The sequence below is a fragment of the Cibotium barometz genome, chromosome 54 (assembly GCF_041138505.1).
Source record: "Cibotium barometz isolate CiBa-2024 chromosome 54, ASM4113850v1, whole genome shotgun sequence".
Taxonomy (NCBI): domain Eukaryota; kingdom Viridiplantae; phylum Streptophyta; class Polypodiopsida; order Cyatheales; family Cibotiaceae; genus Cibotium; species Cibotium barometz.
In genome coordinates this window covers 15256654-15328742 of record NC_141099.1, presented here as the reverse complement: position 1 = coordinate 15328742, position 72089 = coordinate 15256654, and positions in this window count along the sequence as shown.

Genomic DNA, 72089 nt, shown 5'->3' with positions numbered 1-72089 from the left:
ACTCTTGTGGTTCAGCTCATCAAATCAGAAGCGCAAACCGTCGGCGCATTCAGGAGAAATTGCAATTTTCTCAAGCGCTTGTTTTTGGGAGTAAAACTGAGATCTTCTCTTCCATAGATCAAATGGATCTAATTCCTCTTAGCCCCAGGGGTTTTCAAGCGTGCTCTACAAGCTGGTGAAGTCAGAATTTGATTTGATCAAGTCTACAGTGAGATCCAAGCTCTTCATCAAATCTACGGGTGACTTTGGTAAAACAGAGATTAAGCATTCAATGTTTGGTCAAATCTTGTGTTTTTTAGCTTAATCCTCTACTAGACTGATTGCTATTGATGGCCTTGAAAGGATTTGAGCTCATTTGAACTCTAAGGCCTCAGATCTAGGCTCCCCGCATACTCTATTTTCTGTACATAAAATAGAGGATTAATTTGCTAATCAATGATTTATCAGTGCTAATCACTATATTTTGGTGTAATTGAGGATTCAAATTAACCATTAGGTATCTGATATAGATCCCTATAACTTCAAATTAACCATTAGGTATCTGATATAGATCCCTATAACTTGAGATTGCAATTCAGAGATGGTTTGATACTCCAACCATTCCGTACAAATTGGTTACCCTTGATTTAATGTAATTTCTGGTAAAATTATGCTGATAAATTTATGGTAATCATCATTTTACATTTAACCCTTGGTTAATGCCTGCAAATCACACTCAAAATCAAGATTATTCACAGCCAGAGTTGCATTTGGGAATGTGCATAAGAATGAATGCTATATGCATTATGTATTGGGCACATTACATTAGTGTAAAAATGGGATCAGACACTGCCCTTGTCCAGAATAAGGCAAGAGGTAAGACCTCCCACATAGATTTGGGTTTGCATTGCATAATGACACAAGATAAACATAAAAATCCGAAAAGAACTGTCAGCAAAACATTTAAACATGTTGCTCACATGGAGCAAGAAGAACTGACGGCGGACAAGCTCATGGCCCCAGCCACCATGAAAGAAGAACATCTCTTTCCAAGAGGAAGATCCACACCGAGAAGAAGATCTAGAGGAAGCATTGAAGGAAGACATGGACGCATGAAGAGAACCTACCACAAGAAGACTGAAAGAAGAGGAAGACACGGACGCATGAAGAGAAGCTGCCACGACAAGAAGACTGAAGATAAGAGAAGATGTGAGGCTCCAAAGAGTGAGGAGCCATGTGAAAATATCTGAGAGAGAGAGAGAGAGAGAAACCCCACAACCCAATGTAACCTGCCCCAACAAAGTAAAACCACCTCTGAGCCACCGATGATGTAGGCCACATGGTAGATGTATGTGTGAGCACTTTAGTCAAGGTCGCGGGCACTTATAGTAGCCATGGACACATAGAGAGATAGAGTGTCAAGGACTATGAGTTTAGGGACTTGAGGCACTGGTCGCGGGCTATCAAGTAAGAGAGAAACTTGGTATAGGGTCCAGGTGTGCTAAGTTCACTTGAGGGGAGGTGTGCTAGGCACTGGTCCGGACTATCAAGTAGGAGAGAAACTTGGTATAGGGTCCAGGTGTTCCAGGAGTATTCACTTGAGGGGAGGTGTTGAAATATACAAGTGAATAGGGTGTGTGCGGGAACAAGCCCTTGGTTAGAGGCTGTAAAAGAGAATGTGTAAATGTGAGAGAACCTATGAAAAGGTGAGAAGAATCTACTGGGAGAGAATAAAGGGTAGCATGAGAAGATTTAGGAAGCGTGGAGATATTCTGGGAGAGGTGGAGAGAATTAAGCAAAAGAGGTGGAGTGAATCAAGGAGAAATCAGTGGGATTAGATGCTTGGATGTAAACTCTTGGATGTAAACTCTATAAATTGAGGCATTGGCCTAATGAGAATTTGTTGGTTTTTGATTATCCATGCCTATATTAAGCTATTAGTTAATTACTCACTAATTACTTCTTAATTATGATCTAATCTCTTTATTGGTTTTTGATTATCCATGCCTACATTAAGCTATCACTAATTACATCTTAATTATCATCTAATCACTTTATTAATGATGTTGATTCTAGCATTTGATCCACCATAGCTCATCACATTGCTGTAATTTTAACAGGCATGGATAATAAAAAACGAGCAAGTTCTCATTAGGCCAATGCCTCAATTTATAGAGTTTACATCTCGGGGGGGTCACTATATGTAAATCCTCTATATCACGTGCGTTCAAGGCCTATTTAAAAAGTCCCTTATCTATGAATTTTTTAGTGAATATAATGTATCCTTTCTTATTCAAATCTGTAAATTTTTTTAAAAAATACAATAAATAAATCCCCTCTGTAAATATATTTCTGTAAGTTTTAAATATTTAAAATGTCCTTCTGTTGAACCCACGTGATACTTACATATTTATACGAGTGACCCCCCCGAGGTTTACATCCAAGCATCTAATCCCACTGATTTCTCCTTGATTCACTCCACCTCTTTTGCTTGATTCTCTCCACCTCTCCCAGAATATCTCCACACATCCTAAATATTCTCATGCTACCCTTTATTCTCTCCGAGTAGATTCTTCTCACCTTTTCACAGGTTCTCTCACATTTACAGATTCTCTTTTACAGCCTCTAGCGAAGGTCTTGTTCTCGCACACACCCTATTCACTTGTATATTTCAACACCTCCCCTCAAGTGAATACTCCTAGCACACCTGGACCCTATACCAAGTTTCCCTCTTACTTGATAGTCTGCATGATCAATGCCTCAAGTCCGTAAACTCATAGTCCTTGACACTCTCTCTCTATGTGTCCAAGGCTACTACAAGTGCCCGTGACCTTGACTAAAGTGCTCACACATACATCTACCACATGGCCTACATCATCAGCAGTGGCTGAGAGGTGGTTTTACTCTGCTGGGGCAGGTTACATTGGGTTGTGGAGTCTCTCTCTCTCTCTCTCTCTCTCTCTCTCTCTCTCTCTCTCTCTCAGAAAATATGATCCGACTCCACTTCCTTAGGAGCCTCCATGAAGTTTGTTGATGTCGTTCCTTCTCCACTGGGTTTGCTGTAGTAGTCTCTTGCCAGGTGTCCTGGCTTTCCACAGTTGTGGCAAGTGAAGGTCCTTCCTCCTACTCTGCCTCTTCCTCGTCCTCGTCCTCGTTCTCTTCGAGAGAATCCTCCTCGGGTGAATAATGCTTTTTCTTCTCTTGCTCTGTTGAGTCGAGCCATTTCTTCTCTTTGCCTCTGCTCTCTTACTCTAGTAGAGCTCCTTCTATCTCGTGTAGCTTTAATTCAGGTACATTCTTTAGTGTTGCTACAATGTTTTCATATTCACCTTTATCCACACTCTTCACAAGCACTGCTAGTGCCTCATCATCTTCTACCGTTTTTGCCAATAGCTGCTTAATGCTTTGATACTTGTTCAAGTGTGTGATTAAAGGTTTACTTTTCTTCATATCCAATTTATAGAATTTCATTAATAGATTTATCTTTGAATTTTTAGCTTGTGTGCCAAATAATTTATTGAGTTCATCCTATGCATCTTTTGCCCATTGTATCCCTGTTATGTGATGAATGATTTCATCATTTTAACTGAGTGCGATAAGACCCAATGCTTTTTCATTCCTGCTCTTCCACTCATTTTCCCCTCTCACCTCTGGGCATTCATCTCTTCCCTCAACTAGCCCCCACAGATTTGTCTTCATGAGAGCAGATACATGGTTTTTGTCTGCCATGTGTAAAATTGCTCCCCATTAAATTTGGCTATCTCTTGTGCTGTACTCATGATGATGTGAAGGGGATCTTACCTCGATCCAATTTCAAGATTCAAGGGCAGTGTCTACCCTTTTGCAACTCAATCTGGTGTTTAAGAGATGATCACAACAGATTCAGCATAAAATCACCAGAAATTACATTAAATCAAGGGTAACCAATTTGTACGAAATGGTTGGAGTACCAAACATCAATCTGAAGTTATAGGGATCTGTATCAGATACCTAATGGTTAATTTGAACCCTCAATTGCATCAAAATACAGTGATTAGCACTGAATTAATCCTCTGTTTTGTGTGTAAAAAATAGAGTATGCGGGGAGCCCAAATCTGAGACCTTAGAGTTCAAATGAGCTCAAATCCTTTCAAGGCCATCAAAAGTAATTAGTCTAGTAGAGGATTAAGCCAAGAAACACAAGATTTGACCAAACATTGAATGCTTAATCTCTGTTTTTCCAAAGACACCAGAGTAGATTTGATGAAGAGCTTGGATCTCACTGTAGACTTGATCAAATCAAATTCTGACTTCACCAGCTTGTAGAGCATGCTTGAAAACCCCTGGGGCTAAGAGGAATTAGACCCATTGCAACTGGAGAAGACAAGATCTCATTTTTCCTCAGAAAAAACGGCACGTGCAAATCAGCAAAAATCGGGAGCTCTGGTAGGCGGTTTGCTGCGTTGACTTGATGGGCTGGAGCAACACATCTGAGTTAGCTATGTTGGGCTAGAAGCATTTCCCCTAATGTTTCTCCTGGGGGGAGATCAAGCCCCTCCACTGGCTGGCGGTGCATAGGTTAGTTGAAAAAGAGGTGAAAATATTAATTTTCTACTAATCCTAATTAGCAAGATAATGGGCTCACAAATTCATGGATTCTAGGCTAGGCTCTGATACCATGTTAAAATTACAGCAGGAATGATTGAAAATTGGACTTGGAACACTGGAATACTGAGGATTATGTTGGAAAATTGGACTTGGAACACTGGAATACTGAGGATTATGATGGAAACACTATGGTTTTATTGCAATTTTGTTTTGGAGATAGTTGAGTCTAAGAAAAGGTAATTTCATATTGGGTGTGTAAGTGGTGTGTCTATTTAAGTTTTGCATGAGAGCCGGCTAGGGGGCCTGGGAACTCTTTTCCCTATTAGTACTCGGGACAAAACATAACCAAATTTTTATAATGGATCCTATGAATACAGTGGTTGGGTGGTTGGCTAACCCATGGGATTAGGCTGGACTGATGGATTCCTTTAATAAAATTCAAATTTGTTCAAGTTACGATAGTTAAAGTAAGTCATTGGATAATCCTTGTTCTATGGAAAAGAATCAATGGCTGTGTCTCTTTTGATGGGGAAAAAAGCGTTGGTCTCTATATGAACCAAGTGCAAGTTCCTCCTTTGATTCGGCCATGTGACCCGAGTTCGGTCGGAACACAAAGGATAGTTAAGGCTCTTAACTACGTTAGAAGATTTTCCTGGAGGAATCGCCTATGCTTTTTGGGCGAGAGAAGTTTTTTTCGGGTTTGGTTTTGGAAGAACTGAGGAATTAGTCTCTTGTTTGGACATTCCTGGATGAGGCCCCGAGTGGGAAGCTCCGCCTTGCGCGCAAGGTTGCTACTTCCACTACTAGCACTCTAGAGTTTGATACGCAGAGGGGCCACGGATACCACAGATAGTACGAGGTGAACAAGTATTACTTTTCATACCATGAAACATGTTCATTCATTACATGTGTATTCATTTCCTCTCCAAATGCATATATGCATCAATAAGGTATCAAAAATTTGCATGCATTAAGGATCGTATAATTTCATGTTGTGAACCAGTTAGAAAGTTCACATCGTGAAACAAACAAAGAGGGTTCACGTCGTGAACAACCTTAATGCTTCACGCCATGAAACATTGTAAAATGGTTCATGTCGTGAATTGCCTTACCATTTCATGACGTGAAATGGTCACAAAACAAAAACCAATCGCACATTGACAGTGGTTTGCTTATTAAGGTTAGCCATTGGGACCGACGGTTTTATCATAAAGGCATCTTTTTTCTTTTTTGTGCATTTGCTTTCATCATGCTCGATTCACCTGTTTTGCGTTCTTCACTGCGCTCGTCAACATCAATCTTGCATTCATACTCATCGACATTGGCATTGCTTTGCGACCCTTGCTCCCAGGTAGGAGCTTAACCCAATTGCTTGTTTTCTTGTTCTTTTCCTTTCTTTTCTCGTCATGTATACAATATGTCTTCATAGGAGCATGATGCTATCAATAGTTTCGTATGAACATCAAGTGGATTCACATGAGCTTGTAGATAGTTGTTTAGAAACTGTGTAAGTTTCTTCATCCATAGCGCCTCATAATGGCAAGGGTTCCCCTAAACATGTGAAACAACAATATGCTATTTCATAGAGTTCCACTACATCACTGTAAGATTCCTCCCCAACCTCTCAAGATGTCCAGCATCTTCTCCTCTGTAAGCAATTCCCTCTTCAGAAATATAAAAGATCTTGTTTCTACCTGTTTTGGCCTAGAGAGAGAAAATATTCTAGAGAGAGAATATTTAGATTTTGAATATTTTTAGATGGAAAAATATCTCTTCTTATTAAAATAATTTTTTCCGAAACAGAAATTCAAAAAGATTTTCAGAAGGTGCATTAGAAATCAAGTATAATTTGTTCAAGAGGCCTTATCCTAGGGGTCAAGATTTTTTTTTGAAATTTTAAATTAAGGTTCCTATGGACCGATAAGATTCATCCAAATGTAGGGAGGAGATAAATGGAAGAATAAAAGGAAAATCCCCCAAAAATGAGTAAATACTCACATAAGATGTGAAGAGTTGACTAAGGAGAAGGTTAATAGTTGAAAAAGAGAGATATTTAGAAGAAATGATGCATTTTTGACACCTCAGTATGGGGGAATTCCCCTCATGAAGGAGGCACCTATTTCACATGTGTGGGAGAGTTTTAAACTCCCAAATAATGAGATATTTTTATCTCTCCTCTCCCCTTTTTCAACTAGATCCAAAAAGTGGACTAAATTGATCCAAAAATGGTCAAAAATTGACCAAACTGATCTGGAAAATTCTAGAATTAGTTGGCTTGGTTAGAAGCTCACTTTTTCCTATAAATAGAAGCCTTTCCCTTTGTTGAAGCTCAATAGTGTTTTTGCACTGTTACCCTACTTCTCCCAAGAGCCAAAAGCTATGAATTTTCTCATAATTCATTAGTTTTTGACTTTCCCTCTTCTAAAGATTTGTGGCCACTCTTGTTTCAAACAAGAGTAGATCCCTCAAACCATCAAGCCAGAGGAAAGCTCTCAAATTCTCCTTGTAAGTTGGAGATTCTTTTCTTTTCTATTTTATTTTATGGTTTTTATGATTTTTGTCTTCTCTAATATAAATATGATGTTATGCCTCATTGAAGAAAGACATTTCCCTCTCTTCTTTAGTAAATCCAACCATTCTTTATCCTAGATGAATAATTAATGGATAAAATCAAGTTTTTCATAATGTCTCTTTCATAAGTAGAAAATGTTTACATTAGAATGATTTAAATACTCTTGGTGAACTTCTAATTAATTTTAGAGAGTTAAAAATTGAAAATCCAACCATTCTTTATCCTAGATGAATCATGATTAATGGATAAAATCAAGTTTTTCATAATGTTTCTCTTTGATAAGTAGAAAATGTTTACATTAGAATGATTTAAATACTCTTGGTGAACTTCTAATTAATTTTAGAGAATTAAAATTTGAAAAATGGTCAGCCATACAAAGGAGGTTATGGCAAAATTTTTTAAAATTATAAAAAATAAGTTTTACTTTTTTAATTCAAAAAGAGCAAATCCCATCGTATATGTATTCTTAACGTGTTATTTTCATCCTAGGTATAGAAAAATACTTACTAAAAATATTTTATAAAAAAAAAGTGTTACTTTCTTTAGAATTAAATTCTATGTATAGAAGGAAGCTTATTGAAATTTTATTTTGATCATAAAAGAGTGATTTTCATCATAAATGATTTGTATGCATAAACATATGCATAAAAGATATTTTTATATTAAAAGTGTGGTTTTTATCATAAATGATTTTTATGCATAAATGGATGCATAAAAGAGAATTTTTTATATTAAAAGTGTGATTTTTATCATAAATGATTTTTATGCATAAATGGATGCATAAAAGAAATTCTTTTATATCAAAAGAGTGATTTTCATCATAAATGATTTTTATGCATAAATGGATGCAAAAAAGAAATTCTTTTATATCAAAAGAGTGATTTTCATCATAAATGATGTGTATGCATAAACCTATGCATAAAAGATATTTTTTATATTAAAAGTGTGATTTTCATCTTTTATGCATAAGTGGATGCATAAAAGATATTTTTTATATTAAAAGTTTGATTTTTATCATAAATGATTTTTATGCATAAATGGATGTATAAAAGAAATTCTTTGATATTAAAAGAGTGATTTTCATCATAAATGATTTATATGCATAAACATATGCATAAAAGATATTTATTTATATTAAAAGTGTGATTTTCATCATAAATGATTTTTATGCATAAATGGATGCATAAAAGAAATTCTTTTATATTAAAAGAGTGATTTTTATCATAAATGATTTATATGCATAAAAGATATTTATTTATATTAAAAGTGTGATTTTCATCATAAATGATTTTTATGCATAAATGGATGCATAAAAGAAATTCTTTTATATTAAAAGAGTGATTTTTGTCATAAATGATTTATATGCATAAAAGATATTTTTTTATATTAAAAGTGTGATTTTTATCATAAATGATTTTTATGCATAAATGGATGCATAAAAGAAATTCTTTTATATTAAAGATTAAAAGAGTGGTTTTCATCATAAATGATTTGTATGCATAAACATATGCATAAAAGATATTTTTTTATATTAAAAGTGTGATTTTCATCATAAATGATTTTATGCATAAATGGATGCATAAAAGAAATTTTTATATTTAAATAAGGGTTCTCTTTAATCCTCTGTTTGATTTCCACAAAAATTGGAAAAATAAATAAGTAGATAATTTGTGAGAGGAAATTATACCGTTTCATATTCACTAAGATGGTAATGAGAAAATTCAAATAAACTATCAAAGTCGGAGATCGAGATAAATGATTATTTTATTCCTCATAGGAATTCATGTTTAGTTTAGAAATCTGTAAGCAAATATTCAATGAACGAAATTTAGAAAAAGAGAAATTGAAATATTACCTTTCAAGAAAGATAGTTTAGGAAGAACCTTTCCAGACCCAAACTCTGATTCAGACTATTGACCAAGACCTAATTCCTTCGTCAGTTTTGATCAATGATGATGTGCTCAGTTCAGGAAAAATGCACTCAAATTACCCACCTAATTTGAAACTAAGTTGAGACCTTTGATTTTGATATGAGGATCAAGATTACAGAATTCGAGGAATTGTGCTTGGGAATCCAGACTTGTGATCTAGAAGTATTGGGATACGGAATTAAGATATCACCATTGTATTCCAAAAAACAAAATCAAAACTGAAAACTTGCATAGAAACCCTGTTTTCTTAAAAGACTGTCTTATGCCAGAATGCTGGAGGGAGCATTTGGTATATGTGTTTTCTAAGGAAAGTTCGGTTACAATAGCAGTTGGCGGGGAGTGTTCAAGGGCCAGCTCACACGGCAAAGCCTGTTGACCAGCCTCGGTATGGTTAAAATGGTGCGCTTCTGGTACGATGGATGAGAGCCGACGAAGCGGTCCCTCAGTGAAGTGCCAGGACACCTAAGGAGGATCCTGGAGGGTTCTGAGCATAGGAGATGCACGGGCTCGCGGTGCCGAGGACACCCATGCGTATGTCAAGGAAGATATTATATGATGGACCAATGTTTATTGTAATCTGTTACTGGATCTCATTGTTGACCCGCTAGTCTCAACAGAGTGATACTGTTTTGTGAGAACAAAGACTCAATGGAGATTTTGAGTTATCAGATGTGTAAAGTAATTGTTTGTCAATGGATTATTTTATAAGTTAAAGTTTAAAGAGGAGTGTGTGCATATTTGTTTTCTAAAGCAAAAGTTAAGAAAGGCATTCAATTATGGGTGGGTGAGTACTTGTCTAGTTCTACTATTCCAGTGGTTGGGCGGTGGCTAACCCTTGGGCCGGATGGGGTTAGGCTGGAATTTGTAGAGTTTTAATAATAAAATTGATTAATAGGAATACGCTTAGAACTCGAGTAGTTAATTAGAATTTTGAAGACTTCTCTAAAGAATAATTCAACGGCTATGCCTGATTCAATCAGGAAAAAAGCGTTGATTTCTTCAAGTTAAGTCTGTAATAGTTTCCCTTCTATCTGGTTTATTCAGATGAAGGTTAGTTCAGTATCTTGACCTTGTTAGATAAATTCGTTAAGAAAATAAAAATGGTGGAATCGTCCCCGCTTTCCGGGCATGGAAAATTTTTCCAGTTTCGATTTTTGGAACGACCACCCGCCGCTTAGTCTCGTGCCTAGACATTCGAGGGCAAGGCCCCGAGTGTGAGAAACCCTACCCCGCACAAGAGAGATCTACTTCTGCTGGTACCATCCGAGAATCCGCGGTGCGCAGAGGGGGCAGCGGGATCTCATAGTTGGTATTAGAGCGCTATTGTAAAATTTACGTAACAGTAGCAGAAATTGCTTAAAATTTTGAGAAATAATGTTTTTCACTTGCTAATATTATGTTGAATAAACTTCAAAAAAATTGAAAACTTATAAATTGAATTGGAAATTATAGATGGAAGTTCCATACTTATCCGGTATTCCCGACCTCACCCAGTCACAAGACATGACCGCGTTCGCCTTTGAGCATCTCATCTCTTCCGCTTCGACTCGAACAAGCCAAGCAAGACTCGCAAGTCATTTCGAGGATTTATATTTTCCTGACCGAGCGGAGAGACGACATCATAAGTGGTTTGCAGGGCAGTATGTCCATGCCTCTTGTGACCGGCATGCAATGCTGTGGGTAGAACCTCTCATTGGCAATGATTCTGTTAAAGCTGAAAATGGTGCATGGTGTCATTCTATATCATTCAACGCCTCAAAATTTCAGACTTTCATACCAAGTCTACAGACTCCTTAGTTGCTTTATTCCTAAATGGAAGATAATAGCTCCCTTGTCAGTAAGTGGACGTTTGTATCAGGGCATGTCTATGGCCCACCCAGTACCGTCGTCGTATGTGTCTCCCGAGGAGATTTTGAATTCTCGAGCCGAACTGCTCTATGTACATATTGTAACTTTTATATAAATAAAGAAATGTTTTCTGGAGAAAAATTCCTTGTTGTATAAGTGATTGTTTATGGACGATCTGTTAAAGAAAAAAATTATTATCAATTATTTTCCGAACCTCTTAAGTCTTAGGATCTCGTGGATGATATCAAAATAAAAATTTAATAATATATAAATTTTGGCAGAATCATGAGACGAGGAAACCGTGGCCGTCAGCCAGACCCTCTCTCTGAAGATGACGAGCTTGACCCTGATGTTTGCAAGGCTCTTCATAGGACTCAGCCAGGACCCTTCAAAGGAGAAGGGGAGAACCTAGGCGAGGCTATGGAGAAATGGGTGGAAGCCATAGAAGAATATTTTGATGTCACAGGCTACAATGAGCGGAGCAAAATGGCTCTTGCTAGGCTGAAAGTAGTGGAAACAGCCCGGGTAGCATGGAGGAACCACTATGACACCAACCATCTGGATAGAAATACTCAGTCCTGGACCGACCTAAAAACCTATTTGAGAAAGAGATTTTGTCCCCCTAGATTTTTGGAAACCAAAATGAACGAATTCTTAGAGCTAAAGCAGGGGAGCAAAACCATCGAGGAATATCACCAGGCCTTCGCTCTTCTACTCAAATATTCACCACCTCTAGATGAAACTGAGCCCCAGGGATCACCTCGATTTCATGATCGACTTCTCGAGAGGCGGTAGCCCTGTAAGCTCGTCATCTTGGGACAGTTGGCCCTAAAGTGTCTCGGCTCATTGCACTCAAAACACAGAGGGCCTTCTCTAGAAGAAGCAGCATAGGAGCGGGGGACAAAAGAGTTGCCTTGTCGCCCTCTGTTGTAGTAGGAAAAATTCTCTTGGGGTTTCTTGTAGGGTTGATCTTTAGGATTTGCCTCAAGGTAAGATCTCTTTTGATGCTTAGGTTTGTAGTCCTCATTTCTTTCACAAGGGGCTTTTCTCGTGAGTCGTATGAGAGCATCCTGTAATGTGCTTGGCCTCATTGCTTCAAGGCGGGAATCTAAGAGTTCATTTAACCCTTGGCAGAAACGAGCCACTTGCTACTAGGAAGTAGTCAGAGCTAGGGCATACTTTCGAAGAGTGATAAATTTGGAATAGTAGTCCTCAAGAGTTAAGCTGCACTGCCTAAGACTAAAAAACTCATTCATCTTTATGGATTCATGGGATGGGGGAAGATATATTTCCTTCACGGCCTGCCATGATGTCTTCCCACATTTGAGAATGCTCAGTGACTCCCTTGTCATGGCACCACTATTTCCACGAGAGTTTAGCATCTCGGATGAGGCAAAACCGTGCAAGCATAGACTGATTTGCTACTCCAGTACCGGCTCAACAGAGAAATAATCGTCCATCGCTTCAATCCAGACTTCAGCATCCTTCCCAATCTTTGAACCTTCTCCTTTAAAGGAGGGAGGTTGCATTTGCTTGAGCAAGAGCTTTTTCTCCTGGATATCAGTGTAAAGCGCATTGGGAAGTGGAGGGTGATCGTCTTGGCCATCATTGAAAAAACAATTTTAAGATTACAAGATTCATATTTGCACAACGCTTATTTCGGAGAATAAAACATTGAAATCATTTTATTTCTAAATATTTACAAGGATGAGTTTTATTACAAAGATCTGAGACTAATATAAGTCTTATTTGCCATCAAGGGAAATTCCTAGGCTTGACTATGACATAAGGGTAGAGAGGTCCACATAGGTGAAATATGGGGGTTCCGCTGTAGTTTCGCTATAGTTTCTAAAACTCTTAAAACTGATGGTAAGGGTGGTAGACTCTCGATTGGGGTAGGTCTCAACACAGCTACTCTGTCAGCAGATAAGACCTGCATCACTTGGTTATACACCCAGCGATCCTGAGGTATGTGAATCCCATCTATAGTCACAGAGGTGTCGGCCCTGGGGGTACCGATGAACCAAAATAAATGGATCATCTTCAACTTTTCAATCCAATGAATCTGCTTTAGGTCAGTGGTGGTAAGGTTCCCAATTCGATTTGCTCGAATGAGGAAATATCTCGGCCCACGACTCCAGAAATCTCTACCCCATCCTCTTTCAATACGAGAGAAATGAGGGAGGGACATCTTCTCTAGTATCTGCACTATGGTGTCATGGAACTCGAAATTTGAGAAGTGAGCAGTCTCGAAGTAGGCATCTTCCTCTTCCTACAATCATTCAAACATCAATTCAACTTGTTTGTTTTAGTATGATGTTTTTATTAATTAACATTATGTTAGGTAAAACATTCATTGCAAAACAGTCCTTAAATGGTAATTCTTAGGAGCTAAAATCGACTCTGATACCAATTGTAAGGTTCCCCCCTTCTAAAATAGGGGAAATACTTAAGATAGTCCACTAAGTCTTAACTTGGAGAAAATTTCCTATTCATCGACACCTTGACCATGTAGAGAATCAAGGATACGATTCATAGGTAAGACCTAGTCCTATCCCTTAGGGAGAGTGTGATCTTCTAGAAATCAAATCACCCATAGGGTAATTGATCATAAATTGGGTAACTACTAGACTTGATTTCTAGAGGCAATGCTTTTTCCCTCATCCATGCAAGGCACAGCCGCCGCCCGCTGGCCTACTCTTCTAGAATAGAGCTGCCCAAGCACCTATTTATCTAGCGTAGGGCTTTCACTTAATCTATTGGAAAGCTACCCGGCTAATCGGGTCCACCCATCTGTAGGATGGTGCCGTCGGGGCATTCCATCCTCCCACTTTCTACCCTTTTCACGCGTCAATTTGTTTTCTAATTAATCCTACCACACTGTTTGACATAAAGAAACATGTTCCTTAATTAAGGCCCTTTTCACAATGTTTGTTAAAACAGTCTTTTTCCACAATACAATAATGCCAAAAATAAGATTTATCAAAAAAAAAGTTTATACATGAATCAATTCCATACAAGCCAAATTGGCTCTCTTATTCTTTTCCTTTATACTGCCGATGATCTATAATTCGGCCTTCCAGCCTCTGGGCAAAACCCTATGGGGCCATACACCTCATCGTCGACCCCACTGGCGAGGACTCAAGTTGGCCTGTCGCCCTCTCAGGCTCCATCGCTCGATCCTCTCGCCCCTCAAAGGGATGTCTGCACACTAGGGTGGACTTATTCACTGCACTAGCTTGGGCCCTCAAAACTAGGCAGCGTCATAATCTCTCACCTCAATCGGTGAACTAGGCAGCATCATAATCTCTCTCCTCAATTGGTGAACCTTATTCTCCCAATGGTATGAGGCATACCTTGGGCCATTCCCGGGCTTTGCTAACGACGCCGTCGTCGCGCCTGGCTTCACAAGCACGGAACAGAGTTAGCATCGAAGCCAAGAAAAACTTGCACTCTTTAAAGATAACAATTTCAATGCAATTTATTGAATACAGCATCACACAATTTGTAACTTCATACAATTTTATGTCATTATTTTAAAAGGAAAAGATACACATTTATTAACACTAATATAAAAAAAAACTCTTCTTTAAAAGATAACCAAGCTAACCTGGCCACCATTTCCTTGAGGAGCTTGTAAAGGGAGGGTTGGAGCCTCATCGGGAGCATCTTCTCTAATCTTGTTGTTGCAGGCTCCTCCCGAGGTAATACTCTGATGTTTTCGAGAAGGGGCCATCTTAGACATCGTCTTGTAGGGCTCGTTGTTGCGGTCGAAACGCTCTAGTCGGATCTCAATTCTGAGATCGTTTGCTCACCGTGTTAGCGAAAGACCACATCGCATGAACCCTCTCTTAAGGCAAAAACCTCTTACTAAAGTCCACGCAAATGGGGGGGGGAAATTGTGAGATGTCCTTAGCACAAAAATGTTTTGCAAAAGGGGAGAAGGGCTGAGGGAATTGTGAGATGTCCTTAACACAAAAACGTTTTGCAAAAGGGGAGAAGGGCTGCTGTGAGTCTCTGCACACAGGGGGGGAGAAGGGTTGCTGTGAGTCTCTTCACACAGGGGGAGAAGAGTTAAGGACACTGCTTCCTAGAAAGAGGGGGATAGAGGAAAATTGCCTTATTTGAAAAGTGGCAAATGAGGGGGTGTGAGAGGGGTGGCTGTACTACAGTAAGTACACTGCACAGGGCGGACGGCGGCACAGCAGAGCATAGGCTACGCAGAAATGCGTGTTGCCCCGGGGGTTTATATAACTATGGGGTACGGGTAGAGGCGTGAAAAGCAAGGATGCAAGGACGATGTACCAGCAAAGGTTGTAGATCAGTGGCTTTGCATGGGTCTAGGGGAAAGATACGGTGTCGGTTAATAGGGAAAGGAGTGGTACGCATGTACCTTATCTGGTCCCAGGGACAGCATGGGTGTCCACGTAGCAGTACGTGTGGACCACACAGTGGTCCTTTGGTTCTTGTGCGGCCATCGTACGGGCATCCTGGTAAGTGTGTACGGTTTAAATTTTGGGGCGTTGGCCTCGATTTGCGTGTCGGACCGCCCCAGGGGGAGAGATTTTTTTTAAATCCGAGAGGCTCTCCTGGTCATTGGGGTTTAGACCGTTCGTCAATCGGACGCCCCGTCGTGCATTTATTAAGGTTTAATTTTAACTAAAAATGACTGAAACTTACATATAAGCTTGATCCGGTGTTCGTTTTGGATGCTATAAAATCCTATATTAGGGTAAAATCGCATGCAAATTTCAAATTTGGGCTCAAAGTTTAAAGATTCTAAGTAGAAATGACTCATTTAGTAAAACCATTGATTTTTATACCATAAAAACTCTATTACAAGGACATTTCTTTATTAGTGAAGATGGGTATGTTACATCCCCCCTCTAAGGAAATACTTTATATCTTTCTCCAAGGTTGTTTTTGATCTTTCTATTGTAAAGATGAAAACAATTGGAACTTTGCTAATCTTTTATGTAGAATCAAGTGAGTGTACATTACTTTTTGGATGAGCTGAGCTTTTACACTTTCAGTTAAGAAAGGATACCGTTGAAGAGAACTACTTAAGGACTATACACTACATTAAGCTATTAGTTAATTACTCACTAATCACATCTTAATTATCATCTAATCACTTTGTTAATGATGTTGATTCTAGCATTTATTAAGGTTTAATTTTAACTAAAAATGACTGAAACTTACATATAAGCTTGATCCGGTGTTCGTTTTGGATGCTATAAAATCCTATATTAGGGTAAAATCGCATGCAGATTTCAAATTTGGACTCAAAATTTGAAGATTATAAGTAGAAATGACTCATTTAGTAAAACCATTGATTTTTATACCATAAAAACTCTATTACAGGGACATTTCTTTATTAGTGAAGATGGGTATGTTACATCCCCCCTCTAAGGAAATACTTTATATCTTTCTCCAAGGTTGTTTTTGATCTTTATTTTCTATTGTAAAGATGAAAACAATTGGAACTTTGCTAATCTTTTATGTAGAATCAAGTGAGTGTACATTACTTATTGGATGAGCTGAGCTTTTACACTTTCAGCTAAGAAAGGATACCGTTGAAGAGAACTACTTAAGGACTATACACTACATTAAGCTATTAGTTAATTACTCACTAATCACATCTTAATTATCATCTAATCACTTTGTTAATGATGTTGATCCACCATAGCTCATCACATTGCTGTAATTTTAACATTGTATCAGAGCCAAGGCTAGAATCCATCAAGTTTATGAGCCCACTATCTAGTTAATTAGGATTAGTAGATAATTAGAAAATAATCAAATTTTTAGTTATTTTCAAGAAGCTTTCTGTACCCCCAGCCAGTGGAGGAGCTCCCTCTCCTTGTAGGCTCAACATTAGCTCAAATGCTTCTAGCCCAACATAGTCAACACTCTTGTGGTTCAGCTCATCAAATCAGAAGCGCAAACCGTAGGCGCATTCAGGAGAAATCGTAATTTTCTCAAGCGCTTGTTTTTGGGAGTAAAACTAAGATCTTCTCTTCCACAGATCAAATGGGTCTAATTCCTCTTAGCCCCAGGGGTTTTCAAGCGTGCTCTACAAGCTGGTGAAGTCAGAATTCAATTTGATCAAGTCTACAGTGAGATCCAAGCTCTTCATCAAATCTGCAGGTGACTTTGGTAAAACAGAGATTAAGCATTCAATGTTTGGTCAAATCTTGTGTTTTTTAGCTTAATCCTCTACTAGACTGATTGCTATTGATGGCCTTGAAAGGATTTGAGCTCATTTGAACTCTAAGGTCTCAGATCTAGGCTCCCCACATACTCTATTTTCTGTACACAAAATAGAGGATTAATTTGCTAATCAATGATTTATCAGTGCTAATCACTATATTTTGGTGTAATTGAGGGTTCAAATTAACCATTAGGTATCTGATACAGATCCCTATAACTTCAGATTACAATTCAGAGATGGTTTGATACTCCAACCATTCCGTACAAATTGGTTACCCTTGATTTAATGTAATTTCTGGTAAAATTATGTTGATAAATTTATGGTAATCATCATTTTGCATTTAACCCTTGGTTAATGCCTGCAAATCACACTCAAAATCAAGATTATTCACAGCCAGAGTTGCATTTGGGAATGTGCATAAGAATGAATGCTATATGCATTATGTATTGGGCACATTACATTAGTGTAAAAATGGGTGCCCTTGTCTAGAATAAGGCAAGAGGTAAGACCTCCCACATAGATTTGGGTTTGCATTGCATAATGACACAAGATAAACATAAAAATCCCAAAGAACTGTCAGCAAAACATTTAAACATGTTGCTCACATGGAGCAAGAAGAACTGACGGACAAGCTCATGGCCCCAGCCACCATGAAAGAAGAACATCTCTTTCCAAGAGGAAGATCCACACCGGAAGCATTGAAGGAAGACATGGACGCATGAAGAGAAGCTACCACAAGAAGACTGAAAGAAGAGGAAGACACGGACGCATGAAGAGAAGCTGCCACGACAAGAAGATTGAAGATAAGAGAAGATGTGAGGCTCCAAAGAGTGAGGAGCCATGTGAAAATATCTGAGAGAGAGAGAGAGAGAGAGAGAGAGAGAGAGAGAGAGAGAGAGAGAGAGAGAGAGAGAGAGAGAGAGAGAGAGAGAGAGAGAAACCCCACAACCCAATGTAACCTGCCCCAACAAAGTAAAACCACCCCTGAGCCACCGATGATGTAGGCCACGTGGTAGATGTATGTGGGCACTTTAGACAAGGTCGCGGTCACTTATAGTAGCCTTGGACACATAGAGAGAGAGAGTGTCAAGGACTATGAGTTTAGGGACGAGGCACTGGTCGCGGGCTATCAAGTAAGAGAGAAACTTGGTATAGGGTCCAGGTGTGCTAAGTTCACTTGAGGGGAGGTGTGCTAGGCACTGGTCCGGACTATCAAGTAGGAGAGAAACTTGGTATAGGGTCCATGTGTTCTAGGAGTATTCACTTGAGGGGAGGTGTTGAAATATACAAGTGAATAGGGTGTGTGCGGGAACAAGCCCTTGGTTAGAGGCTGTAAAAGAGAATGTGTAAATGTGAGAGAACCTGTGAAAAGGTGAGAAGAATCTACTGGGAGAGAATAAAGGGTAGCATGAGAAGATTTAGGAAGCGTGGAGATATTCTAGGAGAGGTGGAGAGAATCAAGCAAAAGAGGTGGAGTGAATCAAGGAGAAATCAGTGGGATTAGATGCTTGGATGTGAACTCTATAAATTGAGGCATTGGCCTAATGAGAATTTGCTGGTTTTTGATTATCCATGCCTACATTAAGCTATTAGTTAATTACTCACTAATTACTTCTTAATTATCATCTAATCACTTTGTTGGTTTTTGATTATCCATGCCTACATTAAGCTATTATCACTAATTACATCTTAATTCTCATCTAATCACTTTATTAATGATGTTGATTCTAGCATTTGATCCACCATAGCTCATCACATTGCTGTAATTTTAACAGGCATGGATAATAAAAAATGAGCAAGTTCTCATTAGGCCAATGCCTCAATTTATAGAGTTTACATCCAAGCATCTAATCCCACTGATTTCTCCTTGATTCACTCCACCTCTTTTGCTTGATTCTCTCCACCTCTCCCAGAATATCTCCACACATCCTAAATATTCTCATGCTACCCTTTATTCTCTCCCAGTAGATTCTTCTCACCTTTTCATAGGTTCTCTCACATTTATAGATTCTCTTTTACAGCCTCTAGCGAAGGTCTTGTTCTCGTACACACCCTATTCACTTGTATATTTCAACACCTCCCCTCAAGTGAATACTCCTAGCACACCTGGACCCTATACCAAGTTTCCCTCTTACTTGATAGTCTGCGCGATCAATGCCTCAAGTCCCTAAACTCATAGTCCTTGACACTCTCTCTCTATGTGTCCAAGGCTACTACAAGTGCCCGCGACCTTGACTAAAGTGCTCACACATACATCTACCACATGGCCTACATCATCAGTGGCTCAAAGGTGGTTTTACTCTGCTGGGGTAGGTTACATTGGGTTGTGGAGTTTCTCTCTCTCTCTCTCTCTCTCTCTCTCTCTCTCTCTCTCTCTCTCAGAAAAGATGATCCGACTCCACTTCCTTAGGAGCCTCCATGAAGTTTGTTGATGTCGTTCCTTCTCCACTGGGTTTGCTGTAGTAGTCTCTTGCCAGGTGTCCTAGCTTTCCACAGTTGTGGCAAGTGAAGGTCCTTCCTCCTACTCTGCCCCTTCCTCGTCCTCGTCCTCGTCCTCTTCGAGAGAATCCTACTCGGGTGAATAATGCTTTTTCTTCTCCTGCTGTTGAGTCGAGCCATTTCTTCTCTTTGCCTCTGCTCTCTTACTCTAGTAGAGCTCCTTCTATCTCATGTAGCTTCAATTCAGGTACATTCTTTAGTATTGCTACAATGTTTTCATATTCACCTTTATCCACACTCTTCACAAGCACTACTAGTGCCTTATCATCTTCTACCGTTTTTGCTAATATAGCTGCTTAATGCCTTTATACTGTTCAAGTGTGTGATTAAAGGTTCACTTTCCTTCATATCCAATTTATAGAGTTTCATTAATAGATTTATCTTTGAATTTTTAGCTTGTGTGCCAAATAATTTATTGAGTTCATCCTATGCATCTTTTGCCCATTGTATCCCTGTTATGTGATGAATGATTTCATCATTTAAACTGAGTGCGATAAGACCCAATGCTTTTTCATTCCTGCTCTTCCACTCATTTTTCCCTCTCACCTTTGGGCATTCATCTCTTCCCTCAACTAGCCCCCACAGATTTGTCCTCATGAGAGCAGATACATGGTTTTTGTCTGCCATGTGTAAAACTGCTCCCCATTAAATTTGGCTATCTCTTGTGCTGTACTCATGATGATGTGAAGGGGATCTTACCTCGATCCAATTTCAAGATTCAAGGGCAGTGTCTACCCTTTTGCAACTCAATCTGGTGTTTAAGAGATGATCACAACAGATTCAGCATAAAATCACCAGAAATTACATTAAATCAAGGGTAACCAATTTGTACGGAATGGTTGGAGTACCAAACCATCTCCGAATTTCAATCTGAAGTTATAGGGATCTGTATCAGACACCTAATGGTTAATTTGAACCCTCAATTGCATCAAAACACAGTGATTAGCACTGATTAGCAAATTAATTCTCTGTTTTGTGTGCAAAAAATAGAGTATGCGGGGAGCCCAAATCTGAGGCCTTAGAGTTCAAATGAGCTCAAATCCTTTCAAGGCCATCAAAAGTAATTAGTCTAGTAGAGGATTAAGCCAAGAAACACAAGATTTGACCAAACATTGAATGCTTAATCTCTGTTTTTCCAAAGACACCAGCAGATTTGATGAAGAGCTTAGATCTCAATGTAGACTTGATCAAATCAAATTCTGACTTCACCAGCTTGTAGAGCATGCTTGAAAACCCCTGGGGCTAAGAGGAATTAGACCCATTGCAACTGGAGAAGACAAGATCGCATTTTTCCTCAGAAAAAACGGTACGTGCAAATCAGCAAAAATCGGGAGCTCTGGTAGGCGGTTTGCTGCGTTGACTTGATGGGCTGGAGCAGCACATCTGAGTTAGCTATAATGGGCTAGAAGCATTTCCCCTAATGTTTCTCCTGGGGGGAGATCAAGCCCCTCCACTGACTGGGGGTGCATAGGTTAGTTGAAAAAGAGGTGAAAATATTAATTTTCTACTAATCCTAATTAGCAAGATAATGGGCTCACAAATTGATGGATTCTAGGCTAGGCTCTGATACCATGTTAAAATTACAGCAATGTGATGAGCTATGGTGGATCAAATGCTAGAATCAACATCATTAACAAAGAGATTAGATGATAATTAACATGTGATTTGTGAGTAATTAACATGTGATTAGTGAGTAATTAACTGATAGCTTAACGTAGGCATGGATAATCAAAAACCAACAAGTTCTCATTAGGCCTATGCCTCAATTTATAGAGTTTACATCCAAGCATCTAATCCCATTGATTCACTCCACCTCTTTTGCTTGATTCTCTCCAACTCTCCTAGAATATCTCCACACATCCTAAATCTTCTCATGCTACCCTTTATTCTCTCCCAGTAGATTCTTCTCACCTTTTCATAGGTCCTCTCACATTTACAGATTCTCTTTTACAGCCTCTAGCTAAGGGCTTGTTCTCGCGCACACACCCTATTCACTTGTATATTTCAACACATGGCTCTTTTATATGGATCTTGTTGGTTGATCTAGCTGATCTTCAACAGAGAGTCCATATGGTTTTTAATGTGATTATATTCCTAGGTACTATGGGCTAGGAACTATTGAAAAGGCCCATGAGTGAGCAGGTTGTGAGCGTTCTGGTTGCTAATGATGCCATAGGTACACTGAGGAAGGAATGAATGGAAAACTGATTATATTCTTGGGTACTATGGCTAGGAACTATTGAAAAGGCCCATGAGTGAGCAGGTGGTGAGCGTTCTGGTTGCCAATAATGCCATAGGTACGTCGAGGAAAGGAATGATTGCAAATTGGACTTGGAACACTGGAATACTGAGGATTATGTTGGAAACACTATGGTTTTATTGCAATTTTATTTTGGAGATAGTTGAGTCTAAGAAAAGGTAATTTCATATTGGGTGTGTAAGTGGTGTGTCTCTTTAAGTTTTGCATGAGAGCCGGCTAGGGGGCCTGGGAACTCTTTTCCCTATTAGTACTCGGGACAAAACATAACCAAATTTTTATAATGGATCCTATGAATACAGTGGTTGGGTGGTTGGCTAACCCATGGGATTAGGCTGGATTGATGGATTCCTTTAATAAAATTCAATTTTGTTCAAGTTACGATAGTTAAAGTAAGTCATTGGATAATCCTTGTTCTATGGAAAAGAATCAATGGCTGTGTCTCTTTTGATGGGGAAAAAAGCGTTGGTCTCTATATGAACCAAGTGCAAGTTCCTCCTTTGATTTGGCCATGTGACCCGAGTTCGGTCGGAATACAAAGGATAGTTAAGGCTCTTAACTACGTTAGAAGATTTTCCTGGAGGAATCGCCTATGCTTTTTGGGCGAGAGAAGTTTTTTTCGGGTTTGGTTTTGGAAGAACTGAGGAATTAGTCTCTTGTTTGGACATTCCTGGATGAGGCCCCGAGTGGGAAGCTCCGCCTTGCGCGCAAGGTTGCTACTTCCACTACTAGCACTCTAGAGTTTGATACGCAGAGGGGCCACGGATACCACAGATAGTACGAGGTGAACAAGTATTACTTTTCATACCATGAAACATGTTCATTCATTACATGTGTATTCATTTCCTCTCCAAATGCATATATGCATCAATAAGGTATCAAAAATTTGCATGCATTAAGGATCATATAATTTCATGTTGTGAACCCGTTAGAAAGTTCACATCGTGAAACAAACAAAGAGGGTTCACGTCGTGAACAACCTTAATGCTTCACGCCATGAAACATTGTAAAATGGTTCATGTCGTGAATTGCCTTACCATTTCATGACGTGAAATGGTCACAAAACAAAAACCAATCGCACATTGACAGTGGTTTGCTTATTAAGGTTAGCCATTGGGACCGACGGTTTTATCATAAAGGCATCTTTTTTCTTTTTTGTGCATTTGCTTTCATCATGCTCGATTCACCTGTTTTGCGTTCTTCACTGCGCTCGTCAACATCAATCTTGCATTCATACTCATCGACATTGGCATTGCTTTGCGACCCTTGCTCCCAGGTAGGAGCTTAACCCAATTGCTTGTTTTCTTGTTCTTTTCCTTTCTTTTCTCGTCATGTATACAATATGTCTTCATAGGAGCATGATGCTATCAATAGTTTCGTATGAACATCAAGTGGATTCACATGAGCTTGTAGATAGTTGTTTAGAAACTGTGTAAGTTTCTTCATCCATAGCGCCTCATAATGGCAAGGGTTCCCCTAAACATGTGAAACAACAATATGCTATTTCATAGAGTTCCACTACATCACTGTAAGATTCCTCCCCAACCTCTCAAGATGTCCAGCATCTTCTCCTCTGTAAGCAATTCCCTCTTCAGAAATATAAAAGATCTTGTTTCTACCTGTTTTGGCCTAGAGAGAGAAAATATTCTAGAGAGAGAATATTTAGATTTTGAATATTTTTGGATGGAAAAATATCTCTTCTTATTAAAATAAATTTTCCTGAAACAGAAATTCAAAAAGATTTTCAGAAGGTGCATTAGAAATCAAGTATAATTTGTTCAAGAGGCCTTATCGTAGGGGTCAAGATTTTTTTCGAAATTTTAAATTAAGGTTCCTATGGACCGATAAGATTCATCCAAATGTAGGGAGGAGATAAATGGAAGAATAAAAGGAAAATCCCCCAAAAATGAGTAAATACTCACATAAGATGTGAAGAGTTGACTAAGGAGAAGGTTAATAGTTGAAAAAGAGAGATATTTAGAAGAAATGATGCATTTTTGACACCTCAGAATGGGGGAATTCCCCTCATGAAGGAGGCACCTATTTCACATGTGTGGGAGAGTTTTAAACTCCCAAATAATGAGATATTTTTATCTTTCCTCTCCCCTATTTCAACTAGATCCAAAAAGTGGACTGAATTGACCCAAAAATGGTCAAAAATTGACCAAACTGATCTGGAAAATTCTAGAATCAGTTGGCTTGGTTAGAAGCTCACTTTTTCCTATAAATAGAAGCCTTCCCCTTTGTTGAAGCTCAATAGTGTTTTTGCACTGTTACCCTACTTCTCCCAAGAGCCAAAAACTATGAATTTACTCATAATTCATTAGTTTTTGACCTTCCCTCTTCTAAAGATTTGTGGCCACTCTTGTTTCAAACAAGAGTAGATCCCTCAAACCATCAAGCCAGAGGAAAGCTCTCAAATTCTCCTTGTAAGTTGGAGATTCTTCTCTTTTTTATTTTATTTTATGGTTTTTATGATTTTTATCTTCTCTAATATGAATATGATGTTATGCCTCATTGAAGAAAGACATTCCCCTCTCTTCTTTAGTAAATCCAACCATTCTTTATCCTAGATGAATGATTAATGGATAAAATCAAGTTTTTCATAATGTTTCTCTTTGATAAGTAGAAAATGTTTACATTAGAATGATTTAAATACTCTTGGTGAACTTCTAATTAATTTTAGAGAGTTAAAAATTGAAAATCCAACCATTCTTTATCCTAGATGAATCATGATTAATGGATAAAATCAAGTTTTTCATAATGTTTCTCTTTGATAAGTAGAAAATGTTTACATTAGAATGATTTAAATACTCTTGGTGAACTTCTAATTAATTTTAGAGAGTTAAAATTTGAAAAATTGTCAGCCATACAAAGGAGGTTATGGCAAAATTTTTTAAAATTGTAAAAAATAAGTTTTACTTTTTTAATTCAAAAAGAGTAATTCCCATCGTATATGTATTCTTAAAGTGTTATTTTCATCCTAGGTATAGAAAAATACTTACTAAAACTATTTTATAAAAAAAAGTGTTACTTTCTTTAGAATGAAATTCTATGTATAGAAGGAAGCTTATTGAAATTTTATTTTGATCATAAAAGAGTGATTTTCATCATAAATGATTTGTATGCATAAACATATGCATAAAAGATATTTTTTATATTAAAAGTGTGGTTTTCATCATAAATGATTTTTATGCATAAATGGATGCATAAAAGATAATTTTTTATATTAAAAGTGTGATTTTTATCATAAATGATTTTTATGCATACATGGATGCATAAAAGAAATTCTTTTATATCAAAAGAGTGATTTTCATCATAAATGATTTTTATGCATAAATGGATGCAAAAAAGAAATTCTTTTATATCAAAAGAGTGATTTTCATCATAAATGATTTGTATGCATAAACCTATGCATAAAAGATACTTTTTTATATTAAAAGTGTGATTTTCATCTTTTATGCATAAGTGGATGCATAAAAGATATTTTTTATATTAAAAGTGTGATTTTCATCATAAATGATTTTTATGCATAAATGGATGCATAAAAGAAATTCTTTTATATTAAAAGAGTGATTTTCATCATAAATGATTTATATGCATAAACATATGCATAAAAGATATTTATTTATATTAAAAGTCTGATTTTCATCATAAATGATTTTTATGCATAAATGGATGCATAAAAGAAATTCTTTTATATTAAAAGAGTGATTTTTGTCATAAATGATTTATATGCATAAAAGATATTTATTTATATTAAAAGTGTGATTTTTATCATAAATGATTTTTATGCATAAATGGATGCATAAAAGAAATTCTTTTATATTAAAAGAGTGATTTTCGTCATAAATGATTTATATGCATAAACATATGCATAAAAGATATTTTTTTATATTAAAAGTGTGATTTTCATCATAAATGATTTTTATGCATAAATGGATGCATAAAAGAAATTCTTTTATATTAAAGATTAAAAGAGTGGTTTTCATCATAAATGATTTGTATGCATAAACATATGCATAAAAGATATTTTTTTATATTAAAAGTGTGATTTTCATCATAAATGATTTTATGCATAAAAGAAATTTTTATATTTAAATAAGGGTTCTCTTTAATCCTCTGTTTGATTTCCACAAAAATTGGAAAAATAAATCAGTAGATAATTTGTGAGAGGAAATTATACCGTTTCATATTCACTAAGATGGTAATGAGAAAATTCAAATAAACTATCAAAGTCGGAGATCGAGATAAATGATTATTTTATTCCTCATAGAAATTCATGTTTAGTTTAGAAATCTGTAAGCAAATATTCAATGAACGAAATTTAGAAAAAGAGAAATTGAAATATTACCTTTCAAGAAAGATAGTTTAGGAAGAACCTTACCAGACCCAAACTCTGATTCAGACTATTGACCAAGACCTAATTCCTTCGTCAGTTTCAATCAATGATGATGTGCTCAGTTCAGGAAAAATGCACTCAAATCACCCACTGAATTTTAAACTAAGTTGAGACCTTTGATTTTGATATGAGGATCAAGATTACAGAATTCGAGGAATTGTGCTTGGGAATCCAGACTTGTGATCTAGAAGTATTGGGATACGGAATTAAGATATCACCATTGTATTCCAAAAAACAAAATCAAAACTGAAAACTTGCATAGAAACCCTGTTTTCTTAAAAGACTGTCTTATGCCAGAATGCTGGAGGGAGCATTTGGTATATGTGTTTTCTAAGGGAAGTTCGGTTACAATAGTAGCTAGCGGGGAGTGTTCAAGGGCCAGCTCACACAGCAAAGCCTGTTGACCAGCCTCGGTATGGTTAAAATGGTGCGCTTCTGGTACGATGGATGAGAGCCGACGAAGCGGTTCCTCAGTGAAGTGCCAGGACACCTAAGGAGGATCCTGGAGGGTTCTGACCAGGAGATGCACGGGCTCGCGGTGCCGAGGACACCCATGCGTATGTCGAGGAAGATATTATATGATGGACCAATGTTTATTGTAATCTGTTACTGGATCTTATTGTTGACCCGCTAGTCTTAACAGAGTGATACTGTTTTGTGAGAAACAAAGACTCAATGGAGATTTTGAGTTATCAGATGTGTAAAGTAATTGTTTGTCAATGGATTATTTTATAAGTTAAAGTTTAAAGAGGAGTTATCAGATGTGTAAAGTTATCAGATGTGTAAAGTAATTGTTGTCAATGGATTGTTTTATAAGTTAAAGTTTAAAGATTGAGTTATCAGATGTGTAAAGTTATCAGATGTGTAAAGTAATTGTTTGTCAATGGATTGTTTTATAAGTTAAAGTTTAAAGAGGAGTGTGTGCGTATTTGTTATCTAAAGCAAAAGTTAAGAAAGGCATTCAATTATGGGTGGGTGAGTACTTGTCTAGTTCTACTATTCCAGTGGTTGGGCGGTGGCTAACCCTTGGGCCGGATGGGGTTAGGCTGGAATTTGTAGAGTTTTATTAAATAAAATTGATTAATAGGAATACGCTTAGAACTCGAGTAGTTAATTAGAATTCTGAAGACTTCTCTAAAGAATAAATCAACGGCTATGCCTGATTCAATCAGGAAAAAAGCGTTGATTTCTTCAAGTGAAGTCTGTAATAGTTTCCCTTCTATCTGGTTTATTCAGATGAAGGTTAGTTCAGTATCTTGACCTCGTTAGATAAATTCGTTAAGAAAATAAAAATGGTGGAATCGTCCTCGCTTTCCGGGCATGGAAAATTTTCCCAGTTTCGATTTTTGGAAGGACCACCAGCTTAGTCTCGTGCCTAGACATTAGAGGGCAAGGCCCCGAGTGTGAGAAACCCTACCCCGCGCAAGAGAGATCTACTTCCGCTGCTACCATCCGGGAATCCGGTGCGCAGAGGGGGCAGCGGGATCTCATAGTTGGTACTAGAGCGCTATTGTAAAATTTACGTAACAGTAGCAGAAAATGCTTAAAATTTTGAGAAATAATGTTTTTCACTTGCTAATATTATGTTGAATAAACTTCAAAAAAATTGAAAACTTATAAATTGAATTGGAAATTATAGATGGAAGTTCCATACTTATCCGGTATTCCTGACCTCACCCAGTCCACAAGACATGACCGCGTTCACCTTTGAGCATCTCATCTCTTCCGCTTCGACTCGAACAAGCCAAGCAAGACTCGCAAGTCATTTCGAGGATTTATATTTTCCTGACCGAGCGGAGAGACGACATCATAAGTGGTTCGCAGTAGTATGTCCATGCCTCTTGTGACCGACATGCAATGCTGTGGTGGCAGAACCTCTCATTGGCAATGATTCTGTTAAAGCTGAAAATGGTGCATGGTGTCATTCTATATCATTCAACGCCTCGAAATTTTAGAGTTTCATACCAAGTCTACAGACTCCTTAGTTGCTTTATTCCTAAATGGAAGATAATAGCTCCCTTGTCAGTAAGTGAACGTTTGTATCAGGGCATGTCTATGTACCGTCGTCGTATGAGATTTTGAATTCTTGAGACGAACTGCTCTATGTACATATTGTAACTTTTATATAAATAAAGAAATGTATTCTCGAGAAAAATTCCTTGTTGTATAAGTGATTGTTTATGGACGATCTGATAAAGAAAAAAATTATTATCAATTATTTTCCAAACCTCTTAAGTCTTAGGATCTCGTGGATGATATCAAAATGAAAATTTAATAATATATAAATTTTGGCAGAATCATGAGACGAGGAAACCATGGCCGTTAGCCAGACCCTCTCTCTGAAGATGACGAACTTGACCCTGATGTTTGCAAGGCTCTTCATAGGACTCAGCCAGGACCCTTCAAAGGAGAAGGGGAGAACCTAGGCGAGGCTGTGGAGAAATGGGTGGAAGCCATAGAAGAATATTTTGATGTCACAGGCTACAATGAGCGGAGCAAAATGGCTCTTGCTAGGCTGAAAATAGTGGAAATAGCCCGGGTAGCATGGAGGAACCACTGTGACACCAACCATCTGGATAGAAATACTCAGTCCTGGACCGACCTAAAAACCTATTTGAGAAAGAGATTTTGTCCCCCTACATTTTTGGAAACCAAAATGAACGAATTCTTAGAGCTAAAGCAGGGGAGCAAAACCATCGAGGAATATCACCAGGCCTTCGCTCTTCTACTCAAATATTCACCACCTCTAGATGAAGAGCAACTGAGCCCCAGGGATCAACTCGATTTCATGATCGACTTCTCGAGAGAGGCGATAGCCCTGTAAGCTCGTCAAGGAAAATGTCAGAGAATTCTTGGAGCCAAGAGGGTTCCGTCTCCTTACTAGGTTCAATGGCTTTGTTGAGCTTGACTAAGAAAACTTGCTGACCCTTACGTGTTCCCTTGAGAAGATGTTTTGCCTTGACTACCCTAGATTTAGGTTTTCCTGTTATCCCCTGAATGGATATTACTTGGCCATGCTTATTTTCAAAAGTGATACTCCCCTGGTTACAATGAATGCTAGCTTTGTTTGCAATTAACCAATCCATCCCAAGGATTCCATCATAAATTCCTAATGGCAAGACTCTAAAGTGGCCATGAGTTTGCGTTTTACCCAGCTCAAAATGAAGGTTTCCTATAGAGTGGCGAGATACTACTTCTTTCCCACTGGCTAACTCTATAGTCATTCTTCTAGCTGTTTTTTGACCCAAGTTTAATTTTTGCAAACACCTAGGAGAAAGAAATGAATGGATACTGCCACAATTAATCAAAAGCTGAAATGGCTTACCGTGATGAGTGGCTGGGGTTTGGATTATACCAAATTGTTTATTCGGACCTTGGTGTTCTACTGTCGCATGGACGGTGGCGCGCTCTTCTTCAGCCATTTCCAAGGTCGGTTCTTCACTTATAATATAGGCGGTCCTAGCAACTGCTCCTCCGCGGTCTGCCACACCCATTGCCTCTTGCACCTTGGTTGATAGGGGTTCCACGGCCTTGGTTTCCTCTGCCACCTTGGGAAAATGATGTTGCCATCTTGGGACAGTTGGCCCTAAAGTGTCCCGGCTCATTGCACTCAAAACACAGAGGGCCTTCTCTAGAAGAAGCAGCATACGAGCGGGGGACAAAAGAGTTGCCTTGTCGCCCTCTGTTGTAGTAGGAAAAATTCTGTTGGGGTTTCTTGTAGGGTTGATCTTTATGATTTGCCTCAGGGTAAGATCTCTTTTGATGCTTAGGTTTGTAGTCCTCATTTCTTTCACAAGGGGCTTTGCTCGTGAGTCGTATGAGAGCATCCTGTAATGTGCTTGGCCTCATTACTTCAAGGCGGGAATCTAAGAGTTCATTTAACCCTTGGCAGAAACGAGCCACTTGCTACTAGAAGGTAGTCAGAGCTAGGGCATACTTTCGAAGAGTGATAAATTTGGAATAGTACTCCTCAAGAGTTAAGCTGCACTGCCTAAGACTAAAAAACTCTTTCATCTTTATGGATTCATGGGATGGGGGAAGATATATTTCCTTCACGGGCCTGCCATGATGTCTTCCCACATTTGAGAATGCTCAGTGACTCCCTTGTCATGGCACCACTATTTCCACGAGAGTTTAGCATCTCCGATGAGGCAAAACCGTGCAAGCATAGACTGATTTGCTACTCCAGTACCGGCCCAACAGAGAAATAATCGTCCATCGCTTCAATCCAGACTTCAGCATCCTTCCCAATCTTTGAACCTTCTCCTTTAAAGGAGGGAGGTTGCATTTTCTTGAGCAAGAGCTTCTTCTCCTGGATATCAGTGTAAAGCGCATTGGGAAGTGGAGGGTGACCGTCCTGGCCATCATTGAAAAAACAATTTTAAGATTACAAGATTCATATTTGCACAACGCTTATTTCGGAGAATAAAACATTGAAATCATTTTATTTCTAAATATTTACAAGGATGAGTTTTATTACAAAGATCTGAGAGTAATATAAGTCTTATTTGCCATCAAGGGAAATTCCTAGGCTTGACTATGACATAAGGGTAGAGCGGTCCACATAGGTGAAATATGGGAGTTCCGCTGTAGTTTCGCTATAGTTTCTAAAACTCTAAAAACTGATGGTAAGGGTGGTAGACTCTGGATTGGGGTAGGTCTCAACACAGCTACTCTATCAGCAGGTAAGACTTGCATCACTTGGTTATACACCCAGCGATCCTGAGGTATGCGAATCCCATCTATAGTCACAGAGGTGTCGGCCCTGGGGGTACGGACGAACCAAAATAAATGGATCATCTTCAACTTTTCAATCCAATGAATCCGCTTTAAGTCAGTGGTGGTAAGGTTCCTCATTCGATCTGCTCAAATGAGGAAATATCTCAGCCCACGACTCCAGAAATCTCTACCCCATCCTCTTTCAATACGAGAGAAATGAGGGAGGGACATTTTCTCTAGTATCTGCACTATGGCATCACGGAACTCGAAATTTGAGGAGTGACTAGCAGTCTCGAAGATGCATTGGAAAACTAGAAACTTCGAGTAGGCATCTTCCTCTTCCTACAATCATTCAAACATCAATTCAACTTGTTTGTTTTAGTAGGATGTTTTTATTAATTAACATTATGTTAGGTAAAACATTCATTGCAAAACAGTCCTTAAATGGCAATTCTTAGTAGCTACGATCGGCTCTGATACCAATTGTAAGGTTCCCCCCTTCTAAAATAGGGGAAATACTTAAGATAGTCCACTAAGTCTTAACTTGGAGAAAATTTCCTATTCATCGACACCTTGACCATGTAGAGAATCAAGGATACAATTCATAGGTAAGACCTAGTCCTATCCCTTAGGGGGAGTGTGATCTTCTAGAAATCAAATCACCCATAGGGTAATTGATCATAAATTGGGCAACTACTAGACTTGATTTCTAGAGGCAATGCTTTTTTCCTCATCCATGCAAGGCACAACCGCCGCGCTGGCCTACTCTTCTAGAATAGAGCTGCCCAAGCACCTATTTATCTAGCGTAGAGCTTTCACTTAATCTATTGGAAAGCTACCCGGCTAATCGGGTCCACCCATCCGTAGGATGGTGCCGTCGGGGCATTCCATCCTCCCACTTTCTACCCTTTTCACGCTTCAATTTGTTTTCTAATTAATCCTACCACACTGTTTGACATAAAGAAACATGTTCCTTAATTAAGGCCCTTTTCACAAGGTTTGTTAAAACAGTCTTTTTCCATAATACAATAATGCCAAAAACAAGATTTATAAAAAAAAAGTTTATACATGAATCAATTCCATACAAGCCAAACTGGCTCTCTTATTCTTTTTCTTTATACTGCCGATGATCTATAATTCGGCCTTCCAGCCTCTACATGCTGGGCAAAACCCTACGGGGCCATACACCTCATCATTGACCACTGGCGAGGACTCAAGCTGGCCTGTCGCCCTCTCAGGCTCCATCGCTCGATCCTCCCGCCCCTCAAAGGGATGTCTGCACACTAGGGTGGGCTTATTCACTGCACTAGCTTGGGCCCTCAGAACTAGGCAGCATCATAATCTCTCACCTCAATCGGTGAACTAGGCAGCATCATAATCTCTCGCCTCAATTGGTGAACCTTATTCTCCCAATGGTATGAGGGATACCTTGGGCCATTCCCGGGCTTTGCTAACGACGCCGTCACCCGGCTACACAAGCATGGAACAGAGTTAGCGTCGAAGCCAAGAAAAACTTGCACTCTTTAAAGATAACAATTTCAATGCAATTTATTGAATACAGCATCACACAATTTGTAACTTCATACAATTTTATGTCATTATTTTAAAAGGAAAAGATACACATTTATTAACACTAATATAAAAAAAAACTCTTCTTTAAAAGATAACCAAGCTAACCTGGCCACCATTTCCTTGAGGAGCTTGTAAAGGGAGGGTTGGAGCCTCATCGAGAGCATCTTCTCTAATCTCGTTGTTGCAGGCTCCTCCCGAGGTAATATTCTGATGTTTTCGGGAAGGGGCCATCTTAGACATCGTCTTGTAGGGCTCGTTGTTGCAGTCGAAACGCTCTAGTCGGATCTCAATTCTGAGATCGTTTGCTCACCGTGTTAGCGAAAGACAACATCGCATGAACCCTCTCTTAAGGCAAAAACCTCTTACTAAAGTCCACGCAAATGGGGGGGGGGGAAATTGTGAGATGTCCTTAATACAAAAACGTTTTGCAAAAGGGGAGAAGGGCTGAGGGAATTATGAGATGTCCTTAACACAAAAACGTTTTGCAAAAGGGGAGAAGGGCTGTTGTGAGTCTCTGCACACAGGGGGGAGAAGGGTTGCTGTGAGTCTCTTCACACAGGGAGGAGAAGAGTTAAGGACACTGCTTCCTAGCAAGAGGGGGATAGAGGAAAATTGCCTTATCTGAAAAGTGGCAAATGAGGGGGTGTGAGAGGGGTGGCTGTACTACAGTAAGTACACTGCACAGGGACGGACGGCGGCACAACAGAGCATAGGCTACGTAGAAATGCGTGTTGCCCATGGAGCACCCCGGGGGTTTATATAACTATGGGGTACGGGTATAGGCGTTGTTAAAAGCAAGGACGCAAGGACGATGTACCAGCAAAGGCTGTAGATCAGTGGCTTGCATGGGTCTAGGGAAAAGGTACGGTGTCGGCAGTTAACAGGGAAAGGAGTGGTACGCATGTACCTTATCTGGTCTCAAGGGCAGCATGGGTGTCCACGTAGCGGTACGTGTGGACCACACAGTGGGCGATCGTCCTTTGGTTCTTGTGCGGCCATCGTACGGGCATCCTGGTAAGTGTGTACGGTCCAAATTTTGGGGCGTTGGCCTCGATTTGCGTGTCGGACCGCCCTAGGGGGAGAGATTTTTTTAAAATCTGGGAGGCTCTCTTGGTCATTGGGGTTCAGACCGTTTGTCAATCGGACGCCCAGTCGTGCATTTATTAAGGTTTAATTTTAACTAAAAATGACTGAAACTTACATATAAGCTTGATCCGGTGTTCGTTTTGGATGCTATAAAATCTTATATTAGGGTAAAATCGCATGCACATTTCAAATTTGGGCTAAAAATTTGAAGATTCTAAGTAGAAATGACTCATTTAGTAAAACCATTGATTTTTATACCATAAAAACTCTATTACAGGGACATTTCTTTATTAGTGAAGATGGGTATGTTACATCCCCCCTCTAAGGAAATACTTTATATCTTTCTCCAAGGTTGTTTTTGATCTTTATTTTCTATTGTAAAGATGAAAACAATTGGAACTTTGCTAATCTTTTATGTAGAATCAAGTTGAAAAGATGCAGGGGGGAAGAGAGCTTGAGCTCTTGCAAGCACACACACACACTCACAAAACCCTAATAGAGAACACACAAGGTGAGAGGCTGAAAATCTTCTTCTTCTCTTGCAAGCACACACACACACTCACAAAACCCTAATAGAAAACACACAAGGTGAGAGGCTGAAAATCTTCTTCTTCTCTACTCAACACTCAACACACCATATACAAGAATAAGAGTACTCATAATATGAAAGGTACTCAACCAATACATACACGGGTTCTCTATAGTGTGAACCCGACTAAATGAGCTGGCGCTATAACTATGCCAGTCTCTAGAATGGCTGTCACACAGCCTGTCATCCCACTGGCCACATATCACCCAAGATCTCACCAACCATGCCAGTGGTGTAAGTGTGGGGCCTATCAGTGGGGGCCATCGCCTCACTAGACGAGCTCGATATCTCAACACTCCTCTCGAGCTCAACTCCATCTCATGTACACCAAGCGAAGCCCTGAATCTGCGGAGCTTCTCTGTACCCAATGCTTTGGTGAAGATGTCAGCTACCTGATCCTCTGTGCTGACATAAACAAGGTCAAGGTCTCCTGCCAAGACCTTCTCTCTGACGAAGTGGTAGTGGACCTCTATGTGCTTCGTACGAGCATGAAAGACTGGGTTCCTGGCCAACTCTATACTGCTAATGTTGTCATAGAAAATGACAACTTGTCTATCCACTGATAGACCCAAATCTGCAAGTAGCTTTCTCAACCAAGCTACCTCACATGCTGCCATAGCAGCTCCTCTGTACTCGGCCTCTGTACTCGATAGAGCAACCGTAGGCTGCTTCTTGCTGCTCCAAGTCACAGCAGCACTCCCCAAAAAAAACATGAATCCATTGGTAGATCTTTTGTCTGAGATACTACCAGCCCAATCAGCATCTGTGTACCCATGTACACATATCTCTGTCCCAGTCTCATAGAATAGTCCACAATGCAAAGTAGACTTCACATACCTCAGTATGCGTCTCACTGCATCCAAATGTGGTTTCCGTGGAACCTGCATAAGCTGACTCACCAACCCAACAACATAGCTCAAATCTGGTCTGGTGATCGTCATGTAGATCAAACTTCCTACTATGCTCCTGTACATAGTAGGATCCTCCAAGATCTCTCCTGAATCTGCACTCAACTTGCCATTCTGATCCAATGGCACAGAAATAGGCTTACAGCCTGTCATACCATACTTGGACAACATGTCCAAGCCATACTGTCTCTGCAGTAATCCAATACCATGTGGTGACCTAATCACCTCAATGCCCAAGAAATATCTGAGCTTCCCCAGATCCTTCATCTCAAACTTCTGTCTAAGCAAGATATTTACATCAAAGATCTCTGCATCATGGTCCCCCGTAATGATCAAGTCATCTACATAGATGACAACAAGCACAACCCCTCTATCACCATGTCTCACATACAATGAGAAATCTGCATTGGCTACATGAAAGCCAATAGTGACAAGATATTCAAAAATCTTGTCAGACCATGCTCTTGGTGCTTGCTTTAAGCCATACAAGGCTTTCTTCAACCTGCAAACATGCTCGGGGTGACCCACATCCTCATATCCAGGTGGTTGCAACATATACACCTCTTCTTGCAAATCCCCATGCAAGAATGCATTCTTTACATCCATCTGATGTAAAGACCATTGCTTTGACGCAGCCACTGCTATCACAACTCTCACCGTTGCCATCTTGGCAACTGGGCTGAACGTTTCCTCATAATCAATCCCATATGTCTGCGCATATCCTTTGGCTACCAATCTAGCCTTGTACCTGTTTATGCTTCCATCACTGTTATGTTTAACTTTGTACACCCACTTGCATCCAATGGCTTTCTTGCCTTCAGGCAATTGCACTAAATCCCAGGTTTCATTTCCATATAGTGCATCCATCTCCTCATCCATAGCTTTCTCCCAACACACATTTCCAACAGCCTCATCAATGCATGTGGGCTCAACAACCTGCACAACCTTTGCCATATATGCATAGTGATGTGCCACATAACCATCATATGTAAATCTCTGCACAGGGTTCTTCACTCTCCCTGATCTTCGTAGCTTTTCATTCATGGCTTCCATAGCCTTCTTTACACCAGGTGTTCTCATAGCTGGGATCCCAAGCTCCTCATCAAGGCTCATATCTGAGCCACTAGACTCTCCATCAACATGAGAATGCCCTGTAGAAATGTCAGGCATACCAAGGGACTCAACCACTTTCTCTTTTCCTTTACGTGATGTACTAATCACATTTGCAGGACTGGTATTATGACGCAGCCTGCCACTCCATGGTCTATCAACAGACCCACTAGATGAGGACTCTCCTTATCCACTCAAAGACTGTGATTGCTGACCTGCATTCTGTGCAACCACACTTCCACTCACATCAGCCCCAACAGCTTCTTTTTCAACAGCATACCAGCTGCTCATTTCATCAAAGACAACATCCTTGCTTACCCTCAACTCATGTGTAGCAGGGTTATAACACCTGTATCCCTTTTGCTCAAGGGAGTATCCAATAAACACACATTTTTCAGCTTTCGGGTCCAGCTTAGTTCTCAGCTCATCTGGCACATGCACATATGCAATGCATCCAAAAACTTTCAGATGAGACAAATCTGGTTTTTTGCCAGTAAACCTCTCTTCTGGAGTTACATCATGTATGGCTGCAGTTGGAGTCCTGTTCATGATGTATATTGCTGTAGAAATAGCCTCAGCCCAATAGCAATGTGGCATATTCTTCTCTTCCATCAATGCTCGCGCAATCTCAGTAATGTGCCTGTTTTTCTGTTCAGCAACTCCATTTTGCTGCGGAGTGTATCTGCATGTAAACTGTCTCCGAATACCATTCTTCTTTAAAAATTCAGAGAACTCATTGGAGAAGTACTCTTCCCCTCCATCTGACCTTAGGCACTTTACATATTTCCCTGTTTGCTTTTCAACCAAAACTCTGAAATTTTGAAAGTGAGTGAACACCTCACTCTTCTCCTTCATGAAATATACCCACACTTTCCTTGTGTGGTCATCAATGAAAGTCACATAATACCTGCAGCCTCCCATAGATATGGTCTTCGTAGGACCCCATACATCTGAATGCACAACATCTAGTGCATTTCTGCTCACATATCTGTTACGTGGAAACACATGCTTTGTTTGCTTCCCAAATTGGCATGCTTCACATATTTTCTGTATACCTTCCACTTTAAATTTAGGCAGCCCTGTTACAATTCCTTTTGTCTGCATAGACTTCAATCTCTGCACATTTACATGTCCAATCCTTTTATGCCAAATGTCTGTGTCTGCAACAATTCCTAAACCATTTGCAAACATCGCAGCACTCATTTCAGGCATGTCTACATTTAATGTAAACATTCTGCCCACTCTGTTGCTTTTTGCAACCAACCTGCACTTGTCTTTGAAATCTTCAACATAACACCCATCAGGGTTAAACCGAACCTGCAAACCCTGCTCAATCATCTGGCCAACTGAAACCAGATTCTTTGTTATGTTCGGTACATGAAGTACATCTGCAAGGTACTTCACTTTGCCATCCTGCATAGACAATGGCACATCTCCAACGTGGGCAATTGGATGAGCAGTGTCATCCCCTGTTTCCACAAAACCTGGTCTTTCCGGGTTTTTCATCTCCTTGAACCACTCCCCATGACTCGTCATGTGGTTCGAAGCGCCTGAATCCACATACCATACATTATCTTTTTGTGCTGCATCAACATTTTCAGACATGGCATTCACAACATGCTGCATAACAAACAACCTTTCATTATCCTCATTATTTCTGCTTGAGGATGCATAGTTGTTTTGCTGCACTTTTCCATTTTGCATGTCAACCTGCTTCTTATAACATTCTGACTGCACATGTCCAGGCTTACCACAATAATAGCATTCACGTGCATCATTATATTGCCTTTGCCAATTTCCACGGCCTCTTTGACTCCCCCTGCCTCTGAATTTGCCTCTTCCACCTGCATGTTGTTGTTGTTGTTGATTCTGAGACTGTTGTTGTTGCTGCTGCTGATTACCTGTTCGGCCACCTCCTTGACCGCGTCCACGGCCTCCTCTACCTCGTCCTCTTCCTGAACTCGTGTAGAAGGCCTGTTGCTTTGAACTGTTTTTGCTTGTGAAGACTGTTGGTCTTCACCCAAGCTCTTCTCTTCGATAATCAGCATAGACACCAAATCTGTAAAGTTGGGAATGTTTTCTCGAGTCTGAATGGACGTCTTGAACGCCTTGTATTGTGGCCCGAGACCACGTAGACAGACTTCCACCTTGTCATCATCATCTACTGACACACCAATAGATGCAAGGGATTCCACAATACCCTTTATCTTCAACGCATAGTCATTCACAGACATGCTCTTTTTCTCCACAGTATGAAGTTCATTCTTCAACTGTATCTTACGTGCCTTGGTATTTGTTTCATAGAGCTTTACCAAGGTGTCCCACGCCTCCTTGGGGGACTTGGCATCCTGAATGTGCCCAATCATGGTGTCCTGTATACTAATGGATAGCCAATACATAACCTTCCTGGCTCCTTGGTCCCAGTCTTTAAACTCTTTCACATCTACAGAGCAGTCGAATTTATATCCGGTATCTCCGGTGCCTCTTCGTGTTCACCTTCTATGTAGTCCCAATAGCCTTTTCCCATCAGGAAATTCGTCAACCTGAACCTCCAAGCATGGAAGTTATTCTTATCTAGCTTCTCAGCCACAATCTGTGTTATGCCATCATTAGACATCTTGCCAAATACACAATTTCACCAGAAACTGCACTCTGGTTTTTTTTTTTGCACAACCTGCAGTATTTTCTGCACAGCGGTACTGTAGTACTCTCAAATGTCACAACCAGTGACTTCAATGTGCATACATACACCCAATGGCAACTGTAGACCTCTTTGCAGCACCCACAGTGTCTGCACAGTCAATCTGTCTTTCTGCAGTTCTTAAAACAGGGTTCTGCAGAGAATCGATGACTTACCCGCAGTGCTCGAAATCGCCTGCTTTCTGAAAAACGGAGGTCCAGACGCGCCCGAAACGCGTCTTCTGCCCGAAAAACTCAGTCCGATATAGTTGCCCTATAGCTTTACTCCCGCGAAGAAAGCTCCTCAATCAGAGACCGTTTGCCGGTGCCTCCCGTAGAGCTCCCGACAAGGGTGTAGTCACCAACACAATAGGGAAGCTCTTACCCTCGTACCGACAAGGGTGTAGTCACCAACACAATAGGGAAGAGTAGTTGAAGCTTTTACCCTCGTACCGCTTCCTGTGGTTCTCTTGCTTGCAGCTCAGCCCTTAGCACGAACCAAGCTCTGATACCATGAAAAGATGCAGGGGGGAAGAGAGCTTGAGCTCTTGCAAGCACACACACACACTCACAAAACCCTAATAGAGAACACACAAGGTGAGAGGCTGAAAATCTTCTTCTTCTCTACTCAACATTCAACACACCATATACAAGAATAAGAGTACTCATAATATGAAAGGTACTCAACCAATACATACACGGGTTCTCTATAGTGTGAACCCGACTAAATGAGCTGGCGCTATATGTCAGTCTCTAGAATGGCTGTCACACAGCCTGTCATCCCACTGGCCGCATATCACCCAAGATCTCACCAACCATGCCAGTGGTGTAAGTGTGGGGCCTATCCCCCAGGCGGGTCATCAGTGGCCACCGCCTCACTAGACGAGCTCGATATCTCAACACAAGTGAGTGTACATTACTTTTTGGATGAGTTGAGCTTTTACACTTTCAGTTAAGAAAGGATACCGTTGAAGAGAACTACTTAAGGACTATACACTACATTAAGCTATTAGTTAATTACTCACTAATCACATCTTAATTATCATCTAATCACTTTGTTAATGATGTTGATTCTAGCATTTGATCCACCATAGCTCATCACATTGCTGTAATTTTAACATGGTATCAGAGCCAAGGCTAGAATCCATCAAGTTTATGAGCCCATTATCTAGTTAATTAGGATTAGTAGATAATTAGAAAATAATCAAATTTTTAGTTATTTTCAAGAAGCTTTTTGTACCCCCAGCCAGTGGAGGAGCTCCCTCTCCTTGTAGGCTCAACATTAGCTCAAATGCTTCTAGCCCAACATAGTCAACGCTCTTGTGGTTTAGCTCATCAAATCAGAAGCGCAAACCGTCGGCGCATTCAGGAGAAATCGCAATTTTCTCAAGCGCTTGTTTTTGGGAGTAAAAACTGAGATCTTCTCTTCCACAGATCAAATGGGTCTAATTCCTCTTAGCCCCAGGGGTTTTCAAGCATGCTCTACAAGCTGGTGAAGTTAGAATTCGATTTGATCAAGTCTACAGTGAGATCCAAGCTCTTCATCAAATCTGCAGGTGACTTTGGTAAAATAGAGATTAAGCATTCAATGTTTGGTCAAATCTTGTGTTTTTTAGCTTAATCCTCTACTAGACTGATTGCTATTGATGGCCTTGAAAGGATTTGAGCTCATTTGAACTCTAAGGCCTCAGATCTAGGCTCCCCGCATACTCTATTTTCTATACACAAAATAGAGGATTAATTTGCTAATCAATGATTTATCAGTACTAATCACTATATTTTGGTGTAATTGAGGGTTCAAATTAACCATTAGGTATCTGATACAGATCCCTATAACTTCAGATTGAAATTCAGAGATGGTTTGATACTCCAACCATTCCGTACAAATTGGTTACCCTTGATTTAATGTAATTTGTGGTAAAATTATGCTGATAAATTTATGGTAATCATCATTTTGCATTTAACCCTTGGTTAATGTCTGCAAATCACACTCAAAATCAAGATTATTCACAGCCAGAGTTGCATTTGGGAATGTGCATAAGTATGAATGCTATATGCATTATGTATTGGGCACATTACATCAGTGTAAAAATGGGATCAGACACTGCCCTTGTCCAGAATAAGGCAAGAGGTAAGACCTCCCACATAGATTTGGGTTTGCATTGCATAATGACACAAGATAAACATAAAAATCCCAAAAGAACTGTCAGCAAAACGTTTAAACATGTTGCTCACATGGAGCAAGAAGAACTGACGACGGACAAGCTCATGGCCCCAGCCACCATGAAAGAAGAACATCTCTTTCCAAGAGGAAGATCCACACCGAGAAGAAGATCTAGAGGAAGCATTGAAGGAAGACATGGACGCATGAAGAGAAGCTACCACAAGAAGACTGAAAGAAGAGGAAGACACGGACGCATGAAGAGAAGCTGCCACGACAAGAAGACTGAAGATAAGAGAAGATGTGAGGCTCCAAAGAGTGAGGAGCCATGTGAAAATATCTGAGAGATAGAGAGAGAGAGAGAGAGAGAAACCCCACAACCCAATGTAACCTGCCCCAACAAAGTAAAACCACCTCTGAGCCACCGATGATGTAGGCCACGTGGTAGATGTATGTGTGAGCACTTTAGTCAAGGTCGCGGGCACTTATAGTAGCCTTGGACACATAGAGAGAGAGAGAGTATCAAGGACTATGAGTTTAGGGACTTGAGGCACTGGTCGCGGGCTATCAAGTAAGAGAGAAACTTGGTATAGGGTCCAGGTGTGCTAAGTTCACTTGAGGGGAGGTGTGCTAGGCACTGGTCCGGACTATCAAGTAGGAGAGAAACTTGGTATAGGGTCCAAGTGTTCTAGGAGTATTCACTTGAGGGGAGGTGTTGAAATATACAAGTGAATAGGGTGTGTGCGGGAACAAGCCCTTGGTTAGAGGCTGTAAAAGAGAATGTGTAAATGTGAGAGAACCTGTGAAAAGGTGAGAAGAATCTACTGGGAGAGAATAAAGGGTAGCATGAGAAGATTTAGGAAGCGTGGAGATATTCTGGGAGAGGTGGAGAGAATCAAGCAAAAGAGGTGGAGTGAATCAAGGAGAAATCAGTGGGATTAGATGCTTGGATGTAAACTCTATAAATTGAGGCATTGGCCTAATGACAATTTGCTGGTTTTTGATTATCCATGCCTACATTAAGCTATTAGTTAATTACTCACTAATTACTTCTTAATTATCATCTAATCACTTTGTTGGTTTTTTATTATCCATGCCTACATTAAGCTATTAGTTCACTAATTACGTCTTAATTATCATCTAATCACTTTATTAATGATGTTGATTCTAGCATTTGATCCACCATAGCTCATCACATTGCTGTAATTTTAACAGGCATGGATAATAAAAAACGAGCAAGTTCTCATTAGGCCAATGCCTCAATTTATAGGGTTTACATCCAAGCATCTAATCCCACTGATTTCTTCTTGAATTACTCCACCTCTTTTGCTTGATTCTCTCCACCTCTCCATGAATATCTCCACACATCCTAAATATTCTCATGCTACCCTTTATTCTCTCCCAGTAGATTCTTCTCACCTTTTCACAGGTTCTCTCACATTTACAGATTCTCTTTTACACCCTCTAGCAAAGGTCTTGTTCTCGCACACACCCTATTCACTTGTATATTTCAACACCTCCCCTCAAGTGAATACTCCTAGCACACCTGGACCCTATACCAAGTTTCCCTCTTACTTGATAGTCTGCGCGATCAATGCCTCAAGTCCCTAAACTCATAGTCCTTGACACTCTCTCTCTATGTGTCCAAGGCTACTACAAGTGCCCGCGACCTTGACTAAAGTGCTCACACATACATCTACCACATGGCCTACATCATCAGTGGCTCAGAGGTGGTTTTACTCGGCTAGGTTAGGTTACATTGGGTTGTGGAGTTTCTCTCTCTCTCTCTCTCTCTCTCTCTCTCTCTCTCTCTCTCTCTCAGAAAAGATGATCCGACTCCACTTCCTTAGGAGCCTCCATGAAGTTTGTTGATGTCGTTCCTTCTCCACTGGGTTTGCTGTAGTAGTCTCTTGCCAGGTGTCCTGGCTTTCCACAGTTGTGGCAAGTGAAGGTCCTTCCTCCTACTCTGCCTCTTCCTTGTCCTCGTCCTCGTCCTCCTTCGAGAGAATCCTCCTCGGGTGAATAATGCTTTTTCTTCTCCTGCTGTTGAGTCGAGCCATTTCTTCTCTTTGCCTCTGCTCTCTTACTCTAGTAGAGCTCCTTCTATCTCGTGTAGCTTCAATTCAGGTACATTCTTTAGTGTTGCTACAATGTTTTCATATTCACCTTTATCCACACTCTTCACAAGCACTGCTAGTGCCTCATCATCTTCTACCGTTTTTGCCAATAGCTGCCAGTTGTTGCTTAATGCTTTTATACTTGTTCAAGTGTGTGATTAAAGGTTCACTTTCCTTCATATCCAATTTATAGAATTTCATTAATAGATTTATCTTTGAATTTTTAGCTTGTGTGCCAAATAATTTATTGAGTTCATCCTATGCATCTTTTGCCCATTGTATCCCTGTTATGTGATGAATGATTTCATCATTTAAACTGAGTGCGATAAGACCCAATGCTTTTTCATTCCTACTCTTCCACTCATTTTTCCCTCTGACCTCTGGGCATTCATCTCTTCCCTCAACTAGCCCCCACAGATTTGTCCTCATGAGAGCAGATACATGGTTTTTGTCTGCCATGTGTAAAACTGCTCCCCATTAAATTTGGCTATCTCTTGTGCTGTACTCATGATGATGTGAAGGGGATCTTACCTCGATCCAATTTCAAGATTCAAGGGCAGTGTCTACCCTTTTGCAACTCAATCTGGTGTTTAAGAGATGATCACAACAGATTCAGCATAAAATCACCAGAAATTACATTAAATCAAGGGTAACCAATTTGTACGGAATGGTTGGAGTACCAAACCATCTCCGAATTTCAATCTGAAGTTATAGGGATCTGTATCAGATACCTAATGGTTAATTTGAACCCTCAATTGCATCAAAACACAGTGATTAGCACTGATTAGCAAATTAATTCTCTGTTTTATGTGCAAAAAATAGAGTATGCGGGGAGCCCAAATCTGAGGCCTTAGAGTTCAAATGAGCTCAAATCCTTTCAAGGCCATCAAAAGTAATTAGTCTAGTAGAGGATTAAGCCAAGAAACACAAGATTTGATCAAACATTGAATGCTTAATCTCTGTTTTTCCAAAGACACCATCAGCAGATTTGATGAAGAGCTTGGATCTCACTGTAGACTTGATCAAATCAAATTCTAACTTCACCAGCTTGTAGAGCATGCTTGAAAACCCCTGGGGCTAAGAGGAATTAGACCCATTGTAACTGGAGAAGACAAGATCTCATTTTTCCTCAGAAAAAACGGCACGTGCAAATCAGCAAAAATCGGGAGCTCTGGTAGGCGGTTTGTTGCGTTGACTTGATGGGCTGGAGCAGCACATCTGAGTTAGCTATGTTGGGCTAGAAGCATTTCCCCTAATGTTTCTCTTGGGGGGAGATCAAGCCCCTCCACTGGCTGGGGGTGCATAGGTTAGTTGAAAAAGAGGTGAAAATATTAATTTTTTACTAATCCTAATTAGCAAGATAATGGGCTCACAAATTGATGGATTCTAGGCTAGGCTCTGATACCATGTTAAAATTATAGTAATGTGATGAGCTATGGTGGATCAAATGCTAGAATCAACATCATTAACAAAGAGATTAGATGATAATTAACATGTTATTAGTGAACATGTGATTAGTGATAGCTTAACGTAGGCATGGATAATCAAAAACCAGCAAGTTCTCATTAGGCCTATGCCTCAATTTATAGAGTTTACATCCAAGCATCTAATCCCACTGATTTCTCCTTGATTCACTCCACCTCTTTTGCTTGATTCTCTCCAACTCTCCTAGAATATCTCCACACATCCTAAATCTTCTCATGCTACCCTTTATTCTCTCCCAGTAGATTCTTCTCACCTTTTCACAAGTCCTCTCACATTTACAGATTCTCTTTTACAACCTCTAGCTAAGGGCTTGTTCTCGCGCACACACCCTATTCACTTGTATATTTCAACACATGGCTCTTTTATATGGATCTTGTTGGTTGATCTAGCTGATCTTCAACGGAGAGTCCATATGGTTTTTAATGTGATTATATTCCTAGGTACTATGGGCTAGGAACTATTGAAAAGGCCCATGAGTGAGCAGGTGGTGAGCGTTCTGGTTGCTAATGATGCTATAGGTACACTGAGGAAGGAATGAATGGAATATTGATTATATTTCTGGGTACTATGGCTAGGAACTATTGAAAAGGCCCATGAGTGAGCAGGTGGTGAGCGTTCTGGTTGCCAATAATGCCATAGGTACGTCGAGGAAAGGAATGATTGAAAATTGAACTTGGAACACTGGAATACTGAGGATTATGTTGGAAACACTATGGTTTTATTGCAATTTTGTTTTGGAGATAGTTGAGTCTAAGAAAAGGTAATTTCATATTGGGTGTGTAAGTGGTGTGTCTATTTAAGTTTTGCATGAGAGCCGGCTAGGGGGCCTGGGAACTCTTTTCCCTATTAGTACTCGGGACAAAACATAACCAAATTTTTATAATGGATCCTATGAATACAGTGGTTGGGTCGTTGGCTAACCCATGGGATTAGGCTGGATTGATGGATTCCTTTAATAAAATTCAATTTTGTTCAAGTTACGATAGTTAAAGTAAGTCATTGGATAATCCTTGTTCTATGGAAAAGAATCAATGGCTGTGTCTCTTTTGATGGGGAAAAAAGCGTTGGTCTCTATATGAACCAAGTGCAAGTTCCTTCTTTGATTCGGCCATGTGACCCGAGTTCGGTCGGAATACAAAGGATAGTTAAGGCTCTTAACTACGGTAGAAGATTTTCCTGGAGGAATCGCCTATGCTTTTTGGGCGAGGGAAGTTTTTTTTGGGTTTGGTTTTGGAAGAACCGAGGGATTAGTCTCTTGTTTGGACATTCATGGGCGAGGCCCCGAGTGGGAAGCTCTGCCTTGCGCGCAAGGTTGCTACTTCCACTACTAGCACTCTAGAGTTTGATACGCAGAGGGGCCACGGATACCACAGATAGTACGAGGGGAACAAGTATTACTTTTCATACCATGAAACATGTTCATTCATTACATGTGTATTCATTTCCTCTCCAAATGCATATATGCATCAATAAGGTATCGAAAATTTACATGCATTAAGGATCATATAATTTCATGTTGTGAACCGGTTAGAAAGTTCACATCGTGAAACAAACAAAGAGGGTTCACGTCGTGAACAACCTTAATACTTCATGCCATGAAACATTGTAAAATGGTTCATGTCGTGAATCGCCTTACCATTTCATGACGTGAAATGGTCACAAAACAAAAACGAATTGCACATTGACAGTGGTTTGCTTATTAAGGTTAGCCATTGGGAGGACCGACGGTTACATCATAAAGGCATCTTTTTTCTTTTTTGTGCATTTGCTTTCATCATACTCGATTCACCTGTTTTGCGTTCTTCACTGCGCTCGTCAACATCAATCTTGCATTCATACTCATCGACATTGGCATAGCTTTGCGACGCTTGCTCCCAGGTAGGAGCTTAACCCAATTGCTTGTTTTCTTGTTCTTTTCCTTTCTTTTCTCGTCATGTATACAATATGTCTTCATAGGAGCATGATGCTATCAATAGTTTCGTATGAACATCAAGTGGATTCACATGAGCTTATAGATAGTTGTTTAGAAACTGTGTAAGTTTCTTCATCCATAGCGCCTCATAATGGCAAGGGTTCCCCTAAACATGTGAAACAACAATATGCTATTTCATAGAGTTCCACTACATCACTGTAAGATTCCTCCCCAACCTCTCAAGATATCCAGCATCTTCTCCTCTGTAAGCCATTCCCTCTTCAGAAATATAAAAGATCTTGTTTCTACCTGTTTTGTCCTAGAGAGAGAAAATATTCTAGAGAGAGAATATTTAGATTTTGAATATTTTTGGATGAAAAAATATCTCTTCTTATTAAAATAATTTTTCCCGAAATAGAAATTCAAAAAGATTTTCAGAAGGTGCATTAGAAATCAAGTATAATTTGTTCAAGTGGCCTTATCCTAGGGGTCAAGATTTTTTTCGAAATTTTAAATTAAGGTTCCTATGGACCGATAAGATTCATCCAAATGTAGGGAGGAGATAAATGGAAGAATAAAAGGAAAATCCCCCAAAAATGAGTAAATACTCACATAAGATGTGAAGAGTTGACTAAGGAGGAGGTTCATAGTTGAAAAAGAGAGATATTTAGAAGAAATGATGCATTTTTGACACCTCAGTATGGGGGAATTCCCCTCATGAAGGAGGCACCTATTTCACATGTGTGGGAGAGTTTTAAACTCCCAAATAATGAGATATTTTTATCTCTCCTCTCCCCTGTTTCAACTAGATCCAAAAAGTGGACTGAATTGACCCAAAAATGGTCAAAAATTGACCAAACTGATCTGGAAAATTCTAGAATCAGTTGGCTTGGTTAGAAGCTCACTTTTTCCTATAAATAGAAGCCTTCCCCTTTGTTGAATCTCAATAGTGTTTTTGCAATGTTACCCTACTTCTCCCAAGAGCGAAAAACTATGAATTTACTCATAATTCATTAGTTTTTGACCTTCCCTCTTCTAAAGATTTATGGCCACTCTTGTTTCAAACAAGAGTAGATCCCTCAAACCATCAAGCCAGAGGAAAGCTCTCAAATTCTCCTTGTAAGTTGGAGATTCTTCTCTTTTCTATTTTATTTTATGGTTTTTATGATTTTTGTCTTCTCTAATATGAATATGATGTTATGCCTCATTGAAGAAAGACATTCCCCTCTCTTCTTTAGTAAATCCAACCATTCTTTATCCTAGATGAATGATTAATGGATAAAATCAAGTTTTTCATAATGTTTCTCTTTGATAAGTAGAAAATGTTTACATTAGAATGATTTAAATACTCTTGGTGAACTTCTAATTAATTTTAGAGAGTTAAAAATTAAAAATCCAACCATTCTTTATCCTAGATGAATCATGATTAATGGATAAAATCAAGTTTTTCATAATGTTTCTCTTTGATAAGTAGAAAATATTTACATTAGAATGATTTAAATACTCTTGGTGAACTTCTAATTAATTTTAGAGAGTTAAAATTTGAAAAATGGTCAGCCATACAAAGGAGGTTATGGCGAAATTTTTTAAAATTGTAAAAAATAAGTTTTACTTTTTTAATTCAAAAAGAGTAATTCCCATCGTATATGTATTCTTAAAGTGTTTTTTTCATCCTAGGTATAGAAAAATACTTACTAAAAATATTTTATAAAAAAAAAGTGTTACTTTCTTTAGAATTAAATTCTATGTATAGAAGGAAGCTTATTGAAATTTTATTTTGATCATAAAAGAGTGATTTTCATCATAAATGATTTGTATGTATAAAAGATATTTTTTTATATTAAAAGTGTGGTTTTCATCATAAATGATTTTTATGCATAAATGGATGCATAAAAGATAATTTTTTATATTAAAAGTGTGATTTTTATCATAAATGATTTTTATGCATAAAAGAAATTCTTTTATATCAAAAGAGTGATTTTCATCATAAATGATTTTTATGCATAAATGGATGCAAAAAAGAAATTCTTTTATATCAAAAGAGTGATTTTCATCATAAATGATTTGTATGCATAAACCTATGCATAAAAGATATTTTTTTATATTAAAAGTGTGATTTTCATCTTTTATGCATAAGTGGATGCATAAAAGATATTTTTTATATTAAAAGTGTGATTTTCATCATAAATGATTTTTATGCATAAATGGATGCATAAAAGAAATTCTTTTATATTAAAAGAGTGATTTTCATCATAAATGATTTATATGCATAAACATATGCATAAAAGATATTTATTTATATTAAAAGTGTGATTTTCATCATAAATGATTTTTATGCATAAATGGATGCATAAAAGAAATTCTTTTATATTAAAAGAGTGATTTTTGTCATAAATGATTTATATGCATAAAAGATATTTATTTATATTAAAAGTGCGATTTTCATCATAAATGATTTTTATGCATAAATGGATGCATAAAAGAAATTCTTTTATATTAAAAGAGTGATTTTCGTCATAAATGATTTATATGCATAAACATATGCATAAAAGATATTTTTTTATATTAAAAGTGTGATTTTCATCATAAATGATTTTTATGCATAAATGGATGCATAAAAGAAATTCTTTTATATTAAAGATTAAAAGCGTGGTTTTCATCATAAATGATTTGTATGCATAAACATATGCATAAAAGATATTTTTTTATATTAAAAGTGTGATTTTCATCATAAATGATTTTATGCATAAAAGAAATTTTTATATTTAAATAAGGGTTCTCTTTAATCCTCTGTTTGATTTCCACAAAAATTGGAAAAATAAATAAGTAGATAATTTGTGAGAGGAAATTATACCGTTTCATATTCACTAAGATGGTAATGAGAAAATTCAAATAAACTATCAAAGTCGGAGATTGAGATAAATGATTATTTTATTTCTCATAGGAATTCATGTTTAGTTTAGAAATCTGTAAGCAAATATTCAATGAACGAAATTTAGAAAAAGAGAAATTGAAATATTACCTTTCAAGAAAGATAGTTTAGGAAGAACCTTTCCAGACCCAAACTCTGATTCAGACTATTGACCAAGACCTAATTCCTTCGTCAGTTTTGATCAATGATGATGTGCTCAGTTCAGGAAAAATGCACTCAAATCACCCACCGAATTTGAAACTAAGTTGAGACCTTTGATTTTGATATGAGGATCAAGATTACAGAATTCGAGGAATTGTGCTTGGGAATCCAGACTTGTGATCTAGAAGTATTGGGATACGAAATTAAGATATCACCATTGTATTCCAAAAAACAAAATCAAAACCGAAAACTTGCATAGAAACCCTGTTTTCTTAAAAGACTATCTTATGCCAGAATGCTAGAGGGAGCATTTGGTATATGTGTTTTCTAAGGAAAGTTCGGTTACAATAGCAGCTGGCGGGGAGTGTTCAAGGGCCAGCTCACACAGCAAAGCCTCTTGACCAGCCTCGGTATGGTTAAAATGGTGCGCTTCTGGTACGATGGATGAGAGCCGACCAAGCGGTCCCTCCGTGAAGTGCCAGGACACCTAAGGAGGATCCTGGAGGGTTCTGACCAGGAGATGCATGGGCTCGCGGTGCCGAGGACACCCATGCGTATGTCGAGGAAGATATTATATGATGGACCAATGTTTATTGTAATCTGTTACTGGATCTCATTGTTGACCCGCTAGTCTCAACAGAGTGATTCTGTTTTGTGAGAACAAAGACTCAATGGAGATTTTGAGTTATCAGATGTGTAAAGTAATTGTTTGTCAATGGATTGTTTTATAAGTTAAAGTTTAAAGAGGAGTGTGTCCGTATTTGTTTTCTAAAGAAAAAGTTAAGAAAGGCATTCAATTATGGGTGGGTGAGTACTTGTCTAGTTCTACTATTCCAGTGGTTGGGCGGTGGCTAACCCTTGGGCCGGATGGGGTTAGGCTGGAATTTGTAGAGTTTTAATAATAAAATTGATTAATAGGAATACGCTTAGAACTCGAGTAGTTAATTAGAATTCTGAAGACTTCTCTAAAGAATAAATCAACGGCTATGCCTGATTCAATCAGGAAAAAAGCGTTGATTTCTTCAAGTTAAGTTTGTAATAGTTTCCCTTCTATCTGCTTTATTCAGATGAAGGTTAGTTCAGTATCTTGACCTCGTTAGATAAATTCGTTAAGAAAATAAAAATGGTGGAATCGTCCCCGCTTTCCGGGCATGGAAAATTTTCCCAGTTTCGATTTTTGGAAGGACCACCCGCCGCTTAGTCTCGTGCCTGGACATTCGAGGGCAAGGCCCCGAGTGTGAGAAACCCTACCCCGCACAAGAGAGATCTACTTCCGCTACTACCATCCGGGAATCCGGTGCGCAGAGGGGGCAACGGGATCTCATAGTTGGTATTAGAGCACTATTGTAAAATTTACGTAACAGTAGCAGAAATTGCTTAACATTTTGAGAAATAATGTTTTTCACTTGCTAATATTATGTTGAATAAACTTCAAAAAATTTAAAAAATTATAAATTGAATTGGAAATTATAGATGGAAGTTCCATACTAATCCGGTATTCCCGACCTCACCCAGTCATCACAAGACATGACTGCGTTCGCCTTTGAGCATCTCATCTCTTCCGCTTCGACTCGAACAAGCCAAGCAAGACTCGCAAGTCATTTCGAGGATTTATATTTTCTTGACCGAGTGGAGAGACGATATCATAAGTGGTTTGTAGGGCAGTATGTCCATGCATCTTGTGATCGGCATGCAATGCTATGGCAGAACCTCTCATTGGCAATGATTCTGTTAAAGCTGAAAATGGTGTGTGGTGTCATTCTATATCATTCAACGCCTCGAAATTTACAGACTCCTTAGTCTACAGACTCCTTAGTTGCTTTATTCCTAAATGGAAGATAATAGCTTCCTTGTCAGTAAGTGGACGTTTGCATCAGGGCATGTCTATGGCCCACCCAGTACCGTCGTATCGTATGTGTCTCCCGAGGAGATTTTGATTTCTCGAGCCGAACTGCTCTATGTACATATTGTAACTTTTATATAAATAAAGAAATGTTTTATTGAGAAAAATTCCCTATTGTATAAGTGATTGTTTATGGACGATCTGATAAAGAAAAAAATTATTATTTTTTTCTTAATCAGATCGTCCATAAAATTATTATTATCAATTATTTTTCGAACCTCTTAAGTCTTAGGATCTCGTGGATGATATCAAAATGAAAATTTAATAATATATAAATTTTGGCAGAATCATGAGACGAGGAAACCGTGGCCGTCAGCCAGACCCTCTCTCTGAAGATGACGAGCTTGACCCTGATGTTTGCAAGGCTCTTCATAGGACTCAGCTAGGACCCTTCAAAGGGGAAGGGGAGAACCTAGGCGAGGCTGTGGAGAAATGGGTGGAAGCCATAGAAGAATATTTTGATGTCACAGGCTACAATGAGCGGAGCAAAATGGCTCTTGCTAGGCTGAAAATAGTGGAAACAGCTCGGGTAGCATGGAGGAACCACTGTGACACCAACCATCTGGATAGAAATACTCAGTCCTGGACCGACCTAAAAACCTATTTGAGAAAGAGATTTTGTCCCCCTAGATTTTTGGAAACCAAAATGAACGAATTCTTAGAGCTAAAGCAGGGGAGCAAAACCATCGAGGAATATCACCAGGCCTTCGCTCTTCTACTCAAATATTCACCACCTCTAGATGAAGAGCAACTGAGCCCCAGGGATCACCTCGATTTCATGATCGACTTCTCGAGAGGCGGTAGCCCTGTAAGCTCGTCAAGGAAGATGTTAGAGAATTCTTGGAGCCAAGAGGGTTCCGTCTCCTTACTAGGTTCAATGGCTTTGTTGAGCTTGACTAAGAAAACTTGCTGACCCTTACGTGTTCCCTTGAGAAGATGTTTTGCCTTGACTACCCTAGATTTAGGTTTTCCTGTTATCCCCTGAACGGATATTACTTGGCCATGCTCATTTTCAAAAGTGATACTCCCCTGGTTACAATGAATGCTAGCTTTGTTTGCAATTAACCAATCCATCCCAAGGATTCCATCATAAATTCCTAATGGCAAGACTCTAAAGTGGCCATGAGTTTGCGTTTTACCCAGCTCAAAATGAAGGTTTCCTATAGAGTGGCGAGATACTACTTCTTTCCCACTGGCTAACTCTACAGTCATTCTTCTAGCTGTTTTTTGACCCAAGTTTAATTTTTGCAAACACCTAGGAGAAAGAAATGAATGGATACTGCCACAATTAATCAAAAGCTGAAATGGCTTACCGTGATGAGTGGCTGGGGTTTGGATTACACCAAATTGTTTATTCAGACCTTGGTGTTCTACTGTCGCATGGACGGTGGCATGCTCTTCTTCAGCCATTTCCAAGGTCGGTTCTTCACTTATAATATAGGCGGTCCTAGCAACTGCTCCTCCGCGGTCTGCCACACCCATTGCCTCTTGCACCTTGGTTGATAGGGGTTCCATGGCCTTGGTTTCCTCTGCCACCTTGGGGAAATGATGTTGCCATCTTGGGACAGTTGGCCCTAAAGTGTCCCGGCTCATTGCACTCAAAACACAGAGGGCCTTCTCTAGAAGAAGCGGGGGACAAAAGAGTTGCCTTGTCGCCCTCTGTTGTAGTAGGGAAAATTCTGTTGGGGTTTCTTGTAGGGTTGATCTTTAGGATTTGCCTCAGGGTAAGATCTCTTTTGATGCTTAGGTTTGTAGTCCTCATTTCTTTCACAAGGGGCTTTCCTTGTGAGTCGTATGAGAGCATCCTGTAATGTGCTTGGCCTCATTGCTTCAAGGCAGGAATCTAAGAGTTCATTTAAACCTTGGCAGAAACGAGCCACTTGCTACTAGGAAGTAGTCAGAGCTAGGGCATACTTTCGAAGAGTGATAAATTTGGAATAGTAGTCCTCAAGAGTTAAGCTGCACTGCCTAAGACTAAAAAATTCATTCATCTTTATGGATTCATGGGATGGGGGAAGATATATTTCCTTCACGGCCTGCCATGATGTCTTCCCACATTTGAGAATGCTCAGTGACTCCCTTGTCATGGCACCACTATTTCCACGAGAGTTTAGCATCTCCGATGAGGCAAAACCATGCAAGCATAGACTGATTTGCTACTCCAGTACCGGCCCAACAGAGAAATAATTGTCCATCGCTTCAATCCAGACTTCAGCATCCTTCCCAATCTTTGAATCTTCTCCTTTAAAGGAGGGAGGTTGCATTTGCTTGAGCAAGAGCTTCTTCTCCTGGATATCAGTGTAAAGCGCATTGGGAAGTGGAGGGTGATCGTCCTGGCCATCATTGAAAAAACAATTTTAAGATTACAAGATTCATATTTGCACAACGCTTATTTCGGAGAATAAAACATTGAAATCATTTTATTTCTAAATATTTACAAGGATGAGTTTTATTACAAAGATCTGAGACTAATATAAGTCTTATTTGCCATCAAGGGAAATTCCTAGGCTTGACTATGACATAAGGGTAGAGCGGTCCACATAGGTGAAATATGGGGGTTCCGCTGTAGTTTCGCTATAGTTTCTAAAACTCTAAAAACTGATGGTAAGGGTGGTAGACTTTGGATTGGGGTAGGTCTCAACACAGCTACTCTGTCAGCAGGTAAGACCTGCATCACTTGGTTATACACCCAGCGATCCTGAGGTATGCGAATCCCATCTATAGTCACAGAGGTGTCGGCCCTGGGGGTATCGACGAACCAAAATAAATGGATCATCTTCAACTTTTCAATCCAATGAATCCGCTTTAGGTCAGTGGTGGTAAGGTTCCCAATTTGATCTGCTCGAATGAGGAAATATCTCGGCCCACGACTCCAGAAATCTCTACCCCATCCTCTTTCAATACGAGAGAAATGAGAGAGGGACATCTTCTCTAGTATCTGCACTATGGTGTCACGGAACTCGAAATTTGAGGAGTGACTAGCAGTCTCGAAGATGCATTGGAAAACTAGAAACTTCGAGTAGGCATCTTCCTCTTCCTACAATCATTCAAACATCAATTCAACTTGTTTGTTTTAGTAGGATGTTTTTATTAATTAACATTATGTTAGGTAAAACATTCATTGCAAAACAATCCTTAAATGGCAATTCTTAGGAGCTAAGATCGGCTCTGATACCAATTGTAAGGTTCCCCCCTTCTAAAATAGGGGAAATACTTAAGATAGTCCACTAAGTCTTAACTTGGAGAAAATTTCCTATTCATCGACACCTTGACCATCATGTAGAGAATCAAGGATACGATTCCTAGGTAAGACCTAGTCCTATCCCTTTTAGGGGGAGTGTGATCTTCTAGAAATCAAATCACCCATAGGGTAATTGATCATAAATTGGACAACTACTAGACTTGATTTCTAGAGGCAATGCTTTTTTCCTCATCCATGCAAGGCACAGCCACCGTTGGCCTAGTCTTCTAGAATAGAGCTGCCCAAGCACCTAGTCTTCTAGAATAGAGCTGCCCAAGCACCTATTTATCTAGCGTAGGGCTTTCACTTAATCTATTGGAAAGCTACCCGGCTAATTGGGTCCACCCATCCGTAGGATGGTGCCGTCGAGGCATTCCATCCTCCCACTTTCCACCCTTCTCACGCGTCAATTTGTTTTCTAATTAATCCTACCACACTGTTTGACATAAAGAAACATGTTCCTTAATTAAGGCCCTTTTCACAAGGTTTGTTAAAACAGTCTTTTTCCACAATACAATAATGCCAAAAACAAGATTTATAAAAAAAAAGTTTATACATGAATCAATTCCATACAAGCCAAACTGGCTCTCTTATTCTTTTCCTTTATACTGCCGATGATCTATAATTCGGCCTTCCAGCCTCTACATGCTGGGCAAAACCCTACGGGGCCATACACCTCATCGTCGACCACTGGCGAGGACTCAAGCTGGCCTGTCGCCCTCTCAGGCTCCATCGCTCGATCCTCCCGCCCCTCAAAGGGATGTCTGCACACTAGGGTGGGCTTATTCACTGCACTAGCTTGGGCCCTCAGAAGAACTAGGCAACATCATAATCTCTCACCTCATTCGGTGAACTAGGCAGCATCATAATCTCTCGCCTCAATTGGTGAACCTTATTCTCCCAATGGTATGAGGGATACCTTGGGCCATTCTCAGGCTTTGCTAACAACGCCGTCGCCCGGCTACACAAGCACAGAACAGAGTTAGCGTCGAAGCCAAGAAAAACTTGCACTCTTTAAAGATAACAATTTCAATGCAATTTATTGAATACAGCATCACACAATTTGTAACTTTATACAATTTTATGTCATTATTTTAAAAGGAAAAGATGCACATTTATTAACACTAATATAAAAAAAAACTCTTCTAACACCATATTGGGGAATATGGGAATTTTTCACAAGTTTGGGACACGTGGTCAAAAGTTTGGATTAACCATAACTTGAACACCACTAATCCAAAATGAGCGTTTTATAGCTCTTTAGATTCCATTTTTCAAGCGCTTTCCAACGATAGGTCATATGATAGGGTTTTGAGAAACTTACAAACATGTTATCCATGTCTCCCTTTTTTAAGTATTCAAAAATGGGAATTGGGAAATTCTCAAATTCACTAATATGGTGTTTTCTTTAAAAGATAACCAAGCTAACCTAGCCACCATTTCCTTGAGGAGCTTGCAAAGGGAGGGTTGGAGCCTTATCTCGGGAGCATCTTCTCTAATCTCGTTGTTGCAGGCTCCTCCCGAGGTAATATTCTGATGTTTTCGGGAAGGGGCCATCTTAGACATCGTCTTGTAGGGCTCGTTGTTGCGGTCGAAACGCTCTAGTCGGATCTCAATTCTGAGATCGTTTGCTCACCATGTTAGCGAAAGACCACAGCGCATGAACCCTCTCTTAAGGCAAAAACCTCTTACTAAAGTCCACGCAAATGGGGGGGGGGAAATTGTGAGATGTCCTTAACACAAAAACGTTTTGCAAAAGGGGAGAAGGGCTGAGGGAATTGTGAGATGTCTTTAACACAAAAACGTTTTGCAAAAGGGGAGAAGGGCTGCTGTGAGTCTCTTCACACAGGGGGGAGAAGAGTTAAGGACACTGCTTCCTAGCAAGAGGGGGATAGAGGAAAATTGCCTTATCTGAAAAGTGACAAATGAGGGGGTGTGAGAGGGGTGGCTGTACTACAGCAAGTACACTGCACAGGGACGGGCGGCACAGCAGAGCATAGGCTACGCAGAAATGCGTGTTGCCCATGGAGCACCCCGGGGGTTTATATAACTATGGGGTATGGGTACATGCATTGTCAAAAGCAAGGACACAAGGACGATGTACCAGCAAAGGCTGTAGATCAGTGGCTTGCATGGGTCTTAGGGGAAAGGTACGGTGTCAGTTAACAGGGAAAGGAGTGGTACGCATGTACCTTATCTGGTCTCAGGGGCAGCATGGGTGTCCACGTAGCGGTATGTGTGGACCACACAGTGGGCGATCGTCCTTTGGTTCTTGTGCGGCCATCGTACGGGCATCCTGGTAAGTGTGTACGGTCCAAATTTTGGGACGTTGGCCTCGATTTGCGTGTCGGACCGCCCCAGGGAGAGAGATTTTTTTTTTTGTCCGGGAGGCTCTCCTGGTCATTGGGGTTCAGACCGTTCGTCAATCGGACGCCCAGTCGTGCATTTATTAAGGTTTAATTTTAACTAAAAATGACTGAAACTTACATATAAGCTTGATCCGGTGTTCGTTTTGGATGCTTTAAAATCCTATATTAGGGTAAAATCGCATGCAGATTTCAAATTTGGGCTCAAAATTTGAAGATTCTAAGTAGAAATGACTCATTTGATAAAACCATTGATTTTTATACCATAAAAACTCTATTACAGGGACATTTCTTTATTAGTGAAGATGGGTATGTTACATCCCCCCTCTTAGGAAATACTTTATATCTTTCTCCAAGGTTGTTTTTGATCTTTATTTTCTATTGTAAAGATGAAAACAATTGGAACTTTGCTAATCTTTTATGTAGAATCAAGTGAGTGTACATTACTTATTGGATGAGCTGAGCTTTTACACTTTCAGTTAAGAAAGGATACCGTTGAAGAGAACTACTTAAGGACTATACACTACATTAAGCTATTAGTTAATTACTCTCACTAATCACATCTTAATTATCATCTAATCACTTTGTTAATGATGTTGATTCTAGCATTTGATCCACCATAGCTCATCACATTGCTGTAATTTTAACATGGTATCAGAGCCAAGGCTAGAATCCATCAAGTTTATGAGCCCACTATCTAGTTAATTAGGATTAGTAGATAATTAGAAAATAATCAAATTTTTAGTTATTTTCAAGAAGCTTTCTGTACCCCCAGCCAGTGGAGGAGCTCCCTCTCCTTGTAGGCTCAACATTAGCTCAAATGCTTCTAGCCCAACATAGTCAACACTCTTGTGGTTCAGCTCATCAAATCAGAAGCGCAAACCGTCGACGCATTCAGGAGAAATCGCAATTTTCTCAAGCGCTTGTTTTTGGAAGTAAAACTGAGATCTTCTCTTCCACAGATCAAATGGGTCTAATTCCTCTTAGCCCCAGGGGTTTTCAAGCGCGCTCTACAAGCTGGTGAAGTCAGAATTTGATTTGATCAAGTCTACAGTGAGATCCAAGCTCTTCATCAAATCTGCAGGTGACTTTGGTAAAATAGAAATTAAGCATTCAATGTTTGGTCAAATATTGTGTTTTTTAGCTTAATACTCTACTAGACTAATTGCTATTGATGGCCTTGAAAGGATTTGAGCTCATTTGAACTCTAAGGCCTCAGATCTAGGCTCCCCGCATACTCTATTTTCTGTACACAAAATAGAGAATTAATTTGCTAATCAATGATTTATCAGTGCTAATCACTGTATTTTGGTGTAATTGAGGGTTCAAATTAACCATTAGGTATCTGATACAGATCCCTATAACTTTAGATTGCAATTCAGAGATGGTTTGATACTCCAACCATTCCGTACAAATTGGTTACCCTTGATTTAATGTAATTTCTGGTAAAATTATGCTGATAAATTTATGGTAATCATCATTTTGCATTTAACCCTTGGTTAATGCCTGTAAATCACACTCAAAATCAAGATTATTCACAGCCAGAGTTGCATTTGGGAATGTGCATAAGAATGAATGCTATATGCATTATGTATTGGGCACATTACATCAGTGTAAAAATGGGATCAGACACTGCCCTTGTCCAGAATAAGGCAAGAGGTAAGACCTCCCACATAGATTTGGGTTTGCATTGCATAATGACACAAGATAAACATAAAAATCCCAAAAGAACTGTCAGCAAAACATTTAAACATGTTGCTCACATGGAGCAAGAAGAACTGATGGCGGCGGACAAGCTCATGGCCCCAGCCACCATGAAAGAAGAACATCTCTTTCCAAGAGGAAGATCCACACCGAGAAGAAGATCTAGAGGAAGCATTGAAGGAAGACATGGACGCATGAAGAGAAGCTACCACAAGAAGACTGAAAGAAGAGGAAGACACGGACACATGAAGAGAAGCTGCCACGACAAGAAGACTGAAGATAAGAGAAGATGTGAGGCTCCAAAGAGTGAGGAGCCATGTGAAAATATCTGAGAGAGAGAGAGAGAGAGAGAGAGAGAGAGAGAAACCCCACAACCCAATGTAACCTGTCCCAACAAAGTAAAACCACCTCTGCCACCGATGATGTAGGCCACGTGGTAGATGTATGTGGGCACTTTAGTCAAGGTCGCGGCCACTTATAGTAGCCTTGGACACATAGAGAGAGAGAGTATCAAGGACTATGAGTTTAGGGACTTGAGGCACTGGTCGCGGTCTATCAAGTAAGAGAGAAACTTGGTATAGGGTCCAGGTGTGCTAAGTTCACTTGAGGGGAGGTGTGCTAGGCACTGGTCCGGACTATCAAGTAGGAGAGAAACTTGGTATAGGGTCCAAGTGTTCTAGGAGTATTCACTTGAGGGGAGGTGTTGAAATATACAAGTGAATAAGATGTGTGCGGGAACAAGCCCTTGGTTAGAGGCTGTAAAAGAGAATGTGTAAATTGAGAGAACCTGTGAAAAGGTGAGAAGAATCTACTGGGAGAGAATAAAGGTAGCATGAGAAGATTTAGGAAGCGTGGAGATATTTTGGGAGAGGTGGAGAGAATCAAGCAAAAGAGGTGGAGTGAATCAAGGAGAAATCAGTGGGATTAGATGCTTGGATGTGAACTCTATAAATTGAGGCATTGGCCTAATGAGAATTTGCTGGTTTTTGATTATCCATGCCTACATTAAGCTATTAGTTAATTACTCACTAATTACTTCTTAATTATCATCTAATCACTTTGTTGGTTTTTGATTATCCATGCCTACATTAAGCTATTAGTTAATTACTCACTAATTACGTCTTAATTATCATCTAATCACTTTATTAATGATGTTGATTCTAGCATTTGATCCACCATAGCTCATCACATTGCTGTAATTTTAACAGGCATGGATAATAAAAAACGAGCAAGTTCTCATTAGGCCAATGCCTCAATTTATAGAGTTTACATCCAAGCATCTAATCCCACTGATTTCTCCTTGATTCACTCCGTGGACCTCTTTTGCTTGATTCTCTCCACCTCTCCCAGAATATCTCCACAGATCCTAAATATTCTCATGCTACCCTTTATTCTCTCCCAGTAGATTCTTCTCACCTTTTCACAGGTTCTCTCACATTTACAGATTCTCTTTTACAGCCTCTAGCGAAGGTCTTGTTCTCGCACACACCCTATTCACTTGTATATTTCAACACCTCCCCTCAAGTGAATACTCCTAGCACACCTGGACCCTATACCAAGTTTCCCTCTTACTTGATAGTCTGCACGATCAATGCCTCAAGTCCCTAAACTCATAGTCCTTGACACTCTCTCTCTATGTGTCCAAGGCTACTACAAGTGCCCGCGACCTTGACTAAAGTGCTCACACATACATCTACCACATGGCCTACATCATCAGTGGCTCTCAGAGGTGGTTTTACTCTGCTGGGGCAAGTTACATTGGGTTGTGGGGTTTCTCTCTCTCTCTCTCTCTCTCTCTCAGAAAAGATGATCCGACTCCACTTCCTTAGGAGCCTCCATGAAGTTTGTTGATGTCGTTCCTTCTCCACTGGGTTTGCTGTAGTAGTCTCTTGCCAGGTGTCCTGGCTTTCCACAGTTGTGGCAAGTGAAGGCCCTTCCTCCTACTCTGCCTCTTCCTTGTCCTCGTCCTCGTCCTCCTTCGAGAGAATCCTCCTCGGGTGAATAATGCTTTTTCTTCTCCTGCTGTTGAGTCGAGCCATTTCTTCTCTTTGCCTCTGCTCTCTTACTCTAGTAGAGCTCCTTCTATCTCGTGTAGCTTCAATTCAGGTACATTCTTTAGTGTTGCTACAATGTTTTCATATTCACCTTTATCCACACTCTTCACAAGCACTGCTAGTGCCTCATCATCTTCTACCGTTTTTGCCAATAGCTGCCAGTTGTTGCTTAATGCTTTTATACTTGTTCAAGTGTGTGATTAAAGGTTCACTTTCCTTCATATCCAATTTATAGAATTTCATTAATAGATTTATCTTTGAATTTTTAGCTTGTGTGCCAAATAATTTATTGAGTTCATCCTATGCATCTTATGCCCATTGTATCCCTGTTATGTGATGAATGATTTCATCATTTAAATTGAGTGCGATAAGACCCAATGCTTTTTCGTTCCTGCTCTTCCACTCATTTTCCCCTCTCACATCTGGGCATTCATCTCTTCCCTCAACTAGTCCCCACAGTTCACTTATAATATAGGCGGTCCTAGCAACTGCTCCTCCACAGTCTGCCACACCCATTGCCTCGTGCACCTTGGTTGATAGGGGTTCCATGGCCTTGGTTTCCTCTGCCACCTTGGGGAAATGATGTTGCCATCTTGGGACAGTTGGCCCTAAAGTGTCCCGACTCATTGCACTCAAAACACAGAGGGCCTTCTCTAGAAGAAGCAGCATACGAGCGGGGGACAAAAGAGTTGCCTTGTCGCCCTCTGTTGTAGTAGGGAAAATTCTGTTGGGGTTTCTTGTAGGGTTGATCTTTAGGATTTGCCTCAGGGGGTAAGATCTCTTTTGATGCTTAGGTTTGTAGTCCTCATTTCTTTCACAAGGGGCTTTGCTCGTGAGTCGTATGAGAGCATCCTGTAATGTGCTTGGCCTCATTACTTCAAGGCGGGAATCTAAGAGTTCAGAAACGAGCCACTTGCTACTAGGAAGTAGTCAGAGCTAGGGCATACTTTCGAAGAGTGATAAATTTGGAATAGTAGTCCTCAATAGTTAAGCTGCACTGCCTAAGACTAAAAAACTCATTCATCTTTATGGATTCATGGGATGGGGGAAGATATATTTCCTTCACGGCCTGCCATGATGTCTTCCCACATTTGAGAATGCTCAGTGACTCCCTTGTCATGGCACCACTATTTCCACGAGAGTTTAACATCTCCGATGAGGCGAAACCATGCAAGCATAGACTGATTTGCTACTCCAGTATCGGCCCAATAGAGAAATAATCGTCCATCGCTTCAATCCAGACTTCAGTATCCTTCCCAATCTTTGAACCTTCTCCTTTAAAGGAGGGAGGTTGCATTTGCTTGAGCAAGAGCTTATTCTCCTGGATATCAGTGTAAAGCGCATTGGGAAGTGGAGGGTGATCGTCCTGGCCATCATTGAAAAAATAATTTTAAGATTACAAGATTCATATTTGCACAACGCTTATTTCGGAGAATAAAACATTGAAATCATTTTATTTCTAAATATTTACAAGGATGAGTTTTATTACAAAGATTTGAGACTAATATAAGTCTTATTTGCCATCAAGGTAAATTCCTAGGCTTGACTATGACATAAGGGTAGAGCGGTCCACATAGGTGAAATATGGGGGTTCCGCTGTAGTTTCGCTATAGTTTCTAAAACTCTAAAAACTGATGGTAAGGGTGGTAGACTTTGGATTGGGGTAGGTCTCAACACAGCTACTCTGTCAGCAGGTAAGACCTGCATCACTTGGTTATACACCCAGCGATCCTGAGGTATGTGAATCCCATCTATAGTCACAAAGGTGTCGGCCCTGGGGGTATCGACGAACCAAAATAAATGGATCATCTTCAACTTTTCAATCCAATGAATCCGCTTTAGGTCAGTGGTGGTAAGGTTCCCAATTCGATCTGCTCGAATGAGGAAATATCTCGGCCCACGACTCCAGAAATCTCTACCCCATCCTCTTTCAATACGAGAGTTCATGCTGGGCAAAACCCTACGGGGCCATACACCTCATCGTTGACCACTGGCGAGGACTCAAGCTGGCCTGTCGCCCTCTCAGGCTCCATCGCTCGATCCTCCCACTCCTTAAAGGAATGTCTGCACACTAGGGTGGGCTTATTCATTGCACTAGCTTGGGCCCTCAGAACTAGGCAGCATCATAATCTCTCACCTCAATCGGTGAACTAGGCAGCATCATAATCTCTCGCCTCAATTGGTGAACCTTATTCTCCCAATGGTATGAGGGATACCTTGGGCCATTCTCGGGCTTTGCTAACGACGCTGTTGCCCGGCTACACAAGCACGGAACAAAGTTAGCGTCGAAGCCAAGAAAAACTTACACTATTTAAAGATAACAATTTCAATGCAATTTATTGAATACAGCATCACACAATTTGTAACTTCATACAATTTTATGTCATTATTTTAAAAGGAAAAGATACACATTTATTAACACTAATATAAAAAAAAACTCTTCTTTAAAAGATAACCAAGCTAACCTGGCCACCATTTCCTTGAGGAGCTTGTAAAGGGAGCGTTGGAGCCTCATCGAGAGCATCTTCTCTAATCTCGTTGTTGCACGCTCCTCTCGAGGTAATATTCTGATGTTTTCGGGAAGGGGCCATCTTAGACATCGTCTTGTAGGGCTTGTTGTTGCGGTCGAAACGCTCTAGTCGGATCTCAATTCTGAGATCGTTTGCTCACCATGTTAGCGAAAGACCACAGCGCATGAACCCTCTCTTAAGGCAAAAACCTCTTACTAAAAGTCCACGCAAATGGGGGGGAAATTGTGAGATGTCCTTAACACAAAAACGTTTTGCAAAAGGGGAGAAGGGCTGAGGGAATTGTGAGATGTCCTTAACACAAAAACGTTTTGCAAAAGGGGAGAAGGGCTGCTGTGAGTCTCTTCACACAGGGGGGGAGAAGGGCTGCTGTGAGTCTCTTCACACAGGGGGGAGAAGAGTTAAGGGCACTGCTTCCTAGCAAGAGGGGGATAGAGGAAAATTGCCTTATCTCAAAAGTGGCAAATGAGGGGGTGTGAGAGGGGTGACTGTACTACAGCAAGTACACTGCACAGGGACGGACGGCGGCACAGCAGAGCATAGGCTACGTAGAAATGCGTGTTGCCCATGGAGCACCCTGGGGGTTCATATAACTATGGGGTACGGGTACGGGCGTTGTGAAAAGCAAGGACGCAAGGACGATGTACCAGCAAAGGCTGTAGATCAGTGGCTTGCATGGGTCTAGGGGAAAGGTACGGCGTCAGTTAACAGGGAAAGGAGTGGTATGCATGTACCTTATCTGGTCTCAGGGGCAGCATGGGTGTCCACGTAGCGATATGTGTGGACCACACAGTGGGCGACCGTCCTTTGGTTCTTGTGCGGCCATCGTACGGGCATCCTGGTAAGTGTGTACGGTCCAAATTTTGGGGCGTTGGCCTCGATTTGCGTGTCGGACCGCCCCGAGGGGAGAGATTTTTTTTTTTGTCCGTCCCAGGAGGCTCTCCTGGTCATTGGGGTTCAGACCGTTCATCAATCGGACGCCCAATCGTGCATTTATTAAGGTTTAATTTTAACTAAAAATGACTGAAACTTACATATAAGCTTGATCCGGTGTTCGTTTTGGATGCTATAAAATCCTATATTAGGGTAAAATCGCATGCAAATTTTAAATTTGGGCTCAAAATTTGAAGATTCTAAGTAGAAATGACTCATTTAGTAAAACCATTGATTTTTATACCATAAAAACTCTATTACAGGGACATTTCTTTATTAGTGAAGATGGGTATGTTACATCCCCCCTCTAAGGAAATACTTTATATCTTTCTCCAAGGTTGTTTTTTATCTTTATTTTCTATTGTAAAGATGAAAACAATTGGAACTTTGCTAATCTTTTATGTAGAATCAAGTGAGTGTACATTACTTTTTGGATGAGCTGAGCTTTTACACTTTCAGTTAAGAAAGGATACCGTTGAAGAGAACTACTTAAGGACTATACACTTATTTCTGAAGTATGATGCCAAAGTATGGTTTAGAGCCTTACTAGATAATATTGTTGAAGAGAAGTTGAGAACTATACATCTATTTCTAAAGGATGAAGCCTATGGTTTAGAGTATTGTTGCCCATAATATGTGGCCTCTATTTCTGGAAGCGTTGATGATAAAGAATGGGTGAGGAGAAACTTTTGAAGATATTTGGACTCATATACAACTCAAACAAAGGATTTTAGAGGAATATTACATATATTCATGACCTATATGGGAAGTATCACTACAAGGAGGTACACCAGATTTTTAAAAAAAAGACAGATTTATAGGACTAAATCCCATTTTGAAAAGTAAGGTACATGGTAAATTTCCTCAATTTAATTTGATGAAGCCATTACTATAGCCAGGATAAGAAGAGGAAAATTATATTTGAATAGGAAATGACTAAGGGTAGAGGTAAAGAGAATTAGATTTTTGAAGAGGATTAGGGAGCTATGATAAGGTAAGATAGGGGTGTGCCACAGATTTTCATATGTTTCAAAAAGGACTACTCAGAATCAGAAAATCTGAATCTACATATGATGTAAGGTTTGGGACAAAGACATGCCATTACAAGGGAACAAAACAATCTAATTAGTAGGAAAAAATAGCAATATATATGATATAATTGTAATGAAATAAATCATGGAATGAACAACTATCCATATCCTAGGAGGAGGTCCAGGGAGAGTGCTTCTTGTCCAAATTAGACTAGGCATATTATAGAGACCAAAATAAGTAGGAAGGATTTTTAATTAAGAGGGTAGGCTAACTCCACCAACTCTTCAAGAAAGAAATCCTATAGAGGCTGGAGGACCAGGCCTTGTAAATCCTTCTATTCAACCAATTCAGGGAGGTGATAGAAACATCAACATCATAATGGTTGAGGAAGCTGAATTAGAAGATGATGAGAAAATATATGAAGAGGATGATCTCATGTCAATGGAAAATAGAAAACTAAGATCAAATCAGAAAGAAGGAGAAAGAATTGAAACTTTTAAGTATTACATAAGAAGAAAAAGGGGAAAGGATGACAGCCCCTGATATGTAAGAGGAACCAAAAACAAGTAAAAAGAAGAAAAGGATGAGAAGGAAGGTAACCTTGCTGATTTTCCATTAGAGCATGGTTAGAGACCCTATAACCTTTTGGAAGACTTAAACACAGGGAAAGGACCAAACATCACATGTTCTCAGCTTCTGGAGCTAGCACCAAAGATGAAGAGGCAATGGAGTAAGGCTGTTAGCATCAAATTACCCAAGAAGACGAGAGATATTCATTTAAATCTGATCAATCCAAGCTACAAGTTGATGTGAAATGAATCCATTTTGGATGCTTTGATAAAATCTCATGTTGGAGAGATTTTTTTTCTTTTAGGGAATGTGGTGTCTGAACAAGGGATAGAATCGTGTCCAAAAAAAAAGTGAAAGCTCTGATTAATACACCTTCTCCCAAAGATAGCAAAGAGCTCATGCATTTTCATTAAAAGGTAAAGTACATGGAAGGGTTCATAAATCTTCTCTCAACTAGTCTTTGAACATTAGTATAACGGTATATTTCAAAATCTTTCATTGGGGAGATCATGAAGAAAATTAGTTCAAATAGGTTGAAAGAGGTGTTAGCTACTCTTCCTACCATCATGCCACCAGATTAGAATGCTATATTCTGCATAGGACCATGCATAGGGTCTCTTGATATTAGTAGGTGTAGTGTTGATGCAAAAGGATGTTAAGCAAGGATACAGGAGACCTATTTGCTTTGCAAGTAGGGTAATTCTTTCTAATAAAATAAAATATTTTGAAGTGGAACAGATGATGTTATCTCTGATTTTTGCAATAAAAAATTCATCTCTCCTCTCTCCTGCTTCAACTAGATCCAAAAAAGTAAGCTAAACTGACCTAAAAATGGTCAAACATTGACCAAACTGATCTGGAAAATTCTAGAATCAGTTTGCTTGGTTAGAGGCTCACTTTTTCCTATAAATGAAGCCTCCCCCTTTGTAAATGGTTAATAGTGTTTTATGCACTGTTACTCTACTCCTCCCAAAGCCAAAAATAGTGAATTCATTGATAATTCATTTGTTTTTTACCATTTCCTCTTCAAAAGAATTGGTGGCCACTCTTGTTGCAAATAAGAGTAGATCCCTCACACGATCAAGCCAAAGGAAAGCTCACAAAACTCTTAGTAAGTTAGAAATTCTACTTTTTCTTATTCTATTTTATGGTTTTCTGATATTTGCTTTCTTTAAAATGAAAATGGATGTTATGCCTTGCTAGAAAGGCTTTCCTTCTTCTATTCATTATTGAATTCAGCCTTTCTTTATCCTAGATGTGTAATCAAATTGATGGACTTAAGCTTTTCATATTGTTTACTCTTAATAAAGTGAAAATTGATTAGATTAGAATGATTTAAAAGAGTAATCCCCACTGTTTGTGTATTCTAAAAGTGTTATTTTTATTCTATGCATAGAAAAATGCATATTAGAAATATTTTTTTATCATAAAAGTGTTATTTTCATTAGAATTAATTTCTATACATAGAAAGATGCATATTGGGAATATTTTGATTATAAAAGTGTTACTTTCATCAAAATTAATTTTTATGCATAAAAGATTTTTTTATTATAAAAGTGTTACTTTCATTAAAATTAAATTTATGCATAAAAGAATTTTTTTTATTATAAAAGTGTTACTTTCATCAAATTTTGATTTTATGCATAGAAAGATGCATAAAGAAATTTATTTTTATTTCAAAAGAGTTACTCTCATTAATTTTGACTTTATGCATAGAAAGACGCATAAAGAAATTTATTTTTATTTCAAAAGAGTTACTCTCATTAATTTTGATTTTATGCATAGAAAGATGCATAAAGAAATTTACTTTTATTTCAAAAGGGTTACTCTCATTAATTTTGATTTTATGCATAGAAAGATGCATAAAGACATTTATTTTTATTTCAAAACAGTTACTCTCATTAATTTTGATTTTATGCATATAAAGATGCATAAAGAAATTTATTTTTATTTCAAAAGAGTTGCTCTCATTAATTTTGATTTTATGCATAGAAAGATGCATAAAGAAATTTATTTTTATTTCAAAAGAGTTATTCTCATTAATTTTGATTTTATGCATAGAAAGATGCATAAAGAAATTTATTTTTATTTCAAAAGAGTTATTCTCATTAAAATTGAATTTATGCATAGAAAGATGCATAAAAGATTTGTTTTTGTTTCGAAAGTGTTAGTCTCCTAAAATTTGAATTTATGCATAAATAGATGCATAAATGGATTTTTATAAAAGTGTTATTTCCCACTGAAGTTGTTCTTATGCATAAATAGATGTGTAAAGAATCTTTATATAAAAAATAAGAATTCTCTTACATTCTATAAATAGATGTGATAAGATAGATGAGAATGAATAGAGAATGGATGTGATGAGAATAGAAGTGATGAGAATGAGAGGTAAATAGATGTGATGATATGTGATGCGAGTCAGATAGATGGGAATGAATGGATGGATGGATGCGATGAGAATAGGAGTGACGAGAATGTGAGGTGAATAGATGTGATGAGATGTAATGCAAATCAGATAGATGGGAATGAATGGATGGATGGATGCGATGAGAATAGGAGTGACGAGAATGTCAGGTGAATAGATGTGATGAGATATAATGCGAATCAGATAGATGGGAATAAATGGATGTGATGAGAATAGATGTGATGAGAGAGAGAGGTAAATAGATGTGATGATATGGGATGCGAATCAGATAGATGGGAAAGAATGGATGGATGGATGTGATGAGAATAGAAGTGATGAGAATAAGAGGTAAATAGATGTGATGAGATGTGATGTGAATTAGATAAGTGTGAATGAATAGATGAGATGTGATGTCATGTGAATCGGGATGTGAATGAATGATATAGGATGTGAATGAATGTGTTAGCATGTGAATCGGGATATGAATGAGTGATATAGGATGTGAATGAATGTGTTAGCATGTGAAAATTAGGATGTGAATCAGATAAGTGTGAATGAATAGATGAGATGTGATGTCATGTGAATCGGGATGTGAATGAATGATATAGGATGTGAATGAATGTGTTAGCATGTGAATCGGGATATGAATGAGTGATATAGGATGTGAATGAATGTGTTAGCATGTGAAAATTAGGATGCGAATGAATGAATTAATGATATAGGATGTGAATGAATGTGATAGCATGTGAATCGGGATGTGAATGAATGATATAAGATGTGAATGAATGTGATAGCATGTGAATCAAAATGTGAATGAATGATAAGGGATGTAAATGGATGTGATGTGATGTGAATCGGAATGTGAATGAACGATAAGGGACGTGAATGAATGTGTTAGCAAGTGAATCGTGATGTGAATGAATGAGATGTGATGTGAAATGGATGTGATAAGATGCGATGTAAACTAGATAGATGTTAATGTATGTGAAGTGATGAGATGTATGGGTAGATGCAAGTGGATGAGATGTGATGAGGATAAATGAGGAAATAAGTAATGAGATAGAAAAAGATGTGATTAGATGAGAATGGGAATACTTATGAAATGAATGTGGATTGATGTGTGGGTAATGTGGATTGATGTGGATGGATGTATGGATGATGTGGATTGATGTGTGGGTAATGTGGATGATGTGGATGGATGTATGGGTAATGTGGATGATGTGGATGGATGTATGGATGATGTGGATTGATGTGTGGGTAATGTGGATTGATGTGTGGGTAATGTGGATTGATGTAGATGATGTGGATGGATGTATGGATGATGTGGATTGATGTGTGGGTAATGTGGATTGATGTGGATGGATGTATGGATGATGTGGATTGATGTGTGGGTAATGTGGATTGATGTGGATGGATGTATAGATAATGTGGATTGATGTGTGGATAATGTGGATTGACGTGAATGGATGTATGGATGATGTGGCTTGATGTGTGGATAATGTGGATTGATGTGGATGGATGTATGGATGATGTGGATTGATGTGGATGGATGTATGGAAGATGTGGATGGATGTGTGGATAATGTGGACTGATGTGGATGGATGTATGGATGATGTGGATTGATGTGGATGATGTGTATGGATGTATGTGAGAAAAGATGGGGACTAATGTGAAAGGATGTGGAGTGATGAGAAAAGATGGAAATATTGTTGGAACTGTATTTGTATGTGAAATTTGTTTTTAAATGACTGTTTTATGTCAAGAATGCTGGGGAAGCATTTTGACCGTCTTGTGAATGAGGTCGTGGAGACCTATCTGTTAAAGTTGCATTTGCTGTGAGTGACGGAGAGTCAATGGAGGACGTCTCACGTAGCAAGGTCGGTCGAGGTCTTGACCAGCCTCGGCTTGATTTAAATGGTGAGCTTCCGGTACAGTGGATGAGGGACCAAGGAAGCGGCCTATGAGTGAAGTGCTAGGTGACCTGCGAAGGATCCTAGAGGGTGCTGACCATACGGTGCTCGGGCTCTCGGTCACTGAAGATACCCCACACGTACGTCGGGGAAGATATTGGAACAAGGAGTAAGAGTTGTTTTCTGAATTCAGGCATGGATGTCGTTGATTGACCTTGCTGGTCCTCAACACATGAGTCCATGGCTCTTTTATATGGATCTGTTGGTTGATCTTGCTGATCTTCAATGGAGACTCCATTTTTGCTAAAGTAAATACTTGCCGGTTACTATGAGCTAGGAACTATCAAAAAGGCACCTGAGTGGACAGGGGGTGAGCGTTCTGGTTGCCAATAATGCCATAGATAGGTACACCGATGAAGGAATGTTTGGAAATAAGGATTCAACTGGATAATTAGAGGATTATGATCAGTGACACTATGGTTTTTGTTTTAAAGACTGTTGAATCTATAAAAAAGGCAATTTCATATTGGGTGTGTCAGTGGTGTGACTAGTTTTAAGTTTGCATGAATATCCCGTTATTAGGGGGCCTAGGAACTCTTTTCCCTGGTACCCAGGAAAACCTAACCAAATTCCTAATTGGATCCCATCACTATAGTGGTTGGGCGGTTGGCTAACCCATGGGACTGGATGGGGATAGGCTGGACTGATGGATCCCTAAATTGAGACTCAATTCTATTCTGGTTCGATAGATGAAGTAAATCCCAGACAAAAATTGCTCTATGGAAAAGAATCAACGGCTGTGCCTCTCAATGAGGAAAAAAGCATTGATCTCTATGATCCAAGTACAATCTTTTCCTTGATCTAACTATGGGACTTACGGGTTCGGTCAGATCAGTTGAGTTAGTTAAGGCTTTTGACTATGTTAGAGAAAAGTTATCTCGGAGGACTCGCTCGTGCTTTCCGGGCAAGGGAAGTTTTTTTGGGTTCGGTTTTGGAAGAACCGATGGATTAGTCTCTTGTCCGGATATTCGTGGGGGCGAGGCCCTGAGTGTGGGACCCTACCCCGCGCAAGAAGTGCTACTTCCGCTACTAGCACCCCTGAATTCGTTGCACGGTGGGGTTAGGGACCTCACACATGAAGTGGTTAGAGATGAAATATATCCCTAGTTATTCTTGGCTCTCGAGATAGTTATTGAGCTTATGGTATGCTAAGAATATATAATATATGAGACTATGCAACAATTCAAAAGATTTCAAGTTTTTGGATCAAAATTTACACATTTGGTCTACCTTGGACAATTTTCTTGAGGATAGAGCTTCTTTAAGAGTTTTTTCATGAGTTTGGAGTCTCAAGCTTGTAAATCAAATCATATATGTATATCATCTTTTTGAAATTCTGAATTAATCTTTGCAAGTGTATAAATTAGTTTCTGAAGAGTTCATTGGGTCCATTTGAAGTGTGTTGCATTTTTTTTGCCCTTCCACTATGTTTTGATGCATGAGCATATGTGTGGCAGCATGCACATATTGAAGAGTCATGCCTTCACCTCGTACCCTCACTTGGTTTTGGCACACAAGCATTTTTTTTTGCAGGCAAAGCTAGCATCAAGGTGGCACACTCAAGCATGTGTGGGACTGACCATGTGAAATGTGTACCAAACATGATACATCAGCAAAGAGAGTTGTGGGTGCAAACGTGGCGGTTGAATAAGGGCATGACCCACTTTAATTTTTAAAAGCTTTA